Here is a 72,089-nt window from a genome sequence, read left to right as displayed (position 1 = left end):
ATGATGGCATATATGATGTTAGCAGAGGAGCATGAGAAAGTGCCTGTGATTCTGTGAGTAACCTGGTTAGGTCCAGTGATGGTATTTCCAGAGAAGATATGTGGACAAAGCTGGCAGCGGGCTTTGTTGCAGGGAAAGGTTCCAGGACTGGTGTTCCTGGGGTATAGGCTGTGGCTGTTAGTAAGGATCCTCATGAGGTTGGGAGGTTGTCTGTAGGAGAGAACAGGCATGTCACCCAGGGCCTTCTGGAGTGTAGCATCCTGATTAAGAATAGGTTGTAGGTCTTTAATAATTCGTTGCAGTGGTCTGAGTTGGGGGCTGTAGGTGATGACCAGTGGTGGTCTGTTCTTGGCTTTCTTGGGCCGATCTTGGAGTAGCTGGTCTCTGGGTATGCGTCTGGCCCTGTTGCTTTGTTTTTTACTTCTCCTGGTGGGTAATTCAGGTTTATGAATATTTGGTAAAATTCTTGTTGATGAATTTGGCTGAGTGATGCTCTGGGGTGAAGATCAGGATGTCGGTCCCATCGATAAATCCAACACAGTTTGGGAACCCCAGGGCAGCGCATCTGGCCCTGATCTGGTCAAGGCACATTCATCCCTTGCTGTTAGCTGGCAACTTGGGGACACACACACAACAGGGACTGAGAGAGAGAGTACCTGAGCCTTCAGGTGTCCCCGGTCTCCTCCTGTCCGCTCCCTCCCAGAGCTCTACGCTGCCCAAGGGTGCAGTACCTCCATGAGGAGGGCCTAAACAGTGAAATTCCCCATGCCAAACTGGTTGCTCATTGACTGGTAGCTGCAGAGGGCAATTGAGACCCGCTCCTCCATGGGGATAGCAGGCCGTAGCAGGGTGCTGCATCTCTGGAGGGCAGGGGTGAGCCAGGCACAGAGCTCCAAGTAGGTGGCTTTCTGCATGCAGAAATTTTGGAGCCACTGCTGGTTGTCCCGCTGTTCCATGATCAGTTGGTCCCACCAGTCCGAACTGGTGTAGTGCCTCCAGAACTACCCAAGCGCCAAGGGTGGTGGGTTCAGGTGTGTAGCTCCTGCAGCCAGGGCAACAGCCCTGATGATGATCTTGGGGTTGACCTCACTGAGAAACAGGCGGCAGCTACCAGAAAGCTCAGCATAAGCTGCAGCATGTCTATACGGGGCCATCGCAAGAACAGGGGCAGCTCTGGCACCATGGCACCCAGGGACCAGCTGTGTTGCCCACAAATGCAGGGCAAACACAGTGGGCATTGCAAGAGCTCCACTGTCCCTTTCTGTGAAACCAGTAAGCACCTAGTATGGAGTAACACCTGTTTTAACAGAGTTAGTCTTGCCACCCCGGGCCTGATCTATGCTACAAATGCTTTGCCAATACAGCTATACCAAGAAAGCCCCCTAGTGTAGACACAGGTTATGATGAAAGAAAGCATTTTTCTGTTGGCATAGTCACACCACCTCTCCCATTAGCAATGCTGACAAAAATCACTTCACTATTGGTATAGCTGCATCTACACTGTTGATTCTGCTGGAACATTATGTTGGTTACAGGATGTGGCTTTATCACACCCAAGTGACATTTATTCTGACAAAATGTTGTCATATAGACTTGGTCTTAGTCAGACATTTTCTGTGTCTTGCAGCAATATTCAGTCAGGCAAAATAACTCCCAGATCTAAGCCTTTGGGTCTACACCAGGAAGTTTTGCTGCTGTACTATAGATACTTAAATTGGCAAAACCCTAACTGTGCAAACATGGTTATTTATACAAATATTTTGTCTTCTAGTTCAGGAAGCGAAATAAGTTTACCATGGAGCAGGCCCAGAGTGACAGGCACCCAGCCTAGCTTACACAGTCTCTAATAAGAATGAGCCAACCCAGATTCACAATGTGGTTCATTGGTAGCAACTGGCAAACGGTTCACTACTCTGTATCTGCAAGTCCTATGAGGTCTGACAAATTTGCTACACCAGAAAAACACATTTTCATAGTATTTATCTATAAATAGGGTCTTGTAAAGTATCATGTGAAAATCAATGATATTCTGGCCACCACAAGCATTTCAAGGTATACATGCAGTTGATATGTGAGGAGCTGTGTTTATACAGTAAACTCTTTGATATTTATCATCCATGGGACCAGGAGGTTGCTGGATAATCAAATATTCTGGATAATCAGAGGACTCACACTGGGTGGGTAAACAGAGGAGCCTGCCGGCTACACTCACACACAGCAGGGAGGGACACAGGGACACAGAGGGAGTTTGTCTCTGTCAGCTTTGGGGGCAGCTGAGGCAGGAGGATGTGTCCCAGGCGAGAGGCAGCCAGGAGAGCAAATATGAATGGCGCTCCCTGTGGAGCCATGCACCCCTGAGCTCTGGGGCCTGCAGTCAGGGCTGCTCAGACATGCTGGGCAACAGCAGAGGGCATGACCGGGGCAGCCTGTTCCTGCAGCTGCTGCTTGTCAACATTCCCGGGAGCCATGGCAGCTCCGGCCACACTCAGGAGACTGCCCTGCCAGGTGGGCCGCCCAGCCAACGGTGGGTGAATGGAACCCTGTGTTTGCTACCCCATTGTCACCCTCCCAGCAAGTGTATTCCCTCACATGCATGTCCCTGGGGCCCTGTTACTTGACTCCCAGAGCAGGGGTTTGTTTACAGAGCATGAGTAACACCTCGCCTTGGGGGGTGGGGCAGCCTGCTCAGTGATACCCTGCCCTGCATCCCTTCATGCTGTGTGAATGCAGCTGGCAGCTTCCTCTGCTCTCTCTGTCCTCCTGCCTGGTGTCCTCTGACCAGAGCTACTTGGCTCTCAGTTATGCCGGTTATTTGAGAGTGCTGGTTACTCAAATATTGGTTAAACAAGAGTTTACTGTACACTGAAAATATATCTTGACAGTCTGTGTCTAACTATGAGTCACTAGCAGAGACAACTTATTCCTCAGATCAAGAATATTTGTTCATCTAACTGACATGTAAATTATGTGTGGGCCTCCCATCACCAGTATGAAGTGAACGCTAAGAACAGACACGTGGAGTCAAACAAAAAAAACCACACACACAAGCAATGAAGGAGAAGATCTGGGGATGCACTTCTAAGGTTTATTGGACAACCATTAGAGGACGAGTAAGACATTTTGTCATTCATTCACTGAGCATGCCATTTGAAGGGTATGAGATGTTCATCAACACTTGGATTCTTGCTGTCACTGAAAACCAGCTGTTCTGTTAAAGACTGAATCCTTGGGGAAAAATAAACCTGATTCAATATGCAAGATGACCTTTGATAAAGGCAAACCCAGAACTGTGTTTTATATTTTACATGTATAATCAGTTCTGCTTCCACTTACTATTCTTACTGATAGAGAGGCAGCCATGTTAATCTGTATTCTAACAGAATCTGAGGAAGTGGGTCTGCCTCACAAAAGTTCATCCCTAATGTATTATTTTGTTAGTGTTTAAGGTGCTACATGACTGTGTGTTTTATTCTTACTCGCTGTCTCTCAAATCTTCACTTTTGATAATAAACTTACAGTTGTTTCATAAAAATATTGTTAGTACTGTGATGTTTAAAAGGACTTGATCCGGGGCTGTACCAATCAAGTACACTGTTCCCTTGAGAACAGCAAACCTGGTAATTACTATGTGTGTGCAGTGTTAGGGGATGGATACTGTAGGCAGTGTGCCAAAGATGCAGGGATTGGTGTGCACCTATCATTGAAGGTCTGTGGAGACATGGAAGTCAGTATTAGTATGGCCAGAGGCTGCTAGCATCACGGAATTGAACCATAGCAGGCACAGACAAGCCTGCTTCATGATAAGAGCATGTAGTAGTGAGATGCCTCACAATGCTGGACATCCAGCTGGGGAACATCAAAGGGCAGTTAATTAGGTAAGGAGACTGCGGGCCTCATAAAGGCTTCATCAGGAAGACCCAGAACAGAGGAAGCTCCTAAGGACAGACTCCTCAGAGTTGCTGGTTAGGAAACTACTCCCACTGGAGTCTCCTGGAGAGCAGAGGTTCACCAAAAGAAAGAACAGGCTCAGTGAACAGGTGCTGCTAGGCAAGAGACTGGAACGGTCCAGGAGAACATACTGGGCACAGAATGTCCTGGGGAGTACTAGAGCCTGGCTCAGCAAAGAAAAAGAGGCATCCAGCCAAACATATGCCAGAGGCACAAGTTGCAGGCAGGGAAGTCAGACTGCATCTACAGTACAAGATAAAACTGAATTTATTAGTATTGATTTTGAAGCTCTGGAATTTATAAGTTCAATTTTGACTACCCTCACCTTCCCATGTGCTCCTCACAAAGTTAACTTATTGCTGCTACACTCAATTGGCAAACTTTGACTGTTGCAGTAGTGCATTGTGGGAACCTATCCCACAGTTCCCTCATCCCTGTACCATTCTGGGTATGCTCGCTGGTCTTTGACATCACCTTTTCACATTGCATTTTCCTCATTCCCCCCCCCAGAGTAAGCAAATGTTCATTTTTCCCGTCAGAAGAAAGGGGAAGTAGGGCATTCATAGAGACGGCAAAGAGATCTACAGAAATCTCTATCTTACCATATGGAGATATGCCTCTCTCATGGAGCAGAAAGGGACCTTCAGAGGTCATCAAGTCCAGTCTCCTGCTGTGACAGGAGGACCTATCACTACCCCAATAGTTGTTTTTTTTTTTAAATAAATCTATTTGCCCCAGATTCCTAAAAGGCCCCCTCAAAGATTGAACTCACAACCCTGGGTTTAGCATAAACCACTGAGCTATCCCTCCCTGCTCTTCTCTAACTGAATTCTCAACTGGCCATCCACTGACTGTGCCCCCTTCCATGAATGCGTCTGATCCCTGAAAATAACACAGGGAGTTTGAAAAGCTTGAAGAAGGAGACAATAGTAAAGTTTTTGAAAAAAGAGAGTTGCTAAGGAGGGTCTTGGGGTTTCCAATGCACTATAAGGCTTCTGTGCACAGGCTGTTCTCTCAACTGGCTATCCACTCACTGTCCCCCTTCCCATGATTGTATCTGACCCCTGAAAATAACACAGGGACAGACTGTATTCTCAACTGGCCTTCTACCCACTCTTCCCTGAGTGAAGGGGTGCAAAGTTAGAAGAAAGAAGATAGAAAAGACTAGGAAAAAAGATCTTTGTCTTCCCTCTTCACTACACAGACATTGCCAACACCGTGGACAGTAGTGAAATCTCTTACACTGAACTTATAATGGAAACAGGAATCTCAGCTGGCCCTCCACCCTGTGTTTTTGGGGGGTTCAAAGCATGAAGAAAGATAGGAAATATTAGGAAAAAGATTTTATAACAGAAATAACAAAGCAGCAGGTGTCTGCAATAGACAGCAAGTCCTTCAAAATATGGTGGGTGGGGAGGCTGAGGTCTGCAGCTGCAGAGCCAGATGAAATGTTGAAGCAGTTGAAGTAGTCCCCCCAAACGTCTTAGCTGCTAGGGGAGACTATACTTTGGTGGCAGCAAGCCCTCAAATATCTTAGCCCCCGGGAGGAGACTTCCACACCCCACCCCCCAGCAGCAGCAAGCCAGCCCCATGGGTCCATTGCTAAGGCCGTGGGGGTTTCAGTGTGGGCCAGTTGAATTGGCCTGCCCCAAATATCTTAGTTGCTGGGGGAGACTTCCCCCCAGCAGCGGCAAGCCCCCAAATATCTTGGCATCTGGGGGAGACTTCACCCCCATAGCAGAAAGCCCCACAGCTCCCTTGCTAAGGGTATGGGGGTGTTTCAGTGGGGAGCCAGTTGAATTAGTCCCACCCCGAATATCTTGGCCACCGGGGGAGACTTCCTCCCTGGTGGCAGCAAGCCCCTGAAAATCTTGCACGCCCTTGGAGCCCTAACCACACACAAGCCAGGACATGGTGCTGCCTGGTTGCATGGTCAGCATCGAATGGCAGGCAGCACGTCCTCTGATTGGGTCGTGGGCTACCCGCATAATGTGGCTGAGCACGGGAAGGACCCCCGACTGCATGACATCTGTGGGGAAGTGAAGGAGGTTTGCACACAAATGTAAACCTCTGAGAAGTTTCTCGGCCTCTTAGACAAGCACGACTTTCACAACAGCCTTGTTGCCATGTGGTGCAGTGGGGCAACGGCTGGAGCCAGGCAGCCCAGAAAAAAATACCAAATGTAGCGACAAAACCACCAACTCTGTGCAGGGGCTATTTGTACTCGGTAGATGGGCTCACAGCACTACTAGCAAAGAAAGAAAGACATTCCTCAGGCTCTCATACAAACATGAGCCCACAGGCACAGACTTCCTGGTCACAATTTGAAACTCATAGGCTGTGTTTACACTAGTCCCAAACTTCGAAATGGCCATGTAAATGGCCATTTCGAAGTTTACTAATGAAGCACTGAAATACATATTCAGCGCCTCATTAGCATGTGGGCGGCTGCGGCACTTCGAAATTGACGTAGCTCGCCACCATGCGGCTCGTCCCGATGGGGCTCCTTTTCAAAAGGACCCCGCCTACTTCGAAGTCCCCTTAGTCCTGTGAGCAGATGGGAATAAGGGGACTTCGAAGTAGGCGGGGTCCTTTCGAAAAGGAGCCCCATCAGGATGAGCCGCGTGGTGGCGAGCCACGTCAATTTCAAAGTGCCGCAGCCGCCCGCATGCTAATGAGGCGCTGAATATGTATTTCAGCACTTCATTAGTAGACTTCGAAATGGCCATTTACATGGCCATTTCAAAGTTTGGGGCTAGTGTAGACACAGCCATAGTCTTTTCGTTACCTAATTCCTGCGCACCTGGAGAGCAGCAGTGAGAGCGGAGCACTGAGGAACACTGTGGGTTACTCTGGAGGGTAATAAATTTGATTTTAACATATGGCGCTTCCACACTAGCCTTAATCAAACTTTTGAATTTGAACTTGAAGCTATACCCATCAGGAATTGATGAAATTGTAATATTGATACTAGTGCTTCCTAAATTGAGCCAATGGTATTTACAGTGAAGACAGTTGCGTGGTAACATCGAGCTAACTGCCTTAAATTCGAATTTATCTTGTAGTGTAGACACAACCTCAGTCTGACAGCGGTCTGAGGCTAAAGGGGCAAAATATCAGACTGATTAACCCAGGGCCTGAGAGTTTCTGGTAGTTGAATGAAGTTTTCATGTTCCCCTTTTCTGTTAAATAAACGACACTCTCAAAGAGAACTCTTTACTAGTTTAAAGGCCTACATATGGATGTTATATCCTGCATGAGGGGAAACTGAGGCAGAGCATACCTGCAGTGCCACACAAGACCACAGGGAGCACATCAGCATTACCTCCACACCATTTATAAAGCTATATTGGTATAAATACCTTATAACTGCATCAACCATCTATTATAGAGTTTATAGATAGTCATACAACTATACTGGTAACCAGCAGTGCATACTGGTGTAACTTTTCTAGTGGCTGAAGCCTTTATTACAACCTCCACCCATGAGAAATGTTTTACCAGAGAACCTGAGAAAGTGAGAACAGTTTTGTGCTGTGTGGAGAAGGGTACTTGTTACCAAAGACATAAAGAGGCAAAATTTGAAGAAGAAAGCACTTACTCAGTGGTAAGAAAGAAATGCATAATATAGCACAAAAAGATCAGAGAAGAAGCTGCTTTCATAGATCCTAAAGTAACACATTCCTAACACCAGTATGAATTACAAATTGCCTCCTGAATTGCCATTTCTGGACACTGCAGCTAACTTAGCAGCAGAGCACTTAGGGAATCAATAACTGTACTACTGCATCTTTAGCAGTAAACAGGAAGAATGATCAGCAATAATTGTATGGTTCTTCCCCCATGATGGAAAAACCCTAAATATAGGTGAGAGGCTATGCTATTTTCAGCTGTTCATCTGTTTCAAACAAAGTATAGGGGCATCTGATTCCTTCATTACACAAGAGAACATACACTGTCACTCACTGGATGGAAATGAATATCGGCATAACAACACAGAATAATACCCCAGAAGTAAATGTTAAGAAATTCTCTATATCAGACTTGTCTATCTGTCATAGGTGGGGATGGGGGATAGTCAGTAAACAACTTCCTTCACATTGATGTGAACTTGTTTCTTAAAGTCTTGGGTTAGTGAAAGCTGAGTCAAATGTACAGCATACACTCCTAGCATCTTTCATTAGGTGCCTAATTCTAACTGCCTTACTAGTCACAAGTAACTCCATGGCAGTTAATGGAGTTACACTATTGTAAAGCAACAGCAAGAGAGATCAGACTCAGGCCTGTAAGCAGCAGTAGTTTAATTAAATAAAGAGCCCAGAGAGATGAGTGTTTCTTGGTGTCTGCAGGGGTCAGCTCACTTAAAAATACTGATGAGCTGACTCCCTGAAGACTGCTTAACCTTCTTGGGAGTAGTAAACAAGGCTTGTATGGAATTGTTCACAATACTGGTTTAAAAGGGTATTTGCTTTTATCAACTGATTAGCACTGTAACTCCCATTGATTTGGGTTCAAGTCACTGAACCTGCACTGCAAACACAGGCTACGTCTACATGTGAAGCCAACATCGAAATAGGCTATTTCGATGAATAACGTCTACACGTCCTCCAGGGCTGGCAACGTCGATGTTCAACTTCGACGTTGCGCGGCACCACATCGAAATAGGTGCTGCGAGGGTACGTCTACACGCCAAAGTAGCACACATCGAAATAAGAGTGCCAGGCACAGCTGCAGACAGGGTCACAGGGAGGACTCAACAGCAAGCCGCTCCCTTAAAGGGCCCCTCCCAGACACAGTTGCACTAAACAACACAAGATACACAGAGCTGACAACTGGTTGCAGACCCTGTGCCTGCAGCATGGATCCCCAGCTGCCGCAGAAGCAGCCAGAAGCCCTGGGCTAAGGGCTGCTGCCCACGGTGACCATAGAGCCCCACAGGGGCTGGAGAGAGAGCATCTCTCAACCCCCCAGCTGATGGCCGCCATGGAGGACCCGGCAATTTCGACGTTGCGGGACGCGGATCGTCTACACGGTCCCTACTTCAACGTTGAACGTCGAAGTAGGGCGCTATTCCGATCCCCTCATGAGGTTAGCGACTTCGACGTCTCGCCGCCTAACGTCGAAGTTAACTTCAAAATAGCGCCCAACGCGTGTAGCCGCGACGGGCGCTATTTCGAAGTTAGTGCCCCTACTTCGAAGTAGCGTGCACGTGTAGACACAGCTACAATGTTACAAAAAACCCTGAGAAACCTAAATTAGAAAATAATTTGTATTATGTATTTTGAAAAGATTATGCCATAGTCCTAGGCAGATCTTAAAACAGGAAAAACCAAAGACAAATATCTGCTTCAAATAATTTTAATGGTGAGTGAAATGGTATGCAATGATATCAACACTGGATTGTGGCTAAACATGAATGAAATAATTCATGGTTATCTGCCATTGAAAATGACTTGGCTGGACCTGACAAAAAACCTAGAAGTGAGCGCTCTGCTAATCAGCTGGGCAGAACTGGAATCCCTCCTGAGTGGCTGCACAAGTACACAGCTAACAGGGAACATTGTTAAAAGTTATACACTGAAAAGTTATATTGGCATAGGCACACAGGTTAGGGTGAACAACAAGAAGTCCTATGGCACCTTACAGACTAACACATTTTGGAGCATAAGTTTTCGTGGGCAAAGACCCACTTTGTCAGAGTTAATAAAGTGACATAAAAATAGAGAATCCATCAACTTTATGATGAAATGTCATGATGGCCTACAGGTATATGCAGATGTTAACTCATTGAAAGGTCCATTTGATTGAGTTCCAGTACATAATCTAAAATAAGAGATGAGTAGGCTGACATATGCGTAGTCTGTGTTGGCACCATGATCTGCATCATTTCCATTTATGTCTATATGTATGGCAGGTATCTGTGCTACAGCTCTTTAGTAGTATGTTCTGTACCTCTGTGGAACATGTCATTTCAGACCCTTAGAACCATGTGGCAATTGGGATTTGAGATGAACTTTCTGGGGATCTGGATGAATGGAGAGACACGCATTCTGCAATAGAAGCCAATGCAGAAGCAGGAGTGTGTGGTGGGGACAGACTGAAATGTTGAAAAGGTAAGAGTACCCGTATTTATCACATCCATGTGGATGTTATTAGGATGAGTGTAGATCTATCTTATCTTGTGGAGTACAGAGACTAAGAGGGGCATGGGAGGAAGACATACAGGAGGGAATTTTCCAGCTGATGATGAATGTGCCATCCAGAAACCATCAACCAAGCCCACCTTCAGAACAGAACTGGGGGCATTTGGAGTTTTGTGTGGTTGCAAAGAGGTCTATTGTTGAGAATGCCCACATCTCTAAAATATCTCAGATTACCTGTGTGTTCAATTCCCCTTCATGATCTTGATAAAAATTCCTGTCCAAGCCATCTGCCATGTTCTGGCAGCCAGGTAGGTATATCCTGTAACATGTGCATTGTGTTTAATGCACTACTGCCACAGACACATGGTTTCCATACACAGGGTACATGTTCCCCCTTGCCTGTTTATGTAGAACATACTGGCTACATTGTCCATGAGGATTGTATTGTTTTGGATTAGTGGTAGGAAACAACAGACATTGTGAACTGCTTGTAGCTCCAGCAAGTTGCTATCAAGCTAGGACTCTGCTGGAGACCAGCAAGTTTGTACTGAATGTGTCAGTAGATGTTCCACCAAGCCTAGAAAAGATACATCTGTGGTGATGGTGAGCACTGGTGGTTTCTCTAGAAAACGCATGCCCCTGCAGATGTTGTCTGAAATGGTACACCATAGCAGAGAATCTTTGGCTCCAGCAAACAGGAGTAGCTAACAGGGAGTTTGCCTGGGAAAGCATCCTAGAGGAGCTCAGCTGAGTGTGGCATTTGGGGGGCTGTGTTGTGAGCTGGTGGGTTGAATTTCTGTCAGTGCATTTGTTTTATTTGCAGACAGGGGCAGTTTGAATAGCTGCCTGTGTGCCTGAGCATCTGTTTTGCAGAGAGGGGCAGTTGGAAAGTGTGTTTGACAGTTTGGCAAGTTTGCAAGGTGTAAATTGGGAGAGCTTCCTTCCAGGTGGACCTTCAAGGGCTGATTAGATTGGAGACAAAGGCTTTGAGCTGGGCCTAACCAGCTAGCAGCTCTATAAGAAGGCAGCCACAGCGAACCTTGAGAGCAGCGAACAGGAGCACCTAAAAGGGAGTTTGCCCGGGAGTTTGCCTTTGGGAGCAGCCCCATATCTGTATGCCCTTTCCCTTTCTTATACGCAACCAGTGGAGTGAAGCAGACAGGGAGCTGCAACAGGGGACTTTAAGAGGAACTTTAACAGAGGGAGGCCTACAATGGTCAGAAAGACCCGCAACACCTGTGCCAGCACTGCTTCTGTCTCCTCTGCCTGTGCCTGTATGTAGCCAAACAGACTGCCTGACTTTGGATGCCTCTACCCAGATCCTGGTGTAGTTCTGCAAGGACTGTGTCTTGCAATTCCCACTTACTAATACCCAGCCTGGGGGGAGCATCCAATGTGAAAAGGTGCCTGGTGGTGGAATCGCTCAGGCACAAGGTGGTAGAGCTGCAGGAGGTGGCTAGGTTGAGGAGTATCCGAATTCACAAACAATTCCTGGACAGAATTCATGTGGAGACAGCTGAGGTAGCTGTCCCAGTACACAGGACTGCTGGTGGAGGAGGAGATGGCTCAGGGTGGACATTGGCAGCTGGTTACTTCTGGCAGCTGGCAGTGCTCCACCCCTGCTCCCAACCCTCCCACCATGGTACTAGGAAACCGTTATGTGTACTTGATACTGGAGACAAAGAATCACCCTGTACAGCAGAGGAGAAGCCTCATACCCCCAAGGCTGGGAGGTTGGCTGCCACCACTGTGAGGTCAGCTGCCACCACTGTGAGGAGGAAAGGTAGAGTGGTGATGGTTGGCGATTCTCTTCTGAGGGAGACAGAGGCGCCCATCTGTCACCCTGACATTTCATCTTGGGAGATATGCTGCCTGCTGGGGGCCCATATCCAAGACTTTACAGCGGTGTTGTCAAGGATTATCCAGCCCTCTGACTACTACCCCATGCTACTCATCCATGTGGGCACTAATAATACTGCAAGGTGTGACACTGAGCAGATCAAGAGTGACTACAGGGCTCTGGGAGTACGGGTGAAGAAGTTTGGAAAGCAGGTGGTATTCTCTTCAATCCTTCCTGTCAAAGGTAGGGGCCCAGGCAGAGACAGGTGCATCCTGGAGGTGAATGCCTGGCTGCATAAACGGTGTCGCCAGGAGGGCTTTGGCTTCCTTGACCACAGGATGCTATTCCAGGAAGGACTGCTAGGCAGAGATGGCGTTCAGCTTTCAAGGAGAAGGAAGACCCTATTTAGACACAGACTGGCTAACCTAGTGAGGAGAGATTTAAACTAGGTTCGGTGGGGACAGGGGAGCAAAGCTGACAGGTAAGTAGAGAAGATGGAGACCTGGGAGATGGGTTGGAAATGGGAGGGAGCACAGGCTATAATGGCAGAGAAAAAGGAGGGTCAGGGCAAAACTGGGAGGCAAGATCAAATCAATATCTTAGATGCCTATATACAAATGCAAGAAGTATGGATAATGAGCAGGAAGAACTGGAAGTGCTAATAAATAAATACAACTATGACATTGTTGGCATCACAGAAACTTGGTGGAATAATACACGATTGGAATGTTGGTATGGAAGGGTACAGCTTGCTCAGGAAGGATAGACGGGGAAAAAGGGAGGACGTGTTCCCTTGCATATTAAAAATGTACACACTTGGACTCAGGTGGAGATGGACATAGGAAACGGAAGTGGTGAGAGCCTCTGGATTAAGCTAAAAGGGGTAAAAAAACAAGGGTGATGTCTTGCTAGGAGTCTGCTACAGGCCACCTACTCAGACGGAAGAGATGGATGAGGCTTTTTTTAAACAACTAACAAAATCATCCAGGGCCCAGGATTTGGTGGTGATGGGGGACTTCAGCAATCCAAATATATGTTGGGAAACTAACACTGCAACACACAGACTACCCAGTAAGTTCTTGGACTGCAGTGGAGACAACTTTTTATTTCAGAAGGTTGAAAAACCTACTGGGGGGAAGACGTCCTAGATTTGATTTTAACAAATAGGGAGGAACCGATTGAGAATCTCAAAGTGGAAGGCAGCTTGGGTGAAAGTGATCATGAAATCATAGAGTTCACAATTTTAAGGAAGGGTAGAAGGGAGAACAGCAAAATAGGAACAATGGATTTCAGGAAGGTGGATTTTGGTAAACTCAGAGAGCTGGTAGGTAGGGTCCCACGGGAAGCAAGACTGAGGGTAAAAGCAACAGAGGAGAGTTGGCAGTTTTTCAAAGTGACATTATTAAGGGCCCAAAAGCAAGCTATTCCTCTGTGTAGTAAAGATAGAAAATATGGCAAAAGACTGCCTTGGCTTAACCAGGAGATCTTGCGTGATCTCAAAAAAAAAAGGAATCACATAAAAAATGGAAACCAGGACAAATTACAAAGGATGAATATAGGCAAACAACAGAGGAATGCAGGGGCAAGATTAGAAAGGCAAAAGCACAAAATGAGCTCAAATTAGCTACGGGCATAAAGGGAAACAAGAAAACTTTTTATAAATACATTAAAAGCAAGAGGAAGACCAAGGATAGGGTAGGCCCCTTGCTCAGTGAGGAGGGAGAAACAGTAACGGGAAACTTGGAAATGGCACAGATGCTTAATGACTTCTTTGTTTCGGTCTTCACTGAAAAGTCTGAAGAAGGAATGCCTAATATAGTGAATGCTAGTGGGAAAGGGGTAGGTTTAGAAGATAAAATAAAAAAAAGAACAAGTAAAAAATCACTTAGGAAAGTTAGATGTCTGCAAGTCACCAGGGCCTGAAGAAACACATCCTAGAATACTCAAGGAGTTGACGGAGAAGGTATCTGAGCCATTAGTTATCATCTTTGGAAATCATGGGAGACAGGAGAGATTCCAGAAGACTGGGGAAAGGCAAATATAGTGCCCATGTATAAAAAGGAGAATAAGAACAATGCAGGAAACTACAGACCGGTCAGTTTAACTTCTGTGCCAGGAAAGATAGTGGAACAAGTAATTAAGGAAATCATCTGCAAACACTTGGAAGGTGATAAGCTGATAGGGAACAGCCAACATGGATTTGCAAAGAACAAATCATGTCAAAGCAATCTGATAGCTTTCTTTGATAGGATAATGAGCCTTGTGGATAAGGGAGAAGCGGTGGATGTGGTATACCTAGATTTTAGAAAGGCATTTGATATGGTCTTGCGTGATATTCTTATCAATAAACTAGGCAAATACAGCTTAGATGGGGCTACTATAAGGTGGGTGCAAAACTGGCTGGATAACCATACTCAGACAGTAGCTATTAATGGTTCTCAATCCTGCTGGAAAGGTATAACAAGTGGGGTTCCGCAGGGGTCTGTATTGGGACCAGCTCTGTTCAATGTCTCCATCAATGATTTAGATATTAGCATAGACAGTTATTAAGTTTGCAGATGATACCAAGCTAGGAGGGGTTTCAACTGCTTTGGAGGATAGGGTCAAAATTCAAAATGATGTGGACAAATTGGAGAAATGATCTGAAGTAAACAGGATGAAGTTTAATAAAGACAAATGCAAAGTGCTCCACTTAGGAAGGAACAACCAGTTTCACACATACAGAATGGGAAGCAACTGTCTAGGAAGGCGTATGGCAGAAAGGGATCTAGGGGTTATAGTGGCCCACAAGTTAAATATGAGTCACCAGTGCAATGCTGTTGCAAAAAAAGCAAATATGATTCTGGGATGCATTAAGACACAAGAAATCATTCTTTCACTCTACTCTGTGCTGGTTAGGGCTCAGTTGGAGTATTGTGTCCAGTTCTGGGCGCCGCATTTCAAGAAAGATTTGGAGAAATTGGAAAGGGTCCAGAAAAGAGCGACAAGGATGATTAAAGGTCTAGAGAATGTGACCTATGAAGAAAGGCTGAAAGAATTGGGCTTGTTTAGTTTGGAAAAAAGAAGATTAAGGGGGTACATGATAGCGGTTTTCAGGTATCTAAAAGGGTATTATAAGGAGGAGGGAGAAAACTTGATCTTCTTGGCCTCTGAGGATAGAACAAGCAGCAGTGGGCTTAAACTGTAGCAAGGGAGGTTTAGGTTGGACATTAGGGAAAAGTTCCTAACTGTCAGGGTGGTCAAACACTGGAATAAATTGCCTAGGGAGGTTGTGGAATCTCCATCTCTGGAAATATTTAAGAACAGGTTAGATAGATGTCTATCAGGGATGGTCTAGACAGTACTTGGTCCTGCCACTGGGGCAGGGGGCTGGACTCGATGGCCTCTCAAGGTCCCTTCCAGTCCTAGCATTCTATTATTCTATAATGAGCACGATGAGGAGTTGGTTTTTGCTGTGTCTGTGGGGAGCATAATTTATCCATAACCAGACTTGATGATACAGTATGTGCAGCCTTGCATGTTGGAAAGGTCAGGGCACAGATCAGCTGTCTCAGGTAAGAAAGCTGTCAGAGGTGCACAGAGGGCCAGCAGGCAGGGTTGTATGGGCCCACGGTGCCCAGGACCCTGACATTGGTGAAGCCTGGGCACCATGGGCCCATACAACTTGCCACCTATGCCTGCTACTGATGCCAATGAGGTGGAATACTAAAAGCAGAATTTGATCCACAGGGAAAGCAAGAGACTATACTACAGCTGTGCCATTGTAACCTCACTGCGGTTCAGGGAGTTACAAAAGAAAACCTGTCAAACTGCTTCCAATTGTGTGTGCTTGTGAGGTTCCTTCAAAATAACTTCTACCAGTAGCTTCACTGAAAGAGGAAAGAGCACCATAAAGCTTAGCTGAGCCTCATATATCTCACAGAGATAGAGGATATTTGTTTTTGTGAAAGCCTAGTGGCCTCCAAAACGACAACCTAGAATCCCAATCCTCTGCTGGTAATTGAATATCATATGAGCAAAGGGAAGTTTTAAGTGCTGTGTGACAGTACCAAAATGGACAAATAACAAGTGACCAGATTAAGTTTACATGGGCAATCTTAATCTGAGCTTTTCTAACTGCTGAGTGCTTGGCTTTTCAACTATACTGTTGTTTTAACACGGATTTTTTTTAAATGTAATTCCTATTTTTTTCCCCAAAAGCAAGCTGATAAAATAAAGAATAAAAGTTCCAACATGTAGAACACCCAAACTTGGGTCATTAGCAGGACTCAGACTTCAGTTCCAAATGAAAAATTCTTATAATAGTAAATATTAGCAATTTTAAATTATAAGCAATACTGCCATCTCTATCCATACTGTAAATTATCATCTTCTTGGACTGAGCTGTTGATTGATGGATCTCATCTTCTGTGACGCTGCAGGTGAGCAACTAAACCAATCCCTGATAAGCAGAGATGATTACAACTGCAGGCACTGTACATGTTTGCTGTAGTCCCTGGATATGGTGCCTCTCAAAGCAGTTAAGAGCAAGTACAATTGTTTGATGCCAGGATGATCTGTCCTGAACTAAGAGTTTCCAGATCACTCGAAGATATGCCGCATGACTTCACATTGTCCTTAAAGATGTCTTTATAGTGCTTATACTGATCACCAACAGACCACTTTCCATGAGCAAGCCGGCTATAGAAGACCATCTTTGGCATCCGTGAATCATCCATCCTCATAACATGACCAATCAAGCGAAGCTGTTTATTCATAAGCATCGATTCCATGCCCATAACACCACACAGCTTAAGAACCACCGTGACAGAAATTTTGTCACACCAATCCACATTTTCAATCTTCCTCAGATAATGCATATGGAACTGATTGAGTTTCAAAACATGGTGGTGATATTTTGTCCATGACTCTGACCCATACAGCAGGATATTCAGGACAACTGCCTAATAGACTGATACCTCGGTATGAAGTTTAATTCCATGGTTACACAATAGGCATTTGCTCAGTTTTCCAAAAGCAACACTGTCTTTTGCTAATTCAGCAGCTACGTCATGATCCGTGTTTATAACAGAAGACAGAACACTTCTGAGGTAGCAGAACTTGTCAACAGCCTTAAGGACTGTACCAGCAGAAGTGATCACTGGAGTGCTGGACTCTTTCCAAACAGGCAGAGGCATAACATCTGTCTTCTTGAGGCTCACTGTGAGTCTAAAACAGTGAGGAGAAGTAACAAAATGATCAAAAAGCTCCTGTGCATCCTTCACTGAATAAACCAACAATGCCCAGTCATCAGCAAACAGAAGGTCACGAATCGGTGTAATAACCACTTTAGTGCAAGCCTGAAGTCTCCAGAGATTGAAAATACTGTCACCTGTTTGGAACTGAATTGGTATGCCCAAAGTGAACAGGAGATGAGCAAGGACACATCTTTGCTTTGTACCATTTGATACTTCAAAGTGCTGATGTCTCTCCATTGTTAAGGACACAACGAAGCATGCCATCATGAAAAGTCTGAACAATGTTGATAGATTTTTCAGGACAGCCAATCAGCCCAAGTATTTTCCAGATCCATTTCTGTTGACAGAGTCGAATGCCTTGGTCAAGTTGATGAAATCACATAGAGGTTCTGATGCTGCTCTCTACATTTCTTTTGTATCTGTCTGCCCATAAATATCATGTTGGCAGTGCCTTGACTGGCACAAATCTGCACTGGCTTTCAGGAATAGTGGCACTTTTGAACACATAGTCAAAGACAGTTGTAAAGGATACAGTCCAGTATCTTACCTGCTACAGAGAGCAGACAGATGCCCTGATGGTCATCATCACAACACACACAGTCACCTTTCTCTTGTGTATGTGTACAATCAGAGTATCTTTGTCACCTAAGCAGGATATGGGAGCTGCTGCTGTTCCATTTCAGCAGACAATCATCACACATGGGCCACCTACGTGAGAGTCTGTGACTAAATGCTTCCAGCAGTATCCTCCACCTGCAACCAACATCATTGCCCATCACCACAGGAGTTTCATTATGAGGTAAATCTTTAGCATCAAGAGAGATACCTTCATGTATGAATGGATTTAAGTAAGGCTGGCTTGTGAGTTCCAAACTCACTCTCTCTTCTCACCCTGATCATCATGCACAGACACAATAACTGTGACATGAACAGTGGAGAGAGAGAGTGCAGATTTCAAATTAGAGTTACCTTCTCCCAGCCAGATGTGCCTAAGAAGGCTTAGCAGCTCAGTATGCCCTGGTTTGGAATCAGAGTTTCCCTTCTCAGAGGTACTGTTGGTCCATGGTGCCTTATTCTGTATTATTTGGTGCAGCCCCTTGAGATCACTCCATGGAGGGCTTCCTTAATCTGCCACCCGGAGGACACACCTCAACACTGTAATACCCCAGCAAGAGGGAAATGACAGGCAATGAGTTTGTAGGCCATGACTTATGAGTTGAGGAAACCACACTGAAAATCATTCTAAGTAGATGTTAAGTCATTTTGATTCATGCATAAAAAATTAGTTTCTCATTTAGCTAGAAATATAGTAATTTTTTGAAAAAAACAAGGGGGAGTATTAAGTACTTTCTGTACATAAATTCTAGTCTTATCTCTACTGAAAGAAATATTAAATTTGGCTAGAAAATTGAATATATATATATAAACAAGATAAGACAAACTCAGTTAGTCCTGTCAATATATATTTTTAATTTTATTTTGACCTTTAGTTAGTTAGTTAGTTAGTAGGCATCCTTCAATCCCGAGGGATCATGGGTTTGTGCCCCAGTTGGACTGATTCGAGCAGCGTCTTCTGTGGCTGTGCAATCCAATCCGGGAGTGGCAGTCCTTTCCGCACTGTGAGCAGCAGTAGGCAGATGTTGCTTTGGTATCACGGGCACGGATCTTCCTGAGGGCTCTCCTGTCTTCCGCTTCCTTCACCAAGGTAGTTTCATACATAACAAGAGCTTGCTTCACTCCGTTTCCAGGTATGCCTGTCTGAGGCAAGCGAATGCCAGGTGTTCACACTGAGAGAGTGCTGAGGCACGCTTCCACGTGTCCTTGTAGCTCAATTTAGGTCGCCCTTTCAGCCTCTTTCCAGATGCCAGTTCGCCGAAGAGGAGGTCCTTCGGTATTCGGCCATCCGTCATGCATGAGACATGGCCCAGCCAGCGCATACGCCTCTGTTTGAGAAGGGTGAACATGAAGGCATTGCCTGCCCTCTCAAGCACTGCGCTATTGGGGACCTTGTCCTGCCATGAGTTACCGAGCATGCGCCTAAGGCAGCGCATGTGGAATGTGTTGAGCTGCTGCTATTGTTTTGAGTGCAAAAGAAAGGTTACTCACCGTAGTAACGGTGGTTCTTCGAGATGTGTCCCCGTGGGTGCTCCACAATAGGTGTCGGGCTCGCCCGGCGCTGCAGATCGGATCTTCCAAGCAGTTTCTGCCGGACCGCGCATGCGCCGGCGTGCGCCGCTCCCTTGCGCGCTCCTGGCCACGTGCGCGATCCGGTCCCCGCCAGTTCCTTGACCAACCGCCTCGGATACTCCTGCAAAACACTAAACAGAGATCTGAAGCAGGGAGGATGGGCGGGTAGTGGAGCACCCACGGGGACACATCTCGAAGAACCACCATTACTACGGTGAGTAACCTGTCTTTCTTCTTCGAGTGTCCCCGTGGGTGCTCCACAATAGGTGACTACCCAGCAGTAACCCAAGATAGGAGGTGGGTAATCGGATTATGTGCAGCTTGTCCCCGAGAGAACCGCTGTCGAGAGACAGGTATCCTCTTGGAATACCCTGTGAAGGTCGTAATGTTTGGCGAAGGTGTCATAGAATGACCAGGTCGCCGCTCTGCAAATGTCTTTTACCGCAACGCCCTTGAAAAAGGCTGTTGATGCCGCCACCGCCCTAGTGGAATGAGCCCTGGGAGTGGCCAGTAAAGGAGTCTTTTTGAGTTCGTAGCACATTTTTATGCAGGATACGATGTGCTTCAAGATTCTCTGTAAAGAGAGACCTTCTCCTTTCGATTTGGGAGCGAGAGAGACTACGAGTCTATCCGTTTTCCGGAAGGACTTGGTCCTGTCTATATAGAAGGCTAGCGCCCTCCTCACGTCCAGGAGGTGTAGGCGCGCCTCTTTGTTAGAGTTATGAGGCTTTGGATAAAACGACGGTAAAACCATAGGTTCGTTAATGTGAAACTCAGAAGAAACTTTGGGAACAAAGGCTGGATGCAGCCATATGGTTACCGCCTCCTTGGAAAAAACAGTGCAGGGTGGCGTTGCCATAACTGCCGCAAGCTCGCTCACCCTGCGAGCTGACGTGATTGCGAGAAGAAAGGTCGTCTTTATCGTAAGGAGGCGGAGGGAACCCATGGCCAAGGGCTCGAACGGTGGTCCCGTTAGCACATTAAGCACCAGGTCCAAGTTCCACGAAGGTGGAAGCGGTTTCCGAGGGGGGTATAGGTTTACCAACCCTTTGAGGAACCTGGTAACCATGGGACGGGCGAACACCGTGTGCCCTTCCTCCTCGTGTCTGAACTCCAAAATAGCGGCAAGGTGGACCTTTAATGAGGATAGTGAGAGTCCTCCTCTCTTGAGGTCCAGTAAATACTCTAATATCACAGGTATAGGCACCGAAAGGGGGGCCAGCCATTTGGTAGAACACCATGCCGTGAAGCGAGTCCATTTCTGCTTGTAGGTCTTCCTGGTTGAAGTCCTCCTGCTACTTTCTAGGACTTGCTGCATTTCCTCCGTACATGTGCTCTCTAGGGAGCTGAGCCATGGATTAACCATGCTTGTAGTCGCAGGCCTTGGGGGTGCGGATGCACTATGGACCCCTGGGCTTGCGTGAGCAGATCCAGCGCCACCGGAAGGGGCATTGGTGGACGGTCCGACATGCGCAGGAGTAGGGGGAACCATTGCTGTCGATTACAAGTTGGGACTATCAGGATCATTTGGGCTCCTTCCCTCCTGGCTTTCTGCAAGACTTTGTGGATCAGCACTGTGGGAGGAAAAGCGTAAAGCAGGGGTCCCCCCCATGAGATCGCGAACGCGTCCCCCAGGGACTCCCGTCCCAGTCCTGCCCTGGAGCAGAATCGTGGGCACTTCTTATTGTGTTGAGTGGCAAACAGGTCTATCTGGGGAAAACCCCATGCGTGGAAAATCGGTCACAGCAGATCGGGACGGATCTGCCAGTCGTACAAAACGCCTGCTCAGCTGGTCTGCCTTCACATTGTGAGCGCCTGGTAAGTACGAGGCTTTCAAGATTATATTGTTGGCGATGCACCAGTTCCATAACCGGACTGCTTCCACACATAAGGCACGGGACCGAGCTCCTCCTTGCCGATTTATATAAAACATGGTGGAGGTATTGTCTGTACTGATCCCGACAACTTTGCCTTGTATATGGTCTCGAAAGTGTCTGCAGGCGTTGAACACTGCTCTGAGCTCCAGTATATTTATGTGCAGTGACTGCTCCGTGGAGGACCACAGCCCTTGAGTCACCTCTTCGCCCATGTGTGCTCCCCACCCTATGAGGGAGGCATCTGTAGTAAGAAAAACCGATATTTGTGGTTGGTGGAAGGGTACCCCTGTTAGCAAGTTCTTGGGGTTTACCCACCATTGCAGGGATTTGCGCACTTCTGCTGTGGGCGACACCACCCTGTGAACGGTGTGTGCTGCCGGTTTGTATACGCTCGCCAGCCAGTGCTGTATGCTGCGCATGTGTAACCTGGCGTTCTGTACTACGAACGTCGCCGCTGCCATGTGGCCCAGCAGCTGTAAGCACATCAGGACCGGCACCGTAGGGCTGAAGGTGATGACCTGCATGAGGGAGCCGATGGCCCGAAAGCGAGTCTCTGGTAGATACACTCCCGCTGTAATAGAATTTATGCGTGCCCCTATGAACTCTATGTCCTGTGTGGGGTCTATCTTTGATTTTGCCAGATTGATAACCAGGCCGAGCGAAGAGAACGTGCCTGCTGTGACGCGTATCATGCGTAGTACCTCCTCCTTCGAGGCCCCTTTGAGTAGGCAGTCATCCAGATACGGGAATATAAATACCCCCTTGTCTGTGCAGGTAGGCTGACACCACTGCCAAGGTCTTGGTGAAGACTCTGGGGGCCGAGGAGAGGCCAAACGGTAGGACCTTGTATTGAAAATGTTCTTTGCCTACCATGAACCGGAGGAATCGCCGGTGAGCCGGATGGATAGTTATGTGAAAATACGTGTCTTGTAAATCGAGGGCTGCGAACCAATCTCCATCGTCCAACTCCGTAAGGATGGAGGCGATTGTGATCATCCGAAAGCGTTGCTTGCGCAGGTACCGGTTGAGGCCTCGAAGATCTAAGATGGGCCTCCAGCCTCCTGTCTTTTTCTCCGTGAGGAAGTACCTAGAGTAGAACCCTTTTCCTTGCAGTTGCTCCGGCACTCTTTCCACTGCCCCTATGAACATGAGATGGTCTACCTCCTGCTTGAGCCTCGCTACGTGGGAGGCCTCCTGGAGGTGGGGCCTGGGTGGAGGTCGTGGCTGTGGGAGCGACTGGAAGGGGATGGCGTACCCCGTGGCTATGATCTCCAGCACCCATTTGTCTGTGGTGATCCTTTGCCACTGGTCGTAGAATGGTTGGAGGCGATGGTGGAATAGCCGCTTCGGATGACCTTGTGCGATGGTAGTGATGGCGCAGCCCTGGATCTGTGTGTCAAACTTGTGGCCTTTGGCCCTGCCCCGAGGACGCACGGCTCTGTTGGGAACGTCGCCTGGGAGTTCTGTACTGCTGGTGCTGTTAATGTCGCCCTTGCTCGTAACCCCTGTGGTACTGGGGACGCTGTTGCTGGTACTGGTACCGTCTTTGTTGAGGGTAGTACTTTTTCTTTCTGTATGGAGGGGTGTAAATCCCCAGGGTCCTAAGTGTGGCTCTTGAATCTTTACTGGAATGAAGGACCGAGTCATTTGATTCAGCAAACAGCTTCTGTGAGTCGAAGGGAAGATCGACTATCTTTGCCTGCAGATCCCTCGGTATACCCGAAGTCTGGAGCCAGGACTCCCTTCGCATCACCACTGCCGTAGCTGTGGAGCGTGCTGCTGTGTCCGCAACATCCAGGGCGATCTGAACTCCCGTCCTCGAGGCCGCGTAGCCTTCTTGCACGATGGCCTTGAGCACCGGTTTCTTGTCCTCTGGAAGCGAGTCCATGAGGGAGGTTAACCTAGTGTAGTTGTCCAAATTATGGTTCGCTAAATGTGCTGCGTAATTTGCCATTCGCAACAGTAGAGTGGAGGAGGAGTAGACCTTTCTGCCGAACAGCTCTAGCTTCTTGGCATCTTTGTCTGTTCTCCCTGTCTTGGATTGAGATGTCTTTGATCTTTGGTGCAACGACTCCACCACCAAGGAACTTGGTTGTGGGTGGCTGAACAGGGACTCCATGCCCTTCGCCGGCACGAAGTATTTCTTATCCGCTCTCTTGTGGACAGGCGGAATAGTCGCAGGGGTCTGCCATATCATAGTGGCGGACCCCAAGATTGCTTCATCAAGCGGTATTGCTATTTTGGAGGAGGCCGGAGGTCTCAGATTTTTGAGGAGCTTATGGTGTTTCTCTTGCACCTCTGCTGTCTGGATGCCTTGCATGAAGGCCACCCTCTTAAACAGCTCTTGAAATTGTTTGAGATCATCCGGAGGATGGACGTCCCCCGGGGCCGTAGCCTCGTCCGGGGAGGAGAGCGAGGAACCACTAGGGTACGCCTCTCTGGACCGTTCCGGTTCCTGTTGGCGATGGTACATCCTCTCGCTGGAAGCTTGCAAGGGAAAATCTCGGGGTTCCATAACCAGTTCCCCCTGAGATACTTGAGTCTCTGTCCCCGTTCGCGATTGCCCTCGGGGATACGGGACCGTCTGTGGGGATCTTTCCCTGGTAGATTGCCGGTGGTGTCTGTGCCCCGCGTGATAGGGGCGACCATGGCAGCATGGGCACTATTCTTGGGAAGGTGACCTAGACCACTCCCTTGGTGCATACCCTCTACGTCTGGGGGAACGAGATCGTCGAGAGATCTGGGACTCTGGAGAGAGCGATTTGTGATAGTATTCCAGCGGCTCAAACCCCAGGAAGGGTGAAGGTGGTCCCAGCCAGGGCGAGGCTGGTTGTAAAAATGGAGACGGGGGCTCCGGGTAGGCTAGGGGGGACCCCTGCCTTCTGGTTGGAGTCTGCAGCATAAGCAGAGGGCTGAGAGAGAGCAACTCTGCAGCCCTGTCTGGAGAGGGGCTGCGGTGCCTTGTTTTGTGTGCAGCCTTCCCCCTCCCTTGAGGAGGTAACTCCGCCCCCTGACATGTAGGGGATGTCGGCCCCGTCCGCGCCGTGCTCGGCACGCTCATGGGCGGTGCCGCATGGGCGGTGTCCTTCGGTGCCTGAAGGCTGCGTGCCTGCGCGCTCTGCACCGTCGGTTCCCCGGGGGTCGGTGCCGCTGCTTGCGGTGCCGCCAGTACCGGCGCTTGTTTAGCCGCCGCCCTGCCTGCGGTGCGGGGCGGCTGTTTGATTATCGGAGGCTGAGCCGCCTCCACGTGGCTCTCCATGCCGCCGCCAATCAGCTGTTGCTGTGGCTGGGGGCTGTGCGCTCCTCCCGTCCTGCTCGCTGTTGCTGCCGGCAGGGATCGGGCTGGGGAGGCTTTCCTCTGTTTTTGCGCTGATGGGGTGAGGGAGGTGGCTTTCCTTTTATGGGCCCCGGAGGGTCCCTCCTGCTGCAGCCACTCCGGCACGTCTGGCTGGAGGGCCTTGTCGAAGAGCAGCATTTTAAGCCGCATCTCCCTGTCCTTCCTTGCTCTGGCTGTTAATTTTGCACAGAAGGAACATTTCTGCGTGACATGGGACTCCCCCAGGCACCTTATGCAGAGACTGTGCCCATCAGACGCTGGCATTGCCTCTCGGCAGGACTCACATTTCTTGAATCCTGAGGAGGATATTGTTGGTGAGTCTTTCAGTTGTTAATGGGTACTTAGCACCTTCTCTGTGCTGTTTTTCCCCTCTCCGATAGCCTGCCGTGGCAGGAGGGCTAATGGCCCTAGGCTCCTGGCCTCCGGTGCTCCGCTTGATACTAGGACTGGACTGAATGCCGTCCCACTTGTTTCTTTTTTTTTTTTTTTTTTGAGAATAAGAACAACTGGCTAACTTAGCAGTAGCCTAAGAACTTGAAAACTTTAAAGAAAAAACAGTTAAAACCATTGTATACACTAACTTGGCCATAGCCTAGTCGGATTCCGTCTGCAGCCGATGGCGGTTAAGAGGAACTGGCGGGGACCGGATCGCGCACGTTGCCAGGAGCGCGCAAGGGAGCAGTGCGCACCGGCGCATGCGCGGTCCGGCAGAAACTGTTTGGAAGATCCGATCTGCGGCGCTGGGCGAGCCCGACACCTATTGTGGAGCACCCACGGGGACACTTGAAGAAGAAGTCCATGTTTCACTGGCGTACAGCAGTGTGCTCAAAACACAGGCTGTGTAGACCTGCACCTTGGTGTGTACAGTGAGCTTATTGTTAGCCCATACTCTCTTTGTCAGCCTGGAGAACGTTGTGGTGGCTTTTCCAATGCGCTTGTTGATCTCGCTATCAAGTGACAAGTTGTCCGAGATCGTCGAGCCTAAGTACACGAATTCATGGACGACTTCCAATTCGTAGTCTAGCACATTGATAGATGGCTCGTTACCCACATTTTGGCCCATCACCTAGGTCTTCTTTAAGCTGATTGTGAGGCCAAATTCCATACATGCATCCGCAAAGCGAGTTTTGAGTGACTGCAGCGCCTGCTGAGTGTGAGCAGCAATAGCTGCATCGTCAGCAAAAAGGAACTCCCTTAGATGCTTTGTCAGCACCCTGGTCTTCACTCTAAGCCTTGACAGTTTGAAGAGGTTGCTGTCCGTTCTCGTGCGGAGATGCCCTCTGTAGCAGTTCCGAAGGCATATTTAAGCAAGACTGCAAAGAAGATGTCGAACAGCGTTGGAGCCAGCACACACCCCTGCTTCACTCTGCTGAGAATCTCAAAGGGTTTGGATGTGGATCCGTCGTATACGACGGTCCCCTTCATGCCTTCATGGAAGGCCCTAATAATGCTGAGCAGAGTTGGGGGACAGCCGATCTTTGACCTTTAAGTTTCTACTTAACCTTGTTGTTTCTCTATGTTGGCAATAGGAATATAAAAACTACAAAACAAAACTAAGTGTCCTTTGTACTGTCCATCTCTCAGTATGAAACTTACTTTTTTAGAAACTGTTCTTGCCAGATGAAAAATATATGGATCTGTGGCGTACAAAGCGAAAATGTGTAAGACTGTCTAGACAACACTCACAATTGTTTCTGGGTGCAAGATAACCAATTAAAACAGTTTGCAATGTTCTTAAAAGGTTAAAAAGTAGAGCAGAATATTTTTACTTTTTTTAAAATAAGAGTGTACTTTCTTCCCCTAGCTCCCATGTTAATCTCCATGGTAACCAAGGCACTTACTGGACAGCTTCTGTGAGCTAATTGATTTCAGAAAGAGTTGATTAACAAAGAAAAATAGAGCTGTTTTCTTTTGTACCCAGTGGCATACTATAACCTTTTCCTTTCTTCATCAATGTGTATTGTTCTTTTCTTCATGCTTTGAAATGACAAATGTAATATGTACCTTTAAGCAGGGATGGCCACTATATTTTATAGAATAGAACTACATCATATACAAAAAACTTGATCCATTCCATAGTTTTCTTTCCATTAATTTGACATTTTTTTTAACTTCAAGCTAAATTACATCCTTGAAAAGCAGGTACCTGGGGTCAAAGCACCATGGAGTGAGTCAGAGAAAAAGAAACTGTGGATTTCTCAAGCAATTTAGATATAAACAATTACTTAAGCATTAATCCCATCACTATGTTTTCACTAAACAAAGGCTAATCTGCAATATATTCTAGTCTCAGCACTGCAGTGTGTTACCGCACGTTGCAGCTCTATCACATGTTTTGGAATGCTTTTTCAACATGGACATGTCTACACTGGCAAGTTCATCTGGAAGAAGGCAGTGCTCTTCCAGAGTCCTCACTTCACTCCAGTTCAGAAAGAGCATCCTCCTCCAGAAGAATGCGCATGTAGATGCTCTGCAAGCCCCTCTTCTGAAACAGCAGCCTGCCATGGCGACAGCTGTAGGGAGTGCGGAGCCACTCTACACAGCACCAGAAGAGCTCTATGGTCTCATGCTCCAGCTGCCCTTAAAATAGCAGGGAGTCCCGCAGACCCCGATGCACCAAGGCAACAGTGTCAGGGACACAAGCCAGGCATCAACACATGCCCACACGCACTCCTGCCTCCCCCCGACAGTACACAGCAGCCCTGCAACACAGAGAGAACACGCAGATAGACAGACACAGGCTCACAGCTCCTGTCCCATGACCACCCCATGCATGGCACCCTTGATCTGTCACAGCACCAGCAGGGCCACCCACAACTGCTGCTCGCTGGGAAGTGCCTGGTGTGTCACACACCCTGCAGCGGCAGGGCAGGAGGAACTAGGCCACAATAGGGTGGGGAGGATCAAACCTCTGCCCCATTCCCAGTCAGACAGGCTGGCCATGTGGCCACATCCCAACCCCAGGGGTCCCATCCAGGAGTGCCTCTCCAGGACACAGGCACGCCTGCAGACAGCGCTGCGAGCCACATTTCTATGGACAGCACCTTGGGAATGGACCAGCCACACATGGCCCTCACACCATTCATGCACAGACTCCTGTGTCCAGGTGTTAGCTGGTGGCCGGGTAATGTGCGGTGAGGTACTACCCTGGGTCCTAAGCAACCCAGTTTTTTTACTGTTAGAGCAGACAGCTCCTAGCACTCTCACCCACGGCCAGGCTGTAGTAACCAAATGGTTAAAGTTCTTTTGTTGTGCTGGCTGTGTTGCAGTGACAAAAGGGTTAACAGCAGGGTCAGGCTCAGAGCTTAACTAGTTACAAGTTTATTAAGCTACAGTTATAAGCGTGTGGTTACAAAAGGCTATTGTTTACTTCTTATATGCTAGCAAAGTACAGGTGTTAACAGGTTACGTTACAATCCAATACAAAGATATCTGTTATCATCTAACACAATGATATCTTGGCACAATGACATCTAGTTACAGAGCTCTAATTCTTTAGCTGTGCACAAAAAAGTCAGAGACCTAGCATGGGTGTATCTTACCCTCTCTGCGTCTCTCGATACCAGCGTAGCCAAGGTGGATCGGGCACTCAATTCCGCGGAAAGAAGAATACGAGGTTGGGCGTCCCCAGTTGTGGACCTCGGGAGGCAATCACCTGACCCGACCAGCAGGTAGTTGGTGGAAATGCACTCAAAGTTAGAGTTCTGCTGGACCCAGCTTTTATACCCCTTTTGGGTTATGTATTCTCTTTCTTATCTATGGTGCCAGATCATACTGGTCTGTCTTTGTGACGCCAGTTTGTTACAAGGGCATTTCTACTTAGTTTGCACTTGTAAGACAAGAGATAAACAATTTAGGAGTACAGGACATTCTTTTGTGCGGGCGGGGCACGTCCCCTTCTGGGTGACTGTGTGTGTGCATCATATTGATCAATGCCAGCTGGGGTGATTTCTGAGGGTCCCCCCCCGCTCTTGTTGACAGTCTGGCCTGTTAGCCTTCCATCTGTACTTTCTGCTTCTCAGGGTCACGATAAGCTAGCATATCTGGGCCTCAATGAGGGCATCAAAGACTGTGCTGTCAGCAGCCATTTCCGTGCCCTGTGTGCTCCTCAGTGGGGGGGGCAACGAGCAAGCTGGCTTGTAAGGGGGAGACTCTGTCTGGCTACACCAGGCGAACCCCCTGCCCACGAGCCCAGTCCCTGGGCGGCATGGCCCTCTGTGCCTAGCTGCCAGACTCCCCCTACCTGGCAATCCATACAGTCGCACCACCTGAGGGCCAGGTGGGACTCACCCACCCCACAGGTGGAGGGATCGCTGACCTCTCAACCCCCATGGGAGCCCAGGATGCACCCTGTGCAGGACTCACCCCCCACATCCCCATCCCTGTCCCATGCCACCCCCAATGTAGACAGGGCACCCCTGTGGATAGGTGGGAAAGAATGGTACAGCCTGACAACGGTGTGCCTGCTTCTGCAACATCGTTTATTTTATACTAAGAGCTATCTAAGTCTTCTACATTACTCAGTGCCCTGAAAGGGCTATCACAGCAATATATTTAAACTTCGGTCAAGGAGCCAGCAACCTCGTGTCCCTTGGGCCTGGGGAGTGAGGTAGAGCAGTGCCCAGCAGCCACAAGAAGTCAGACTTGGGTGTCTGGGGACTGCTCATGGGGCCTTGTGGACAAAATCCAGCAGGTGGTCATCTGGAATGCAGAGCGCCACAAGGTTGTCCTGGGGACCAGGAGCCACCTCGGGCTCCTCGTAGCTGAATACAGCCTCGTCCAGCCAGGCCTGGGGGAGGAGGCCCTCCATGCCCTTGATGAGATTCTGTAGGATGCAGCATGCCACCACCACCTGCAGGATGTCCTCCACCCCTGCATTCACGAATAAATCAGGAGGCTCCAAAATCACGCATGCAAGTGCTCAAAGGCACACTCCATGGGGGATCACACATGGGACAGACGTCGATTGCAGAGCTCCTGGGAGGGGTTGGGGCACCCAGTGTAGGGCTGCTTCAGCCAGAGTAGTAGGGGGCGGCCTGGGTCTTACACCACATACAGGGGCATGCTCACATCTCCACCAACGCACTCACACTGAAGGATGCAGATCCTGGCCTCTGTCCTGTGCGTCCCATGGGCCAGGCCCAGGCTGCCCAGGCAGATGTCCATAAAGCAGTCCCAATAGTCCACCAGGGTCTGCAGCACAATGGAGTGATAACTCAGGCGGTTCATGTAACAGTTGGGGCCTGGTCTGGGGCATGGATGGCGATGTGCATCATGTGGAATGCGCCGAACCAGTGGGAGAAGCCGAGGCCCACAAACCCCATGACCATTTCATCCAATTCCCCGACGCACATGAGCCTGCAGAGCAGCATGTGGGTGATGGCTGCCATCACCTGAGAGGGATGGAGTGTGGGCACACTCATGGCAGAGCAGACAGCTGCTCCTGCCCCCTCCCAGCCCTGCCATCCATGGGACCTTCAGGGAACCCGCTCCCCAGTGAGAGAGCTCCTCTGGCAGCAGGCCTGACTCTGGCTGGGGTGGCATGTCCACCTAGGGCCAGGCCTCACTGCCCCACTCCCTTCCCAGTGCCAGCGATGAGGGCAGGGCACGCCTTACCAGGTGGAGGGCAGTGCCTACTGTTGCGTTGCTCACCCCAAACTGTTGCCCTCAGCCAGGTAGCTATGTGTGGTGGCATGTCTCCTGATGGTGATGGCGATCCTCTTCTGCACAGTGACCATGGGCTGCATGCAGGTGTCCTGGCAACAGTGAGTGGGGAGGCAAGGCACCTGCAGAGTTCCCTGAAGGTGCCCCTCCTCATGTTGAAACTCTGCAGCCAGCACACATTGTCCCACTTGTGGAGGACCAGTCAGTCCCATCAGGTGGAGCCTGTCATGAGGCTGTGACCGCAGCTGCTGGGAACAAGTGGGGGGGGGAAGAGACGAGGGCTGGGGTGGTGGCCTGGCAGGTACAAGAACATTCCTTGGCACCCAGAACACCTAAACAACGGCGGTCATGAAGAGGGCCAGCAGCCAGGTCAGGAGAACATGGGTACACTGGGGGTCCATGCCTCTGAGGCTCAGCCATGTGCAATGCCTTGCTTTCCCTGCAACAAGCAGACCGCTCCACTGGCCTCCCTTGGAATGCACAGAGTGTGTGACTGGCAGCTGGCCCCAAGGCCAAGTGAGCCTGGAGGCTCCTTGGCATGCACCAGGGCTGATAACAGCAGGGTGCCCTGTCTGGGTACACATGGCTTGATCCCCCCGGCAGGGCTTTGCAGTCGTAAGACCCCTGGTGCATGTACAGACACTCTGTCCCCGAGCCCCTGGGGCATGGGGCTGAGAGTGTGTGGACAGTTGGGGCCACAGGCTTCTCTGCATCATACCTTCAGGACCAGCTGCTTGCACCGACCATGGCCAGCACCAGCCAGCTGCCAACATGGCACCAGCCAGCCCAACCATGGAAAAACCCTGGCCAGCACCAGCGGGGCTCTCTAGTCCCCACCTCTGGCCACTTTAAAAGCTTCAAGGACCCAGAAGCTCTGTGGCAGGAAGCTGAGAGCATTGAGGCGTGGAGGCAATAAGCACATGCCAGACATGCTCCAGAGGCACCCCTGAGAGAACATAAGGCACCATTGCTAGCAGTCAGCCACTACAGGGCAACAAGGGCACCCCCCAGGGAGCTGGCGGAGGGCCGCCAGGAGGCTGGCTGGAGCACCAAGTACAGGGCCGCCTCCTGGACTGAGCCAGAGTTCCAGGACCTCCTGGGGCTCCAGCAGCAGAAGATCCTGCTGGACACCACAGGACACTGCCAGAAAGCTCTTCCATTCACCCAACTGGTCACTGGACTTGCCGCCCGAGGCTACCCTGCCCAGATCCCGAACCAGGTCCACTGCAAAGTGAAAGAGCTCAGACAGGAATACATGCAGGCCCAGGACAGCACCAGGCAGTCAGGGTGGGCTTCCCTTATTACAGGGAGCTGCAGGAGCTCCTTGCAGCCGAGGACAGCTCCTCAGCAAGCAGCCCCAAGGACATGGCAGTCCCCACAGTCCCTGTCCACAATGGAGGGAGAGACAGGGAAGGGCGCAGAACAGGCAGGACACTCCAGTTAGGCAGCACCATAGAGCCAGAGGTCCCATCTGGGAACGAATCACCTGAGGGGTCCCTGGTCATCGAGATCCCCTCTGCCTCCTCCAGCCAAACCACCTTGGGCTGGGCATCCCCTGACCTGTTCAAGGGACCATCCGGTAAGCGCATGGTGCATTGCATCCCCTGGGGGGGGGCCACCCCCAGACATGGATGATGGACCATTACCAAATAGTCCACCCCAGGGCACACCCCTGGCCAGCAGGAGCACTGGCATGTGACACCTATCACCTGCCCCGGGGGGCAACACCGCTAGCTGCATGCACACACTGGGGGACCCAGGGTGGGGTCATGGCTGCTCCCAGCCCACCATCCACCTGGCCAAGGAATCTCCCAAACCTGGTTGCCCCCCCACACCCACTAGCCTTATCTCTGGGTGGCACCTGGTGGGACCCGCCACAATCAGTACCATCCACAGGTGTGGCCTGGCCCTCGTGCGGCATGGGTCACAGTGCAGGGAAACTCTAGCACCACCATGGGGGCCTGCTTCTCCCTTGGGTCACGGGAGGGGCACATGGCCACAGTGGGCATGGGGGCACAGCTTCCAGGGCCACTATGAGGGACTGACACCCCTCCTTCCCTTCCCATCATCAGTTACAGCTGCAGCATCCAAGGGCTAGGAGACCCCTGGCAGACCAACTGGCCCAGCTGGCCCCTTCAAGCCCAGAGGGACACCGAGTCCTGGAGTGGGGGCTGGACCCACCCCACTGCCAGCACCCAGATGGGTCCACCCGCCAGAGACACCAACTCCATGGCTGGGACAAGGAGGCTGCAGCCTACAAGCTGCCTTCCGCCCACAGAACACCCTGGAGAAGTGGTGGTTGGCCCTGCAGAAGGCAGAGCTGGCCCAGCAGCAGGAAACCTGGGTGGAGACACTGGGCCTACCGCGCACAGTGTGCATGGCCATGATCGAACAGTTGGCCCAGACTCCTGCTGCCCCCACACCACCCCCCACTACCCCTGGACCCCCTCCTGCTGGCCATCCCCTGGGCAACATGCTACCTGCTGTCTTTCAGGGCCTTGCAGCATGGTTCCGGGCCATGGCAGGGCTGGCCTAGGCCACCCCCAGTTGAGGCCCTGCCCCTCACTGGAGCCAAGCCCACAGTCTCCCCCTGACCCAGCCCTATCTCCTCGTGCTTCCGGCCCACTCAATGGTCCATCAGGGACCCCAAGCCCAGGGCAGAAGGGGCTCTTATGGCCACTGGGGCTCATGGCCCTCCACTCACTCCCTAAATTAGTGCCCCTTAAACCTGGCAACATCCCCCCATCCCAGTTGAAATGCTCCTCCTGGCTATTGCCCCCACACTGTAAATAGTTACCCCCGTCACCCAGGGAGATAGCAGCTTCTTCTTTATTGTTGTACTATTCAGTTGTTTATTATTAAAAGGTTCATGTTTTTTTGAGAGCAATTTCATACACTGATTACTGAGGGCGGAAGCCTGGGTGTGGGTCACTCTACCCCTCCCATTGCAAGGCCTCCTAGAGGGCTTCCCAGATGTGGGGCCCATAGCAGCTGAGCTGGCGACTGGCGGCCAGGGCAGGCTGCTCATATGTGGGTCTGGCCTTGGCCATCCAGCCCTGGTGGATGGTCCACTCCCTGGCCTCAACCAGGCTGTGGAGGGTGCAGCAGGCTACCACAACCCAGGGTATGTTCTCCACCCTGATGTAGAGGCACAAGAGGCACCTGAACCTCGCCTTCAAACATCTGAATGCACACTCAACAGGGTAGCATGCCCATGAAGACCTCCTGGGAGGGGGTGAGGTGGCCCATGTAGGGCAGCATGAGACAGGGCTGCAGCAGGTATGCCAGGTCACCCACTATGCAGAGGGGCATGACGACGTTCCTGATGGCACACTCCCACTAGGTGAAGTAGGTCCTAGCCTCCATCCTCTGGGACAGGGCAGAGTTTCTGAATATGCACGCATCCTGTGCCCATCCTGACTAGCCCACATAAATGTCCATGAAGTGGTCCTGGTGATGCACCAAAGCTTGCATGCAGCATGATGAAGTGATACCCTTTCCTGTTGATGAACTGGCAGCCACTGTGTACCAGGGCCTTCATGGTGATATATGTGCCATTGATTGTCCTGAAGCAGTGGGGACAGCTCAGGGCAGCAAACCCTGTGACAGTCGCATCCAAGTCCCTGACATGCAACAACCTCTGGAGTAGCACCCAGCTGATGGCTTGAACAACCTGCAGGGAATGGAGATCAGGCAGGCTCATGGGTGTAAACAAGGGTGTCCCACCCCAATCCAGGGCTCCCTGCCCTCAACCCGCTTACCCCCTACCCTGGCACCCTCCACAAACTCCTCCCCCAGTCCCCCCTCCCCCTTCCCCTGGGACCCTCTGGGCACCGCCCCCCCAGAGGGCAGCCCCTCTGGAAGCACCTGTAAGAAGGTGGGGCATCCCTGTTCCCTTGGGGCTGGGCCTCCCCATCACACACCCCCGGTTCTTGAGGGTCCCCCTTGCTCAGAATCTCCCTTCCCTCTCCTTGTGCTGGGCCAGGACATGGGTCATGCCTTACCTGAAGGATGGCAACTCCAAAGGTCTCCTTGCTCACCCCAAACTGCTGCTTGATGGAGTAGTAGCTGTCTGGGGTGTTGAATTTCCACAGGGTGATAGCCATGTGCTTCTCCACAGAGAGGGCTGATCGCATCCAGGTGTCCTGGTGTCAGAGGACTGGGGCAAGCCAGGTGCAGAGCTCCATTAACGTGCCCCTCTTCATCCTGAAGATCTGCAGCCAGCATGTCATCCCATTCAGTCAGGACCACCCGGCCCCACTAGTCGGTGCTGACAGGGTGGGTCCAGACCCACTAGATGGGCCTGGGAGGCCTCAGCAGAGGCTGTGGTGGGTTGAAGTCTGGGGAGGAGTCTCCAGCACTGCTGGAGGCAGAGGAGGACTGCCAGGATGGTAGCCATCAGGAGTAGCATGGCAATCCTGTGTGTCCACAGGTACTGTGGGTCCATGTCTCTCGCAAGCAAAGGTCAGAACTGGGCACAGGCTCAGCTTCACTGCAAACAGTTCAGCAGGCCTCAGCACCATGTGCACAGAGGTGGTGTTTGGGAGGGGCCCTTTAAGGCATGGTACAGCCAGCGCTCCCAGAAGTGCTTTCCAGCTGTGTGACCCCATCAACTGCACTTCCTGGACTATTCTTTGAAAGTGGACGCATGGCTGCATGGAGGCACTCTTCCAAAGGGACAGGTAGATCTTTCGGGCCACTTTTTATGTGTAGAAGTGAACTTCCAGAAGACAGCTTCTGGAAGATTGTCTTAAGGAGGGTCACTGTAGTGTGGACATGGTCTGTGTTTATAAATATACTCCTGCTTCTTTCCCCCTCCACCATCCTAAATAACAGAAATAATGTCTTAAAAAGAGAGTTTTCTATTGTATTGCCACAAGGATACTGCTTAAATTGATGGAGCACAAATACAAGGTACAAAATGGGATTGGCAGTTGCAGAACACAGTAAAATTGGCTCATATTCTCTACCATGCTCAATTCCCAGTGAATGATAACAGAGGGAGAGCAGTAAGGGAACCAATAACAAGCAGCCCTGTATCACCTTAAAAACTTATAATTTATTAGCTAATGAGCTTCCATGGGTAAAACTCACTTCCTCAAATCTGGAGTAGACAATTAGAATCCATAGATGTGTGCCATTCCTGAGAATATCAAAGATAGGGAAAATTGCCCTTGTAATGCATAAGATAATTGAGATCCTTGTTAAGGCCTCACTTAAAACTGTTAAATTTGCAAGTGAAATCCAATTCATATGTCTCCCTCTGTAATCCTGTGTAAAATCTTTATGTAGAAGAATGGCTATTTTAAAATCCTTTATTGAATGTCCATGGAGGTTGAAGTGTTCCCCTGCATGTTTACGTGTATTCCAATTTCTGATGTTGGATTTATGTCCACTCGTCCTTGGAGCAGAGAATGTTCCATTTGTCCAATGTACATAATAGAGGGGCACTGCTGACACATGATGGCATATATCACATTTCTGGATGTGCAGGTGCATCAGCCCCTGATGATGTGGCTGATGGGGTTAAGGGACCTAGTTATTGCTCCTTCACTCCTTCAGAGGCTAATCAAATTCTGCCATCTGGCCGTGTAGTCCCTAAGTCCATCTGGGGCCATGTACTCTGGCTGTGGTCTGCACAACACATTTCAGCTGCTCTCCTTTCCCAACCCAAGATGGCCCCTGCATCAAGGCAGAATCAGGAATGGTGCAAGGGACAGCTATGCCGTTGCTGACTCTGCACCAGCTGAATGATCATGCACATCAGAAATTCCAAGGTGGGTGCACAGTTACTTTCTGATCTCTTTGTACTGCTTCTGTAAATCCTTATTCATGCAAGTCACTCCTTTGAAGTCAATGATAACAAAGGTTCTCACTAACTTGAAGCAGGCACTTAGGTACAGATTTTTAAGAAGTATTTAGTCTGGCAATCTGTAACCTTTTGAAAATCCCAGGAGGTGCCTAACTGCATTATTAGCCCTTTAAATACCTTGAAAATGTGGCTCTTAGAACCTGGCAGGATCAGGCTTTAATTCTGCAATATGTTTATGATCAATGACTTACGTACATCTCTCTTGTGTTGTACTATAAAATTAATAAAAATAGAAACCTTGATGATTGGAATGTTATTGAGATTAATAATAGGACATTCAGACATTTTTACTTCTAAATCCAGCCAATGTGGCCAAAAGCAACTATCTCCTGATGGCTGGTGTGTTATATATATTACATATAAAATTATTCCAGTTTTTTGTATACGTAGGGTGGTTTAATTTTCATTACAGAATAATAGCTTTTAAAAAAGGAAATCCCTTAACTCTTTTTAAAATATTGGCAATATTTCAATTAAATACCTTAAATGTGCTGAACAACTGCACTGGATTTGGATTTATGAGAGTTTTTGTATGTAAATGAACTATTACTTGATGCAAATCAACTCCTATTTTGACCCAAGGCACTAGAGATAAGTAACAGTATTTAGTGGCAAGGAACTACTACAGTTCCATTTCACTGAACCCACTGAACATACACAACCACAGACATACTAGACTCCTGAGTCTAAATAAAACAAAATAAAATAAGTTACTTCCCACTGCCAGTTTCTAGTATGTTTTTTTCACTCTACCCATCTTTGTTAACTGCCTTGTTCTTTAATATCTAGCTAGCTAGCTAGCACATACTGTGAGACACAGAGAGGAAATTCTGCTTCAAGTTAGAGAAGCATAAATCTGTTGTAATTCTGTTGACTCCAGGGAAGTTATGCTGAATGTTCATGGACTCAAAGGGACACAGAATTCTGGTCAGTCCAAAAAAGATGAAGTATCTTTTCTATTAGCTGAGAGTGATCCAGCCACACCTTACAAATTGAGCAATCCTTTTGCAGAAGATTGTTTTGGAAACAGGAATGTTCTCTGTATCTGTGCTGTGGCTCTCACCAGGCATAGTACAGAAGGCACAACATAGAGAGGCATATAGCAAAGGTGGCTTTAAGCTACCTTCAGATCTTTACGATTCTGTGCTGATATACGTGTTGTATAGAAGCTTCTCTCATCTTCACTAGTTTTGCACAGCTGCCTGTGGGCTGTTCCAGCCGCTCCTTCTCCCATTCACAATCCACTCCATTTGGAAAAGCTTCCAATTCTGAAATTAATGGGAAGACAGCACTGGGCTGCCTACATTGGCTGTGCACTTGCTCACATAGGCTACGATTGCACTATAGCGATCTGTCGACAGTCACCGTTGGAAGAGATTTCCCAACAAAACTTCAGTTGACAGAGTGCGGCCACACACAAAAGCCAATTGGAAGAATGCTCTGCTCTGTCCACAAAGTGGACAAACTGCCTGGCCACTCTCTTGACGAAACAGGCACAATGGCCTGTCTGTTGAGAGAAGGCCCTACCGAGTGTCTACGCAGATTCTTTGTCAACAGAACCTGTTGACAAAAGGCACTCTTCCTCATCTGGGAGAGACAGAAGGTTGTTGGCGGAAGTGCCAACTTTTGTTGACGCGTTGTGTGTGTGGACGTTCCACCAGTTTTGTCAAAAAAACCTGGGGTTTTGCCAACAAAACTCGATAGTGTAGCTGTAGCCATACTGAAAGAAATTCCCAAGCAGCTCTTCTGCACCTTTTACAGAGGAAAGAGGCCAGAATTTGGCCCATTATACTTGAGATGTAGCTGAGAAACAAATACAGGACCAAATTCAACACTTATACAAGTAGTTTCATCTCCATTGACAGCATGCACTGACTTACACCAGGTTTACACTTGGCCCATGGAATTATCTGCTGAGTAAATTGCATCCTGGAGCTGGCATTTCCAAGAACATCCCATGTAAAAATATACACTTAACTGTTACATAATTATGAGGTTTAGAATCGTAGTTTCAAAACGCTGTTACTAAATAAATCCTGGGCTAAGGGCTAACAAGCTGCAGGATTTCAGCTGCATTCCAGCATTTTGGCCCCTAAATGCCATGTGGAAAACTTCTCTGGTATTTCAAGAGCTATATTCAGTAAATTGAAGTTAGTAGAATTTAGAAGCCTCAGTTATTTAGGCTATGTCTACACTAGAAGCATCTGCCTACAGAAGGTACTGTCGGAAGAGGTGTTCCAACAAAATTTCTGTCGACAGTGTCTACACATTAAAGCAGATTGATCTTTGATCCACTGTCAACAAAAGGGCACCCCAGAGCGTCTATGCAGTTTTTTTGTCAACAGTTTGTTGACAAAATGCATTTTGTGTGTCAATGCTCCCCTAGCTTTGTCAACAAAACCCGTTTTGTCTACAAAACTCTAGTGTAGACACAGCTCCAGGTACTTTTGGAAATTTTACTTCTCATCTCCAACTGTATCGTTTTTCTCTTTCAGAATGAGCTTGTAGCTTTAGAAAATGCTGAATAATGGCTTAATATCATGCATAACTGTAGAAATCATGTTTGCTCCTATGAATCAATGGTGTCCTTTCATGGGCCAGACAGGAAAGCAACAGTTTTAAGTTCCATATTCTTGCATATTACCCAAATGCCACATTTTGAGGAGGGTTCATTTTTTACACATTTTTCTTCTAACAAAGGTATAGGTGGTTACACAATCCATTCTCCTTCTGGTGATACATATCCTGCTTTCAGTTATTTAGCTTACTCCATAAAAGCAAGTCATTCTTTTTATTGCCAATGTAAAAAATGTTTCCTGTGGAACTAGAGGCAGTGGACCCAACTAATCCCATGAAAAACATCTATCTCAGCAATTCTAGCTTCCTTTCTCACTGACAACAAAGTAGGATCAGAGGAAACAGCTTTGACAAATTACTTGTGCCTGTAGCGAGCCGCTGTGGCCTTCCCCAGACTCAGAGGTGGAGGAGGCTGCTCAGAGGCCCTGGTGGGCGGGCCCTGAGCAGGAACACCGGAGCCCTGCCCCTCAGAGGGAGGGGCCTAAAGCCAGAAGGGCCAGGGGTGGGGCTCGGGGCCCATTACCTGCTGGGCCGCCTACTGGGAGGAGGCTCCTGCTCGGGCTCCTGGGAGCCAGGGGCAGGGAGTCCGCCACTGCCCAGCCTGTCGGTGAGAGCTACCCCCCACCTGCCCAGACCAGCCTGGGCAACTACGGATATGGATGCCCCAGGGGACCTACCCGGACTTCCCGGATTTACCAGGACCTTCATGCCAGTGGAGGGCCCCCTCCCCAGAGGGCCCGCCAGGCCCAAACAGATGGCCTGGGGCTAGCCACCCAGAGGCTCCGGAATCGGCCAACTCCAGCGTTCGGCCAGACCCCTGCAGTGCAGAGGCCCCTGATTGCCTTGGACCCACCGTGCTGCCACCGCCAGACTACCCCAACGACGTGGAGATGTCGGACTGGTCAGAGCCCCCAAAGGCAGACGACTTTGAGGGGACCTACCCACTGGGACCTGCCGACCAAGCTGACTGGGACCCTACCCAGATGGAGGTGGAGGTAGGAAGTGGCCCGGGGAACGCTTCACCGGAAGCCATGGCGGTGTGTTGCAGCCTGGATCCCCACTGCCACGGTCAGGTGTAAGCGATCCACAGGGCCCTGGGCTGGGTCGCAGTGGAGTGGGAGGGCCTGCGACCTCCTACCTCCTCCCTGCTAGGGTAAACCCTCACTGTGCTAAAGCCAACCCCGCACTGGGGAGAGCAAACTCTGTGTAACTGCTGCCCCACCCTGAACTGAGGGCTGGCCTTTTCCCCCCAACTTTGTGTAACTGCTGCCCTGCCCTGAACTGAGGGCTGGGCTTTTCCTCAAACGCTGTGTAACTGCAGACTTACCTGTTGCCCTGCCCTGCTGCAAAGGCTGGGGCCATCCGAACTACTTGCGGGCTGTCTGCTGCCTTGCCCTGAGGGAAGGGCGAGCCATCAGTGCCGCCCCGCCCAGGCCAGAGGCAGCCTCCCCAGCTGGGGTCGACCGCCAGCCGGTCCCTTAAAGGAGACTAAGCCCGGGTTCCCCTAGGACCGTGGGCAAGCTGTGGCAGTCCGTGCTGCCCCGTGGCGGGTGCTGTTGTAGCATGGGCCCCTACAGTGCCCTATAAGGATGCCCCTTAAATCAGAGAGTCAAACTAATGGACAAACCTTGCTGGTGGGAGTCAAAGTAATTATATGATTCCTGGCAATAAGGGAATTCTCAGCAGCCACTGGTAACCCGACTTGCATTAGTCAGTCTGCCACCTGCAAGTTCATTGATCAAGTTGTCCAATGAAACAACATACCACAAAGTACTAACTTAAAAATGCTGTGTGGGCTGTGTGATTGAGTACCAAAGCGCTCTCCTCCCCACACACACACTCCATAGATTAAAAACATGCTGTCATGCACAGACATGCAACAGGATTCTGTATCTGAGCGGAATCTTGATGCATAGTTTCAGAATGGATCCATACCACTTTGAGCTATGATTTCATTAGATGTCATAAAATATGCATGTGGATGCCTGGGCAGAACCAATGTCAGGTTTTTGTGACCTTTCTCTTTGGGTTACTGCTTCATGGCTTGCATGATTTTAAGGGTTATTGTGTTCTTGGGAGATTTTAGTAAAATCAGGGTCGGGACCCAAAGGTTTGATCCAAAGCCCATTTAATTCAACAGAAAGGTACCCATTCACTTTAATGGGTTGCAGATCAGGCCCTACCACCTATCACCCAGGAGATTTTAGTAATGAGACTGCTCATCCATCATTACATTTATCAAATAATTATTTTTTTAAATCTAAACTTCTTTTGTAGTAAATTTAGAACTCTCCTCTTTCCTCCTACATTCAATTAATAAGTGTTCTTATCTATTATCAAACTGCCAGGAGGGAAGCTTCCTCTTTGATTGTTATTTTGTGTTAGCACATCTAAGACTTTGATTTTTTTCTTTTAAAATACAAGCAGATACATAATTTACTGTTCTTTGCAATCAGATATATTGGTTAGAATATATTTCATACTGCACTGGAATTTTCCTTTAAATTTCAGAATGCACATTCCTACCTAAAAAACTCAATGTACACTTGAAATATTTAACACTACAGAAATAAATGCATTGTACAAATTTCATTGCACACCTTGTTTTTATTCTTTGGGTTACAGTGTAGCCCATTCCTTAGGTCACCACCATCTTTTCAAGGCAGGGGCAGATGATGGTTTTGTGTCCTAAGACCATGCTGTAGCACTGCAACACTGATCAGCTTAAAACAAAAATCTCCTTACTTTATCTTCACCCACAGGTAGAGCAGTAAATTCTCCTGACTCCACCCAAGCTTCCTGGTTCCCTGGTCTTACAAAATCCTCTTGCCATGCAGATGCCTCTCTATTGGGCACAAGGTTTACTCATCTCTCCTGTCCCCATCCCTGATTCCAAACATCCTGGAAATTTTTTCATGTAGTTGAGTCATAGGGTCCTAACAGCCATTATTGGTGTGGCCGTTCTGGTAGTGCTTGTTAGAGCCTCAGTATGGAGCTCCAGGAGCCGGCAAACTCCATGTGAGGAGTATAGAGGAAGTCTGTGGTTAAGCCAGATTGACCCAAATCTTCTGAGTCCAAAGTCACATCTTTAACACAGGCTAATCACATTGTATTTTTCAGGCCCGGAATACCTCTGAATATGAAAGATCCTGTGAACAGGGAGATGTGGTATCAGCCTACTTATCACACTTGCCTCAGTAGCAAGCCAAAAGGAATTCCTAATACATCATCAATTTAGCATGTCATATCGATAGGTAAGTGGGGTAGGGGGCTGCCATCATCATCATGGCAAATCCCAAAGGGTTATGGTCTTTTTGTAGATCAGATGCCATCCAGATCAAACACCAGCTAAGTCGTAAAATTTGTCTAGAGGTATATTCAGTTTAGGGCCATCACTGGCACTTGTATCCTGCCATTGAAACTTTTAGTGCCAATGTGGTTGCTGGTCATGTGGCAATTATCAGAATTCACTGTCTTTCCATTCTAATTATATGTCCATACCAAGAAAGTCACCCAAACCAAATCTGTGCTGATGGAGGTGGGTGATGGGTTTGGCTTTGAATATTCTCATTTCTGGTTTTGTCCTGCTACTTAATATAAAGCAGCTGATGAAAATAGGAAGAATTGAAAAATGTCCTCTTTGTCCATGTTCTATTTCTATACAATGGAATTAATATAACCCAGGTTTTATAGACTTGTAGCTCAGTGGCCAGCTTGATGTCACTATGTCCCTCAGGTCACAACTTTCAATCTTCCAGCTCTACAACAGAACAAAACAGTGGCCTTGTCTACACTAATCCCTGCCACCAAACTAATCTATGTGACTTCACAAATAGCACAGACGAAATTAAGATACTTCGCATGGTGTCTGGTGTGAGGCAAGGTCAGAGGGGACACCCATCGATGACACCTACTCTTCTCATCCTGGTGGAGTACCAGTGCTGATTGGAGAGTGCTCAGTAATCAACTTACTATGTCTAAGCAGACACGATCAATCAATGGCTGGTGAATCACCTGCTGCAGTGTCGACCCCGAACAACGTGAAGAAGAGCGCTTGGTCTGAATGAATGGCAGACAGGTGGCATGACATAGCTTCCTGTCTCCATGGGAATGCCACAACGCTTCATTCCTATTACAGTTCAATATCAACATTGACTGATTGATACAGAAGCTGCTGGTGGGACTGAACTGTACATTATTCTACTCTGAGATCTGAAATATGCCAATGACTTCATCTTATTGACTCAATTTGGTGAATCACTATAGTTAATGGCTTATTTGGCCAGACATAAAGCAGCATGCATTGGCCTGGGAATAAATCTGGACAAAACTAAGTACTTGCCCATGACCATCAAGCCCATTACTACCTCCCAGCTCCAGATCAAATCTAGTATAGTATTAAGCTGTTCAGTCAGGAAATCAAGCAGGGATAGTGGGAGGGCCGGGGAAGGGACACGTCAAATATCTGAGCACAGGGGAGCAAGGGTATGATACAATCAGTGTTAAATATCTTTACATTTCTCTGGAGAAAACAAATGTAGTATAGAAGCAGAATTTTGTCTTGAATTTCAAGAGATGGCAAAAACAAACAAACATAAAAAAATCCTGCTTACGTCAGGGGCATCCCAAACAGATGACAAGCTGAGATCATTCACATACTGCACGCTTCAGTTTTCTTTTTCTTCCATCTACCCTACCTAACGCATCTGCCCACGTAGCAGATCGAGCTCCACTTCCACTTTCTAGACTTTCTTCCTAAATAGCTTTCATTTCTGTTCACTTCTGTTGAACAAGTCAAGCAGGAAAACACTATCTAAATGACTCTTTTTGTTATAATCACCTCAAAATCTACTTTGCCATCTGTAGTACAAAAAAAAAATAGCACTTGCAATTCACATTTGGGAAGCTGCCATTAAATAAAGTGCACAATGGAATTGCATCTTCTTTGAAAAATGTTTCCTTTCTGAAGATTTTAAGGTCTTATATCTTATTTAATTTGTCAGCAATGTACATACAGCATGACAGTTGTTTGAATAAAAATATGCAACATTAATGTACCACATAAAAACATAGAGCCAGATTCTTAACTGGAATAAACTAATAGTTTCTATTGACTTTAAGAGGAGAAGAAAATGCCTTTAGCAAAACAGTATGATCCACTAAATGAGACAGTGGACTTGGAGGGACTCAGAAGACAATCCTATCCTGGCTGTGCCACTGAACTGCTGTATGACCTTAAGCAAAACCGTGCACTTGTCTGTTTCTGCTCCTACCTTTTGTCTGTATAGACTGCAATCTCAGGGTAAGAATTGTGTCTCTTTTTGTATTTGTACATCACCTAGCATAGTGAGGCTTCCGATCTGTCCTCTAAGTACTACTATGATCTCAAGGCATTAATATAGTGATTAATATCAGCTGAGGTTTGAGTCCTATGAAGAGATCTTGCTGATTCCCTGAAACAGGACAGTTAGGCACTTAAACATGACAAGCACAAGGGAACTTCTTGAGGGAAAGGGATAAAAAATGTAGCTTGCTCATCACCACTCTGATGGGTGGGCTCCCTCATCTTTTAAATTCACGCTGGATATTCCAGTTTTTCCTTACAATTGCACTGTTGCAAATCCTCTCCTCCTATTCCTGTAGTTACAGTATCAAAATGATTACACAGCCTTTGAGGTCAGACTCTCCTAGCGCTTTATATCACAATTTACATCTACTTAGATGGAATGTGAACTTGTTGTAAATCACTTCCTTTTTTATTTGGTTTCAAGCCCACTTTCTACAGCTGCAAATTATGACAGAAGAAGCAAAGAGTGGTCTTTCTGTAAATTTGCAAGGATCTTTCTGTATGTCTCCTGAATTTTCTTATATAAGGGACTGGTCCTCTGAAGCACCAATAGAAGCAGCAAACTTTCATGAGAGAGGAGAGATTAAAAAATCGATTGTCCTTGACCCTAATAGAGACAGGAAAATGCTATCTAATTTTCACGGCTGTTTCTTCTCTCAATGTGCCTGTAACGGAAACCAGACAAGCTTGTGAGCCTGACGTATCCAGGTTTTTATACTGCGCTCATCACTATGCAACTTGAGCAGCTTAGAAACCTGGGGCTCTGTTCTGAAGTTACTATACTGTGGCTTGGTCTACACTTACCTTGAATATCGACGGCTGCCACGCAATTTTAGGTATTCCAACTGGATACTAAAAATCAATTTTGCAGCCGTCGATATTCATCCCAGCCCTCACTGCAGAATGCCAATGGGAGAGTGCCTCCCATCGGCATTCCTTAATCCTTATGGCTCGCAAGGAGTTCTGGGGTCAACAGCAATCCTCATCTGCAAAATGGAGATAGAAGTACTTATATTTCCCTCCCTTGGGCTAGCATTCTGAGGATGAACACACTGATGTCTGAAAAGTGATTTGAAATCCACTGATGACCTATAAGAGCTATAAATTAATTATTATTGCCATTATTAAAATTAAGCACTGCTTAAGTGCTTCAGTAGGTGTAGGCCAGTGTTCCCAACACCATGACCATAAAGGTTTGAGGCTAATGTCTACTAAATCCCATGCTATTGTCAGAGTACATATGGAAAGAACAGTACAGTATGTGGCAGATTTTATTTTCAAAATGTAAATCTGAAGTACTTCCAATAGCAGATAATTATCATCATCATTACATTTGCAGGGATATATTTTCAAACTATTACGTGGAAGATTTGTGTACAACCCCCCGAGCAAATTACAGTGCTCAAGTAACAATGTATCTCTTGAGTTTAAGGTGTACAGAGTGACTTCAAGCAGAAAAAACCTGAACACTGCTTCTTCTGGCAATGGATAAGGCTACTTTTTGACTCATCAAGAAAACGCGCTACCTTTGAGCACAAGGGTTTCAGTGTGCTTCCCAGCTGAAGTCATACATAGATGTACACAGAGTCAGGCTATTTAGTCCCTGGTGCAAATTGGTCCAATTCCAGGCTTCATAATTCCACCTACAGAAAAGGAACTCTGACAATAGCTTAAATCTCTACCCATTTCCTTCCACTTACAATTGGGTCATTTTTAGAAAAATATTCTATTATTTCAATGGATTAACTGTTTATAGAGAGTAGTGGTCTGAGATTACAATTGGAATCTGTAAAACTGTTTTCTAGTCCTCACACTGATTCACTCTGTGGACTTGAGCAAATGACACATCTCTATATTTTGTCAAGGATGTTGTGAGGATTGTCTAATGTGCTAAGCACTTTGAAGATAAAATATGCTAGATAAACGCACAATTTATCAAGCAAACACTAAATAAAATACCTCCCCCTGCCTTTTTATAAAAGCATGCATTATGCTCTTTGGTACCTTTGCTTAATTCCATTCTTTATTCTTGCAGTTTCACTATTCAAATTTATAACACTAGCATCTAAACCTAAAATCCTAACTCAGGCAAGGAGTTTCTCTGACTTCAATGAGAGCAGAGGACTCTGGTGTCTGAGTGTTTACAAGAGCAAGCCCTTATAATCTGGATATGTATTTTTTTCAGGATTCTAAATGACTACTATTAAAGCATTGTTTCCCAAACAAAAAAGAAAATAAGCTGTCTTTTGTTTCTTTTTCAGATCATTTTTGTATAACTGAGTAATATGAATTGAGATGAATAAGAATAAAAAATGAAACAGCTGTGCCTTACTGCACCATGCTTCAGCTTAAGAGATAGCAACTAGCTCGAGGAAACAGATGAGAATGTAAAACTATTTTTATACACCCTTAGTAACAGTTCATTGATTAAATCATTAGGGAGAAATACTAAAAATTATTCTAGATAAGCTGAATTTTTAATTACGTCTTGTTTTCCCTGACCCTAACTCCGCTATGAGGATTTTAAAATAAAATTTTGCATTTTGTTAATAGTTGGGGAAAGAAATATCACAGTAAAAAATATACCTAATGACATAAGAAACAAAAAAGCATTCAAATGGGTGACCTAAAGTAGTTGTATTGGCTACTTGAACAAGATGTCCTAACAAGATTGCTAACCTTCTTATGTAGAAATAAAATTTGGGCTATTCTACTTAAACATTAACAGCACAGTGTAGGCTCTTATTACATAGGGCCCTAATTCTGCAGATATCAATTCCAGTAGAGTTCAATTCCATTGCAGCTGAGTAAGGGGTGCTGAATGAGTCTCTATAATACCAGCAATCACACAACAATGGAGTAAAATTATAATGCAGTGCCATCTTTCATTTGAAAGTTACACTGGAGTATGCTGATGTGGTGGACTTCTTTGAGAAGAATACACTAATTCACTTCAGTTTTTCTTTACTTCTGCAACCTGTGCAATTTGCTTCAATCCACATTTTTTCATGTATTACCACTGAAGTAGACAGAAATGTTGAAACATAAGGCAGGGTCCTCTAAATCATTGATACTAAGGGCTTGTCTACACTACCACCTTCCTTCGAAGAAAGGACAGTAATTAGGGTGTTGGGAGTTTACTAATGAAGTGCTGCCATGCATAGGCAGCACTTCATTAAGCAAGATCCCCCCCCACGGCAACTTCGAAGTTTTAAACTTCAAAGTACTGGCATGCATCTAGCCGCGGCTCACCTTCTGGTACTTTGAAGTGCCGGGGCAACTTACTCTGATGAGTAAGGGGACTTCAAAGTTGCCCCAGCCCCAGCACTTCGAAGTACTGTTGGGTGCACTGTAGCTAGATGCGTGCCGATACTTTGAAGTTTTAAATTTTGAAGTTGCCGTGGGGGGGAACTTGCTTAAGGAAGTGCTGCCTAAGCAGAGCAGCACTTCATTAGTAAACTCTCAATACCTTAATTACCATCCTTCCTTCGAAGGAAGGTGCTAGTGTAGACACAGGCTAAGTTACCTATAGTGCAGCAGTACCCAGAAGCTCCAGTCAGGGATCAGAGCCATGTTGTGTTAAGTGCTGCACAAAGTAATATACGGGTCTCATGATTTGCAAACTTAATGTTTGTGAATTCAATTATTCGCAAGCAGCCAAGCAGCCAATTCCCTGGGGCTCTGGGCAGGAACACCAGCAGCTGCCGCTACCCCGGGGTCCTGGGCAGGCAAACTGGCAGCTTCCACTTCCCCTGGGGCTGTGGGCAGCCGTGTCAGCAGCCACCACTTCCCCAGGGCTCTTGGCAGGAGTGCCGGGAGCCACCACTTCCTCTGGTGCCCCAGACACTCCCGTATTTGTGCAAAATCAACATTCTCAAGGGTTCTGAAAACAGAACCCTCATGAATGTTGAGACCCTACTGTAAAACAGTCTCTACCCCAGACAGCTCACAATTTCGGATTATGACAAAATGGAGCCAACAAATAAGCAGGAAAACAGGAGGTGGGATGGAGAACAACATAACAGTAAAGTATATCTGAGAAAGTACATAGACATAGATGGCCACCAGCCTCACTCATGCCAGATAATTTTGTTTTGTGGGCATCCTGACAAGGAAAAGTTCTAAGGGGGAATTTACAAGTTCTAATACAGGAGTTCTTTGTGTAATTAAGGGATATCAGGTTCTTTATACACAAGAACCATATCTGCAATTCCAGTAGTGAACTGCAGTAAGGATACAGTCCCCCTTTTCCTTGCATAGTCAAAACACGCATTGACTTATAATAAGTATGAAAGAGCAGCATCAGGGTCTAAATTCTACATCTGTCTGGCAGTTCACATTGCCTGGTTCATCTGTTATCACCTAACTGAAATGCTGTAGCATTGCAGTTTGCTCCAGAACTAGTTTATCCAGAGAAATAAATAAAAAAACCAGATATTGTGCTCATGAGCACAAACAGATGAATCAAGTCAGAATCCATGCTGTAATTCCTACGTCAGACATTTAAGTGAGCAGAATTTCTGGGAAGTACAGACATGGGACAAACAGAAGTAACTTTGTGAAAAGAGCTAAGCTATAAATTTAAAGAGCAATTCAGACACAAATGTGCTTCATGGCAACTAAGCACTTTTTTGTGGCTCCACAGCTCCACATGAGCAGAGACCTGGTTAAAATTCAGTTAAGAGAAAACATATAGGTCTTTGAATGCAATCTTCTGCTTACAAGCCCACACAATACATTCTTATAGCCTGACCATACATGAAGATTTCTATTGAAATGGAGCAATTGGAAGCAGAAGACAAGAATACAAGATGAAGAGCTATTGTTAACAGGCATCACTTTACCAAGAACATTATTCCTTGCTTGAAACATGGCACGCAGTCCCCACAGGAAAAACAAAGGAGGAATCAGTCACAAATTTGGCTTCCATCTCCTTTGTTCAGCAAAATATGCAACACTGGAGGAGGCACTGGCAACCTTATGCCAGCGTGTACTTATCATCCTATTTTGGGTTTCCTCTGTGTCCAAGAGAAACCGGATGTACTTGCTCATTTATTCTGCATGTAAAAGGTGGTGATTTGTCACATGCCAGCAGGAACACAGCACTGAGACCTCTCACTGAGAAGAATGGAGAAATCACCAAATGCTAGTGAGGGTTTTCCTTACTCTACTCAGTCTAAAACATCTTTATCTTTGTGAGTTCATCACCTTCTTCTTGCCTGAGGTGCTTGACTGGCAAATTGTTTTTAATGGTTAACACTTTCTAGCAAACAAAAAAGAAGGGTGGGGAACTTTAGGGTTGGAGGAGGGGAACCAGCATGAAAAGATGGAAGAGGAAGAGAGGTGAAGCTAAAAGGGGATGGAGTGAAGGTCTGTGAAACTGCTCATTAGAACTCATATGTTGAAGTACTTTAGGCTCAGACTAGAACAGAGCTAATCCATTTATATACAGTCTGCACCTCTAAAATCCTATACTCTCTTGTCTGGCAACATCTGTGATCTAGCACAGGGACTGGGAGGCTGCTGAGTGGCTGGAAGTGGGAGCCCCCACCTGCCCTGCAGCAGTATGGGGCCAGGAGCCAGAGCCCCCACCTGTCTTGCAGCAGTGGGGGCTGAAAGACTGGTGTGGGGCTGGGAGTCCGAGGCCCTACCTACCCTATAGCAGCAGGGGGCAGGATGCTGCTGTGGGGCTGGGAGCTGGAACCTCAGCCTGTCCTGCAGGAGCAGGGGGCCGGGAGGTTGCTGTGGGATTGGGAGCCAGATCCCCAGCCTGATCCATGGCTGCACGGGGCTAGGAGCCAGAGCCTCTACCTGCCCCATGGCATGGGTGGCTGGAGCCCAAAGGCAGTCGCTGGGAGCCTGGGCTGGGGCCAGAGTGCCCTTTGAGAGGGGTTGGATTCTGAGACTAGAGTAGCCCCAGAGCATAGAGCTATCTGGTTGCAGAAGCCCTGGACCTCCCCTAGTTCAGCAAAATTCTCTTGTTTGGGTCCTATCAGGTACTGAGCATGCTGGAAAAAGGAGGTGCAACCTGTATTTTGTATATCAGACTCCTGTTTTATTTCTGTTCTTTACCTCACTGATTTGAAATGAGACTCTGACCCACAATTCCTGTATGATGGAGACTGTGCGATAGCTCATTTAACAAAGGCACTGGGCATCTCTGATACTACTTACTGAACAGAGACTTTTTGCGTACCCTGTATGATTGGTAAGCATGCCACTACTATCATGATGGAGTGAAGAAAGAAAAAAAGCTATGAGTATTTTGCTCTACATCACAGAGAAGATGCTTAAACTCAGTTACCTTTTGTCTTTCTAAAGACCAAATTGTGTTGCCAGCCAGAGCCTCCTGAATGGATAGAGGATCTACCCAGCCTTTTCATCTACTAATTCCCTCTGCAAAGGGTGAATCAGGAATGAAATATTGAGGAAGGAGAGTGTTTGCTAAATCTCTCCATTCAGTCCAATGAAAACATCGCAACCACAGCAATGCCAAATCCTTTGATGAGTAAGTCAGACAGCCATGAACCTAACATACACCATCTTCCTTCTGTGACTTTAACAGAGCCTGTATTTGTATGATTCAGCAGTCAAATTGACATGACTGTGATATGAACAATTCCACTAACTTCACAATGGTACAGTGAGGGTTAATACGTGCATGTAGAGCACTCTGAGATCATTGGAGGAAAGGCACTGAAGAAGTGCAAAGTTCTAGTACTATAACGTCTTCCCAGGATGACGGTTAAGAGACTGGTGACATTCCTTTTTGATTGGCTCCCTTCTGTAAATATCACTGGCTTTGCAAAGGTTCAAAGATACTCCTTCAGGGCAACGTGCAGACTGGGAGTGAGCCCTCTCTGAGTCATAGCACTGAGGCTGATACGAAAAGCTATTAAAACAGAGAATGAAAGTAAGATTCTGAGAACAAAAGAAATCCTGAAGTTCGCCTATTTCTTTACTGATAAGGATACAAAAGCTTAAAATGTCACCACTTCAACTAGCTTTCTCTACCACAAAGTTGAATATTCCCATAGATACAATGTACAGTATGCTCTCGGTTAGCCATATGCTTTTTATCCAAATATCCTAGATACCTGAATCCATAGTGTGTCTCCAAAGTATCCCTACAAATCATAAGCAATACAGTCACACGAACAGACTATACCAGTGATATTCTTCCCTTTAAATAACCCACCATTCTCCACATTCTAAAAACAGCAGCCACCTACTGAGGGATCCCAGGGTTGGAAGATGCTAATTTACGCTATACCAGTGAACCAATGAATCCACTCACAATACGATTCCATGCCTGCAATAATGTATTCAGTTCAAAGTGCAGCCCACATAACTTGTCTTTATCCTCAGCAGCAGGTCTACTAATTGCTCCTCTCCCAGCCTGAATCCTCGTGGCCTAGGACACGGATTCACCTAGGGGCCAATGGGTTGGGGGTTTCACTGACATTGCAGTCATCACTGAGGGACCGTATTCAGCCAAAGCCTGAGGCAGGCACACCAGGCACAGGCGGGATGAGTGGGGAAAAGGGCTGACATTCTGATAACTGCTATTCATTGGCTCATAGGACACAGCTGGAACCCAACTGAAAAATAGCACTTCATCTATATGCCCAATTACTTGAAACTTTCTGGTATTTACCAGACCACTCAGAAAAATTAGATTGTACTATATATCGTATATCATTTATAAGCTTTATATTTTCATATAATTAAAATCTCCCATAGTGCATTCTGTAGTTGTTCACTCCATACAAATAAGAACATTCTGAAGCTAGCTACAATAGAGTAAGGAACAGAGATGTGCTGAGGACAGAAATTCTGTTTCGAGAAGGCCGGATTTACAGATTTCAAAAGCTGGATATTTTTTTTCCCCACTGGAATAAAACCCAACACTTTCAAAGTATTCCAAAGAATAAAATTTAAGAATTAACTCTGGATCAATCTAACATTTCATTTTGACAAAACAAATGTTCTATTTTGATTCTGACTTCTATAATACATAATATAAAATTCCAAAATAAGTCAATGTTTCATTCTGAAGATGTCAACATTCAGATGCTTTGATATTGTTGGGATTTCCCCCCTCCACTCCCTCGCCTTTCCCTCTTCCCCCTCCGTTCTTCTCTGAATTGAAATTTCTGGAAATTAGCCTTTTGATTTTGACTATCACCATTTTGATTTTGACAGAATTACATTTTCTGAAAACTATTCCATCGAAGTTTTCCAACCAGCTCTAAGAAGTTTACATATTGCAAGGCATACATCTAGCAAAACAACTTCCATGATAAAAGATCTGGTTAGCCAAGTTGCCACTTCTTAACACCCCCTTATGACTGGATGTGGGAAACATGCCTTCATTTCCATCAGGTCCTTCAGCCTATTCTGGCTACAGGAATGGCCTCATCCTCCAGCCAAGTTAAGTAAATAGTTGGAATCCTTCAAGGGCCAAAAAGTCCTTTTAACACATCCAACAGAAATAAAAGATAACAAGCTCTTCAGCCCCTATCAGCTTCACAGCTTTCACTCCCTCTCCCTTGGAGGTAATCCTCTGCTACAATGTAAAGTACTCGCCTCCTCTGACACACTATCCACAGTCTACAGCCGACATAGTTCTCTGTCTTGCCAGGATTTTTGGGCAGTTTGTCATCCTTCAGAGGCTCCTGATCATCCCTCAGGCTCACCCCAAGAACAGACATTGTGCTTCTCTGCCCTTCTAGCCCTCTCTTGGGTCCTTTCCAAGAAAAAGGGAACTCACTACATCCTCTTTCTTCCTTTCAGTCCACCCACCTCACCTTACCACACCCTCCCCTGTGCACAATCAATGAGGTTATTTGCACTCTCACACTCCCTTGCCTTCTTGTGCCTGTGTGGTGTTCATATCCTGTTGCATGCTGAAACACAATGCCCACACACTTTGCTAGGCAAATTCTAAATAGTGCTTTCACTTGACTTAAACCCTTGTACTCCGGGTGGGGCATATTCTAAACAGTGGCAAAGGTTAAAAGAATAGATTCCACCCACTGGGGGAGATGGAAAGGTCAATGTAGATATTTAAGAAGAGTGCTGCAAGAACTCTGTCAGCTTGAAAACTTCACTTGTCGCTCTCACCAACAGAAGTTGGTCCAATAAAATGTCTCATCTCAGATACCCTGTCTCACAGGAGAAAGGCAGAGATGGTCTGAATGTTAAGTGCATTGTAGACCTTATTTTATGGTGCAGCCCAAACTCCTCTATCAGGACCTGGATCCTATGGTGCTCAGTGCTAATTATACAGGTTGACATGGTTCATGCTTGAGATGTCTTGTTTACAGTAAGGAACTAATCAAATTCTTCTTAACGGGTTTAACCACAAACGGTTCAGTACATTCATAATAGCTACTTGTTCACATTTCACCCTACATACACTAACAACTGCACTTACCTAAATGGCTATCAGTTGTTTGAAATGCCTTCGGGGTACCTATCTGACAGTGTCTAAATGAGCTTCTAGAAGTTGGGCATGCATAAAAGGGTTTTTATATTATGTTAATTACCAATTATTTACTAGCTCAAGAGCTGGATGAAAAATGGGGGGAAAAGTTGGTCTACCTCATCAAAAAATTGAAATTCAATGTTTTTTACCAGCTCTACTTGGATCATTTGCTTTTTCCTCCGATCTCCATTCTACGCAAATCATCCCAGAGCACCTCGCCACAACTCCCTCACAAGATGCTTTATGTACAGCTGGACTGCTGAGTGTCTATCCTATGCAGCTGTTTTGAGGATACAAGACCCCTAAGATTTCTCCCACTCTCTGCTGATGTTTGGATGAGAAGCAATGTCTGTTGATTGATTGTGATGTGTCTGCCCTGATGTCACAGTTGCCTAAGATTTAGAGTACATTCTTGGGGACAATTACCCCCCCACCCCCATCCTTTACCACCAAACTAACAGTTAATCTCCCTGCCCCACAAAACAGTTTACAGCATCTGGACTTCTTGACATCTAATTGCTCTCAAGGCTGTGAATATGCTGCATCTGAGGGCTACTGGGGCCATAAAATGCAAGAGATTAGCTCTGAATGGGAAGGAGGATGGTGTGGATTCTTAATTAGCTTTTGCCCCCTGCTCTGGGGTGCTGATAAAACTTTTTTAAAGTTTCTCCTCCACTTGGGATAAGCTACGGACAGTGGTCAAGAAGAGGACAGAGGAAGAGGATCATGTACTGTATGCTATTTATGATACTGTATGCAGTATTGTTGTAGAGGGTGCAGTATTAGAGAGACACGGTGCATGATGTAAGTATCTTTTATTGGACAATTTTTTTGTTGGTGAAACAAGCTTTCAAGGTGATACAGAGCTCTTCTTCAGGTCACTAACAGAAGTTTTTACAATGAAGACTATTACCTCAGCCATCTTGCATCTGTGCTGTGATTGGCCTTACAAATACAATTCCAGTGGAATATCCCAGCTCTGGTCCCTAGTTTAGGCACAAACTCAGTAGGAATTTGAACAAGTCACTTCATATTTATTGATATTGCAGCTGTGTCTAAGGAGCCTAGTTATGTATCAGGCTCCAATGCTTAAAACTGTACAAACACATAAGAAAAAGAAAGCTCCCCTGTGCCTCAGTGCCTTGTCAGTAAAATGGGGACAATAGTACCTTCCTTCCTATTGACGATGTTGTGAAGGTTAATTCACTGACACATGTAAGGTGATCACATACTATGGTGAATCATGCAAATTGGGTGAAGTTCCTATGGTTTATGGAGAAGCTGATTTGGTATCAAACCTGGAACCTAAAAAGCAGCTTTGTTTCTTACACCTCTTTTTTTGAGTACTGTAATATAGTACAGATCTGACTGAAAAGCTGCTTTTCTCAAACCTGCAGTGCACACCAGGCCTCTTCAACAGTCCTAACGTTAGAGTGTATTTCTGCTCATATGAAGTGAAAGAAAGTGAAAATTGGGGATCACTACAAAGAAAAAAAGGGAACACACTACTGCTGTCAAGTTATGGCTATGCTGGTCCTCTCCGCTACAACCTGAGGGCCAACAGAATTGCTGAGCGTCTGGACAAGGTAAGGTTGGGAGGGTTGCTCCATGCTCAGGTAGTGCTTCAAGCAGAAGTGAGGGCTGGCCTGCCCCCCAGTAGAGATACTTGTCAAGCAGCGGGAAAATCTAAAGATTTCAGAGCTGAAGTATGCATACACATGGTGAAAGACTATGGACCAACCTATGTACTGACATAAACTGGGATACTCAGTTGATGTTAAAGGAGCAGAGACAGTTCCAATAGTAAAAGATTTGGCCTCCTATCTTTTAAAGGTCTGGGAAGCAGAGCTGTCCTCCTTTGAACATGGCCCAGTTATTCAATTCTTAGAGCTATGTTGCATGAAAATGTGTATTCCTCACTCAGTAAAGCATGCCCTTGCTATTAGTATTATATTGTAGTAGTCCCTAAAAACAATCAGAATCAGCTCATGTCAGATAGCATACCAACAAAGAAAGAGTTCACATTCTAGTTTGAACCATGGTGCAACTAATCTGTGTAACAAACACTAGGGAAGGGGCAGAGGGAGAGGGAGAGTACCAGCAAGAAGATTATGCATTTACATGGATTGACATGCTATATGCACAGGTTGATGAGTCCAGACCCTAATAAATTTCAGTTTTATAAATAAAATCAGTTGTTTCCAAATTTCATAAGCCAAGCATTCATTTTTGGGTAATGTTTTCAGGAATCATTTCAGAAGTGGGTATTTTGATAGGCTCTGCATTATTATTTTATATACATATTACAACCTTTTAGAATTAACATAGGATCCATAGTCTGCAAAGTATTGTCTATTACTATACTGTTGTTACTATAATTATTGTCTCTTACATAGTTCTTGCCCCAAACAGCTTGCAATCTAAATAAACAAAAGGTCGGAGGGAAACAGACTTGCAAGAGATGAAATGACTTGTTCAACGTCACACAGCAGACCAGAGCCAAGAACAGCAGTTACATCTCTCCAGTTCCAGTCCAAAACTGTATCCACTTAACCATGGTATATTTCAATACTGTCTAAGGACATATAAACATACTCAATAGCTTATGCTAAGTAACACCTTTTAGACCCTATTCAAATCTTAATTTTGTATTCTGGCTAAGTTTTTACACAATGTTTTTATGCACAACTCCATCTGTGGATTGCCAAAGCAATTCTAAAAGAAGAATGACATATTTATACAGGGGAATAAGAACAGCTTGTTAACAGTCCAATCAAGTACATGCCTAAATGAGAACATACAGATTCTTCTGTTCTTGTTTTCAAAAGTAGAGAAGAGAGTTTAGGCATGATTTTCAGAGCTGCTGAACACCCACTGCTCACATTGGTGGGAACAGGATTTGTGGATGCTCTACACTTCTTACAGCCAGATCCTTAATGAAGCCTAAAGCATTCCCAAATATTAATGTGTATTATCAACAATGGCTGTCCTTTTTTTCAAGGTAGTAATTAAAGATATGACTCTCACTGTTTTGGCAGCTAAGGAAAAGGTTCTTCTGCTCTTCACCATATGCACCATTTTGGGATGGCAGCAGCCAAGCACACCAGGACGTTGCCTTCTCTTTTTTCCATTCCCTTGACTATCAAGGAGCAAGAGGAAAATACATGACTTGCATGCATGCATGCCTCTCACTCCTGGCTGGTGAAGGGAGCAGGTGGAGGAGTAAATCATGACATCTGTGTACTGTCCCCTCATTCCCTAATAATCAGGGGAACAAGAAGAACAAGCAGTGTCATGGTACGCTTGGCTACTGCCCCCTTCGGCCCTCCTGAAATGGCACCCTTGCTCTTCACTATGGAAAGCTTTGTCACTGTGCCTTTGTACCCTTTTGACCTTCCAATCTCCATCTGATAATTCTCCACCTCTGTCATCATAACTCACTGTTATAGATGAACATGGAGCACAGCTACAACCATGATGAAACCAGCATAGCACAGGTTTGTAAAAGAACTCTTGTTTGGCAAGGTAGATCTCTTGTCACTCAACTGGAATTGGGAACTCCAAATACCAGAATATTCAAAGCTTGTTTTGGTACATTCAAGACTTCATTATACTCCAGCACAGACAACAGTGTGATGACACAGACACTAAGTTAGGCTAAGAACAGACACAAAGGCTTCTGAGATCAGCTTTGCACTCAACTTTGAGTAGGAACAGGTAGAGTGATGCAAGTGGATCTTTCAGTTCTCTAAATAAAATGACACTGTAACAAAACTGATGTTTTGCCTCAATCACTTGGCAGCCCTGCAAAACTGGTGCATTACTAGTACTGCAAAACTGTGATTTCTGATCCCTTGCGATAGCACAATAACTTCTAAGTCTGTAAGTTTTGTGTCGTATACCTGTGCTTACTGTCATGTAAAATTCATATACCATGTGTAAATAGAACTGCAAACTAAAGCACATTATCAACATAACATTTTATATAGGTAAACATTTAAAAAGAGAAGGTAAGAGGTGATTTTAAATGGAAAGAACAATGGAAAAAGCTGTCATGAAATGAAAAACAAGTAACTGTAACTACATAGGTAGTAGGTAGACCGTTGTGTCCAATGATGACATCTTGAGCTTCCACAGGCTGATTGGTTGTGGACTGCATGTGGCTGAGGAGTCCAAGCTTTGAACGACATGGGCGTTCACAGTGGGGGCAAGGGAATTGTCCTGGCTCTGTTGGTGTGGCTGCTGCTGTTGCTTTTTTCCTCTCACGAGCATCAATGAGGCATACACGGCGCTGCTCTTCAAAGGTGTCATATGCATGTCGTATGAGAGCACACCAGCCTGTTCGGTCTTTTGCATGCTGCTCTAGCTGATCTGGTTTTAAACCAGCATGAGCAATGTTGGCCTTCACGCAGTCTTTATACTTCTTGCAAGACCTTGATTCCTTTTGCCCTGGGAGAGGTCACCATAGAGGAGTTGCTTCAGGATTCTTGACTCCTCCATTCGTATGATGTGCCTTGTCCAGCGAAGCCGGGCTTTCAGAATCATGGCTTCAGTGCTCATGGTTCCTGCTCTGTCCAGGACTTGCAGGTTCATAACTCTGTCCTGCCATCAAATGTGCAGTACTGACCTCAGGCTGCATGTGTGGAAGCGCTCCAGCAATTTTATATGTTTTCTGTACAAGGTCCAGGTTTCACAGCCATACAGGAGACTGGTCAGGACTACAGTCTTGTACACTCTCAGTTAGTAGACTGCAGGATATTGTGCTGATTCAACACTCATGCTCTCAGATGTCCTAGTGCCCAGCTGGCCTGGCAGATTCTGGCATTGATTTCCTTGTCAAGGGAGCCATCATTGGCTATCACACTGCCAAGGTACTTGAACTCCTCTACTGTTTTTAACTCTGTTCCTTCAATAAAGATTGAAGTGGGGAGAGCAGCAGATCCTGGAGCAGGTTGAAACAGCACCTCGGTCTTTCCTAGGTTGATGGTCAAACCAAAGAGGTGAGTGGCATCAGCAAACTTGATGATGATGAGCTGGAGATCAGATTCCTTGTGTGCCATAAGTGCACAGTCATCAGCAAAAAGGGCTTCAAGGATGAGCCTCTCAAGTTTCTTGGTTTTAGCATTCAGATGATGAAGGTCAAAAAGTGACCCATCAAGTCTGCATTTTGTATAGACTCCATGGTCCAGGTCCCTAACTGCGTGGCTAAGGACGCATGTGAAAAAGAGGTTGAGTAACTCCGGGGACAGCATGCACCCTTGCTTCACACCACTGGACATCTCAAATGCATCTGAGGACTCACCCTTTGAAAGAACAAAGCCAGTCATGTCATCGTGGAAAAGGCGTATGAGGTTAACGAATCTTCTTGGGCAGCCAAGTTTTGACAGGATAATCCACAGGGCTTCTCTATTGATGGTGTCAAATGCCTTGGTCAGGTCTATAAAGAGAAGTTACTCACCTGCAGTAACGATGGTTCTTCGAGATGTGTCCCCGGGGGTGCTCCACAATAGGTGTCGGGCTCGCCCGGCGCCGCAGATCAGAATTCTTCCAGCAGCTTCTATTGGATCGCGCATGCGCCGACGCGCGCCGCTCCCTTGCGCACCCCCGGCCATGTGCGCGATCCGGTCCCCGCCAGTTCCTTGACCAACCGCCTCGGATGCTCCTGAAAAACACCAGACAGAGATCCGAAGCGGGGAGGATGGGTGGGTGGTGGAGCACCCACGGGGACACATCTCGAAGAACCATCGTTACTACAGGTGAGTAACTTCTCTTTCTTTTTTGAGTGGTCCCCGTGGGTGCTCCACAATAGGTGACTACCCAGTAGTAACCCAAGTAAGGAGGTGTGTAATCGATTTATGTGCAGCTTGCCCCCGAGAGGACTGCTGTCGACAGATGGGTATCCTCCTCGAATACCCGATACAGGGCATAATGCTTGGCGAAGGTGTCGTAGGATGACCAGGTCGCCGCTCTACAGACGTCTTTTAACATGATGCCCTTGAAGAAGGCTGTTGATGCCGCCACCGCCCTGGTGGAGTGAGCCCGAGGTGGGGCCAGCAAAGGGGTCTTTCGAAGCTCGTAGCACATTTTTATACAGGACACAATGTGCTTTGAAATCCTCTGTGAAGAGAGGCCTTCCCCTTTTGACCTGGGAGCGAGAGACATCAGAAGCCTGTCCGTTTTCCGGAAGGACTTAGTTCTGTCTATGTAAAAGGCCAATGCCCTTCTCACATCTAGGAGATGTAGGCGCGCCTCCTTGCTGCAGCTGTGAGGCTTCGCGTAAAATGAAGGTAAAACTATTGGTTCATTAAGATGGAACTCCGAGGAAATTTTTGGAACGAAGGCTGGGTGTAACCGTAAGGTTACCGCCTCCTTTGAGAATACTGTGCAGGGCAGCGTTGCCAACACTGCTGCGAGCTCGCTCACCCTGCGGGCTGACGTAATCGCAAGGAGGAAGGTTGTTTTCATCGTAAGGAGTCGGAGGGGTACCATGGCTAATGTTTCGAAGGGTGGTCCCAATAGCGTGCTGAGCACCAAGTCCAAACTCCACGACGGCAGAAGCAGTTTTCGAGGGGGTACAGGTATACCAGCCCCTTCAAGAACCTTGTGACGATAGGGTGGGCGAATACAGTAGGCCCTTCCTCTGTATGCCGAAAAGCTGATATAGCAGTGAGGTGGACCTTTAGCGAGGATAGAGAAAGCCCATCTCGTTTGAGGTCCAATAAGTATTCTAGTATTATGGTTATAGGAACGTCAAGGGGAGCTAACTGTTTGATGGAACACCAGGCTGTAAATCGAGTCCATTTCTGTTCATAAGTCCTCCTGGTGGAGGTCCTTCGGCTACACTCCAAGACTTGTTGTACTCCCTCCGTACACGTGCTCTCTAAGGCACTGAGCCATGGATTAACCATACTTGTAGGTGCAGTCCCTGAGGGTGTGGGTGCACTATGGACCCGAGCCTGCGTGAGTAAGTCCAGCACCACTGGTAGGGGGAGTGGTGGACAATCCGACATGCGTAGAAGCAAGGGAAACCATTGTTGCCGGTCCCAAGTTGGAACTATGAGTATCATGCGAGCTCTCTCCCTTCTGGCTTTCTGCAGAACCTTGTGGATAAGCGTTGTGGGGGGAAACACGTAGGGTAGAGGGTCCTTCCATGAAATCATGAATGCGTCCCCCAGGGACCCCCGCCCTATTCCTGCTCTGGAGCAGTACTGGGGACACTTCTTGTTGTCCTGGGTGGCAAACAAATCAACTTGGGGAAACCCCCATGTACGAAATATGCACCGTAGCAGGTCGGAGCGGATCTGCCATTAGTGCGTGAGTGTGAAGCGCCTGCTCAGCTGATCTGCCTTCATGTTGTGGGCGCCCGGCAAGTACGAGGCTTTCAACGTTATGTTGTTGGCGATGCACCAGTTCCACAATCGGACTGCTTCCGCGCATAATGCACGGGATTGTGCCCCTCCTTGTCGATCGATGTAGAACATAGTGGAGGTATTGTCGGTATTGATCCCGACTACCTTGCCATGCAGGTATTCTTGAAAATGTCTGCACATGTCGAACACTGCTCTGAGCTCCAGTATGTTTATGTGCAATGTCTGTTCCACAGGGGACCATAGCCCTTGCGTCACCTTGCTGCCAATGTGCGCTCCCCATCCGACGTGGGAGGCGTCAGTAGTAAGAAAAATAGAAATTTGTGGTTGGAGGAAAGGCACCCCCACTAGCAGATTCTCGGGGTTTTCCCACCATGCTAGGGATCTGCGCACCTCTGTCATGGGCGACACTACCCTGTGGACAGTGTGGGATGCCGGTTTGTAAACACTGGCCAGCCAATGCTGCAGGCTTCGCATGTGTAACCTGGCATTCTGTACCACAAACGTCGCTGCCGCCATGTGCCCCAACAGTTGCAGACATGTTAGGACCGGCACCGTGGGGCTGTATGTCATGACTTGCACCAGGGAGTTGATGGCGCGGAAGCGGGCGTCGGGCAAGTATACTCTTGCTGTGATAGAGTTTATGCGTGCCCCTATGAACTCTATATCTTGCGTGGGTTCGGTCTTTGCCTTTGTGAGGTTGATAACTAGGCCCAGCGAAGCAAACGTGTTCACGGTGACGCGTATCATGCGTAGGACCTCTGCCTTTGAGGCCCCTTTCAGTAGACAGTCGTCCAGATATGGGAAAATAAACACCCCCTGTCTGTGCAGGTAGGCTGATACCACTGCCAGGGTTTTGATAAAGACTCTGGGTGCCAAGGATAGGCCGAACAGAAGAACCCTGTACTGGAAATGTTCCCCACCGACCATGAAGCGGAGGAAGTGCCTGTGTGCCGGGTGGATTGTTATATGAAAGTAAGCATCTTGTAAGTCGAGGGCTGCAAACCAGTCTCCATCATCCAGTGCCGTAAGTATGGAGGCAACTGTGATCATCCGATAGCGTTGCTTACGCAAGTAACAGTTGAGGCCCCGTAGATCCAAAATCGGCCTCCAGCCTCCTGTTTTCTTCTCTGTTAGGAAGCAGCGTGAATAAAAACCTTTCCCTTGGAATTGTTCCAGCACTCTTTCCACTGCCCCTATAAACATGAGGTGATCTATCTCCTGCTTCAGCCTCGCCTCATGGGCAGCGTCCCTGAGATGAGGCCGGGCGGGAGGCTTTGCTGGTGGAAGTGACTGGAAAGGGATCGTGTAACCCGTGGCTATAATTTCTAGCACCCATTTGTCTGTGGTGATCTTTTGCCATTGGGAGTGGAACGGTTTGAGGCGATGATGGAACATGAGATGAGAATGGCATTGAGCGATGGTATTGATAGTGCAGCCCCCAACATACCCGTCAAACTTGCTGTCTCTGGGCCTGTCCTGAAGGTGTACGGCTTTGTTGAGAACATCGCCTGGGAGCCCTGTACTGCTGCTGCTGTTGATGGCGCCCTTGGTCGCAGCCTCGCTGATATTGAGCGCCCTGTGGTTGGTAAGCATAGCGTCTTTGCTGAGGATAAAATTTCTTTCTCTTGTATGGGGGAGTATAAATACCCAAGGTCCTAAGTGTGGCCCTCGAGTCTTTGCTGGAGTGGAGGACCGAGTTGGTTGAGTCCGCAAACAGCTTTTGCTTATCAAAGGGAAGATCCACGATCTTCGCCTGTAGGTCTCTGGGGATACCAGATGTCTGGAGCCAGGATTCCCTACACATTACCACTGCTGCGGCTGTTGAACGTGCCACTGTGTCTACCACGTCCAGGGCAATCTGGACTCCCGTCCGCAATGCCACGTAGCCCTCTTGGACAACCGCCTTTAACACTGGCTTCTTGTCCTCCAGAAGTGAATCCATGAGGGGAGTGAGTCTAGAGTAACTGTCAAAGTTATGGTTTGATAGATGTGCCATGTAATTTGCCATTCTCAATAATAGGGAAGAGGAGGAATAGACCTTCCTGCCAAACAGCTCTAGCTTCTTAGCATTTTTATCCGACCCCCGCGATTTGTACTGAGACGTCTTCGACCTCTGCTGGGACGATTCGACCACCAAAGAATTGGGTTGCGGGTGATTAAAGAGGAACTCCATGCCCTTGGCTGGGACGAAGTACTTCTTATCCGCTCTCTTGTTCGTAGGCGGAATAGAGGCCGGAGTCTGCCATATGTTAGTGGCTGACTCCATAATGGCTTCGTCCAGCGGGATAGCGATTTTAGATGAAGCCGGGGGTCTCAAATTTTTCAGGAGTCTATGGTGCTTCTCCTGCACCTCAGCTATTTGAATGCCTGCGTGAAAGCTACTCTTTTGAACAGCTCCTGGAATTGTTTAAGGTCATCCGGAGGGGAGACAATCCCGGGGGCCATGGCCTCATCTGGGGAGGATGAAGAGGAACCGCTGGGGTAAACCTCCCCCAAATCCTCTGGCTCCTGAGTTCGGTGATATACTTGCTCCCTGGAGGACTGTGAAGGGAAGTCTCGGGATTCTGGACCTAATTACCCCTGGGACAACTGTGTTCCCATCCCAGAGTGAGAGTGTACCTGGGAGTATTGACGAGTAGTAGGAGAGGACCTGCCCCTGGATCTAGACCTGCGGTGTCTGTGTTCAGCATGATGAGGATGACCATAGCAGCATGGGCAAGGGCCCGGTGATGGAGACCTGGACCACGATTGGGGAGTGTACCCATGATGTCTGGGAGAGCGGGACCTCCGCGATGACATAGATAGTGGTGAAGCCGGTTTGTGATAGTACTCAGGGGGATCCATGCCCAAAAATGGTGAAGGTGGCCTGAGCCACGGCAAAATTGGTTGGAGGAACAGAGAGGGAGGCCCGAGATAAGCTGGTGGAGTTACAGCCCGGCGGTGTGGCGTGTGTATATCGGGGGGCGGGGGCTGGGTGATAAGAGCAGCGCGGCCCTGCTTGGAGATGGACTAGGGTGCTGAGTTTTTGCTTTTGCCTTGCCCCTCCCCTGTGGGGTGGGCGCCGCCCCCTCCCATGCCGGGGATCTTGGCCCTGTTGTCAGCGCAGCGCTCAGCACCGTCAGCGGCGGTGCCGCGCCGGTAGCTTCCTCCAGCACCGATAGGCTCTGTGCCGGCTGCCCCTGCACCATCAGCGCCGCGGAAGCCAGTGCCGCATGCGTCGGTGCTGCCGATTCCGGCGCTTGCCGTGCTGGCGCTCACAGCGCCTTCCGTGCCGCCTGTTATGTAATCGGAGGCTAGGCCTCTGCCACGTGCGCTGCTGCACTGCCACTTTCATGAGCTCGTGGCTGGGGGGCTCTGCGTTCTGCTCGTCCTGCCCGCTGGGCCTGCCGGCAAGGATCGAGCCGGGGAGAGTTTCCTCCTCTTCTGCACAGAGGGGGTCAAAGAGGCTGCCTTCCTTTTATGCGACCAAGAGGGCCCTTCTGCATGAGGCTTCTCCGGCGGTTCAGGCTGGAGAGCCTTATCAAACAAGATCATTTTGAGCCTCATCTCTCTGTCTTTCCTGGCCCTGGCTGTAAGCTTAGTGCAGTGGGAACACTTCTGGGTAACGTGCAACTCTCCCAGGGAGCGAATGCATTCACTACGCCCATCAGAGGCCGGCATAGCCTCGCGGCATAACTCACACTCCTTAAACCCCGAAGAAGCCATCGCGGTGAGCCTTTACTGTTAATAGGGTACTCAGCCACTAATCAGTGCTTTCTAACCCAAAATAACATTCACGGCCTTCAGGGCAGCGGATGGCTTACCAGCCTTCTTGCCCGCCCCTCTCTCCTTCGTTCCTCTTCTCTCTGCTGTCTAATATTCTCTTTCTTTCTCTTCTTTTTTTTTTTTTTTAAATAGTGACAAAACAAATGAACTACACGTAAACAACAACTATCTTACCTGTCTCTGGCTTTAGCCAGAGCGGATTCCATCTGCAGCCGATGGCGGTTGAGAAGGAACTGGCGGGGACCGGATCGCGTACATGGCCGGGGGCGTGCAAGGGAGCAGCGCGCGTCAGCGCATGCGCGATCCAATAGAAACTGCTACAAGAATTCCGATCTGTGGCGCCAGGCAAGCCCGACACCTATTGTGGAGCACCCACGGGGACCACTCGAAGAAGAAAGACAGAGTACAGATCCAAGTTCTGCTCTATGCACTTTTCCTGGACCTGACGAACAGCAAAGATCATGTCAATGGTGCTGCGGCCTGGACGAAAACCACACTGTGCCTCTGGTAGGTTCTCTTCTGAGATGGTGGTGATCAGATGGTTGAGGATGACTCGAGCCAAGATCTTCCCACCAGTACAGAGAAGGGAGATGCCTCGGTAATTTCCATAGTCAGCTTTGTTGTCCTTGTTCTTGAAGAGCGAGATGACTGTGGCATCCTTAAAGTCTTTGGGCATGTCTTCGTCTTCCCAGATGCTGATCAAGATGTTGTGAAAGGCTTCAAGTGACACTGGTCCTGCCGCTTTGAAAATTTCAGTACAGATACCATCCATCCCAGGGGCTTTACCAGAGCTGGTCTGGCTGATTGCCTTTTTGACCTCATCCATTGTAGGGGGCAGGTCAAGACCGTCTACTGTGAGTTTCTGAGGGATCTGGCCTAGGGCCAGAGGGTCAACAATGGAGGATCTGTTGAGAAGGTTGCTGAAGTGCTCTCTCCATCTATTGTTAATGCTGTTTCTCTCCCTCAGAAGGCTCATGCCATCTGCAGACAGGAGAGGTGTAGTACTTGGCTTTGAAGGTCCATATATAGCTTTGATAGCACTGAAGAACATATTGGAGTACTTGGTATCAGTGTAGTATTGGACTTCATCAGCTTTACTCTCCCACCACTCATCTTGCATTTTGTGAAGTGCCGTTTGCGCCTGGCTCTGAAGGTGTTTGAAATGATTATGTTTGCAGATAGAGGACTGATCGTTTTGCCATAGGAGAAATGTGTTCTGTTTTACTTCTAGGATCTTCATGACGGCCTCGTCATTTTCATCAAACCTGTCTCAGTGAACTCTCTTTTTCAGTCCTAGTGTTGACTTGGCTGACTCCGTCACCAGAGTTTTGAACTGGTCCCACTTTTGTGTTGGGTCTCCAGTCAGAGGTCCATGGGACATCAGCCCTTGGTCAAGGCAGGTTGCAAATTTCTCATGATGACCAGTATTTTGCAGCTTCCTGACGTTGAAGGAGGGTCTGACAGTCTTGAGCTTCTTGCAGTGCAGTGGTGTGATGTGCAGCATAAGGACTGATCTGACAAGTCTATGATCAGTCCAGCACTCAGCTCCCCGCATGGCCCTGGTGATCTTAACATCTCGAATGTCCCGCCTGTGACTGATGACATAGTCAATCAGGTGCCACTGTTTTGATCTCAGGTGCATCCATGTGGTCTTGTATTTGTCGGCTTGCTTGAAGAGAGTGTTGGTAGTCATCAGGTCGTTTTCTGCACACAAGCTCAACAGAAGGTGGCCATTGGCATTCATGTTACCAACACCATGATGCCCCAGCACTCCTTTCCAGGTCAGTCCTTGCCGACCCTGGCGCTGAAGTCACCCAAAAGGAGAAGCTTGTCACTAGGAGTAGTTGCTTTCACACGATGGTCAAGGTGCTCATAGAAAATTTCTTTTGCTTTTTCGCTGCTAGTCAGCGTGGGGCCTAAGCGCTGATGACTGTAACGTGGCGAGAGGTGTTGAGGGGGAAGCGGAGCTTGATCAGATATTCACTGATGCAAGTTGGTAGGTCAGGAAGCTGGTGCAGAAGTGATGTCTTGATGGCAAGTCCCACTCCATGGATTCTGTCTTCATTTTCTGGCCTGCCTTTCCAGAAGAAGGTGTAACCTCCTTTTGGTTCGCAGATGGATCCTTCCTCTGCCAGCCTGGTCTCGCTCAGGGCGGCTATGTCAATGTTACCACGTGCCAGTTCTCTTGCTACAAGGGCCGTTCTTCTCTCAGGCCTCATAGCATTCTCCCTGTCCAAGAGGGTGCGAACTTTCCATTCTGCAAATATCATCTTTCTTTTCATTGTTTTTCAACCGCTATGAGGGTAAAATTAACAGCTGTGGCATGCTGGCCATTTTGGTTGGGACAAGCAATTTTTGGGACACCTTTTCTAGTTCCCTCCCTCATTTTGAGGGTGAGCAGTGCTTTTCCTAAAAAGGCCCTCTCATTTGTCTGGGATGCTGCCGAACTCCTCTGTCGTCCTGGGGTCAGAGTTGAGTGACCGAAGTCCACAGGCTGCCTACGTACAGGTTTGGAGCTACGACTCCCAGCAGTCACCTCCATCTGTCGCTTCGCCCCTCCACCATCGCCGTAGGACTTTGAGATAGACAGAAGTGACGAGAATGTGCAAAGCACCTGTGTGGGAGAATGTTTAAAGTGGAAAAGCCATTGCACAGGGGCAGTTCCACTCTCTCGACCTCAGAAGCCTGGTTCCAGTGGTACAAAAAGTCATCACGGCTGGGCCTTCCAAGGCTGCAGTGGATGGCCATGCCGTCTTTGGTACTTTGTCATGCCCTTCGCTCTCCACAGAGCGTTGCAGAACTGCCTTCCTGGTCGTTGGATCTTGCTGTTGATCTCATCCGCCCAGTCCGCCGGGGCCAACTTTGCATGCTAGGATAGACAATTCCCTATATCACTGCAGGTTTCAGACCTGCCGCCTACCCTCACCTGGTTCAGCCTGCCTGTCGAAGTGGTTTATTGGGGTGTGGCCACTGCATGCTACAGCTTCTTGGAGCCACAGGTGAGAGCTGGGTGCCAGGTGGGGACCAAAGGTGCACGAACTGCCCTGAAGAGAAACGACAAGTGCCCACACCAGAGGTGCTATAGGAAGGCTGCAATAAACTATCTGGTATATGTGTACACCTCTGCCCTCTACTAAATGGAAAGTCAGAAGACACTAAAAGTTGAGCAGATAAAAATGGAAAAAGCTTTTCATGAAAAATTCATCCATTTTTCTAAGCAACATTTAATATTTCAATATTAGTTGAAATTGGAAAAATCCCATCAGCTATACTCTTTATTCTTTGCTGAGTAAAGGCCTGATTCCATAGCCCTTGTTTCTACTGGGTTTGTACTTCCTCATTTGAGTAACTCCTCTCAATCAGTAGCTGTCAGCATATACAAGAGCTATGGAGTGAGGCCAGAATTACAAGAACTACTCCTTTTGTTCACTGTCTATGCTATGGATCCCTGGGCCACGATTTTTTTTCGAGACGCATGCACAGTTTATCTTGCATGTACATATATGTGTTCTATTCGCATTCAGAGGCAAACTTGAAAAAGTGTATTTTAAAAAATTCCACAAGTGATAAATAGCTAATCCCCAGGGAATGCCTGAAGCCAGCAACATTTATGAGAACATTTTTCTCCACTTTAACAATATTGCAGTAAGCTCTCCTGTTTGCAGCTATCATTAGGAAGACTGCATCTTGTATACTCCATTACCCTGACTTGTGATTAAATCCTTCAGTCAAAATAAAAAGAGTGACTACTATCTAGGTGGGACTGAGAATCAGGTTGACAGGTAATAGAAGTGTTTGTTTCACAAGAATACACCATTGCAGGGATGTGTGGGTGTAGCTTTTGTGATGGTAAGATCAGAGGTGAATTAGGAGTTTATGGGGCCTTGACCCTGAGCAAGTGAGGACCCTCTCCACCCCTTCAGCCTGCAGTCTTTATCCCAAGCACTCATGGGCTTTTTCTGGAGAAATGGGGTTATGACATGAGGACTTGCCCTGCCCTTCGTCCCCACTCCACATAACTGCCAGGCAGCTAGGTCAGAGCACCAAGGCTTCTCCCAGCCTGCCCATGCAGTGTTCCCCCAATCCATAGCAGGAGCACTGGGTATGCAAAACAAGACAAGCTCCTGCACTCCAATCCCAATCTCTAGCAGGAGTGCTGGGTGTGCAGAGCAGGCTGGGGCATTATGATGTCCATTTTTCTGGGTGCCCCCAGTTGGCTGGTGTCACTGGTCCCAAGGCCCACTGGCTAATGCTCCACTAAGATGTTTTCTTAAGCATAAGAGATGTATTCCAACACATGAAATGTATGACCTAAGTTAACTGGTATGACAGAATACCTCACATTATAAAAAAATGTTAAAGGCTGCAGTATTAGAGGTACCTTTTTGGTTGCTGATGGGTGTTTAACATCCCAAACACTCCCCAACATAAACAGGCAGTGCCATGAACAATATTGTGGGCAATCACATTTAACAGGTGATAGTGTTTGCTCTGCTGTAGCTTTAAATTAAAAGGTTGGCATGGCAACAGATATTCCCACTCTGCTGTGTCTGCCTTGTGCTGCCATATTGTTCAGGATCCCTGGTGGCTTCAAGATTAACCGCCCACAGTATTTCATTTTGAATAACTAAGTCTTTTTAGCTGAAGCATCCAACAAGCAGCTGAAGCCTGGTATGAACTGTATATTTTTTGTTGCTTAGCTGCTCTGTAATTTTAAAGTATGCCTTTATGTATGCAACTATTTTTGGTACTCCAAGCTTTTCCATGACGTAATGTCAAATAGCAATGGAAGGATACTGTGCTCAGATCTGGAAGCGGGTGACTAATTCATTCAACAGGTATCATTTTTTCCATCTTTGCACAGTGTCCAAAATGACAAAAACAACTCTCAAACATACAAATTAGACATATTTGTCAAACACTTTAGAGATGAAGCTTGGATCTCTGTTGAAGCCTGATAGTAGAAGATCTATACACCACTGAATTCCCACCTATAATCTGTGATGGCCTTCTATACAGGGATGAATTTCATTATGCATTAATAAATTTTGCCCTAAACATTATTCATAAGCAGTTGTTTTGGTTGTGCATGTGATTAAATGGGAATTTTCTAAAATATTTTGTGACTGATATGCATGGCAGTGACTCACTTGATTTGGCACTGTTACCTGGTGATGGCAGAAGAGTTAAAACGCTGCACCCGGGCAAAACATGAGGTGTGTGTGTCACATAACTCTCTGGGATAGCATGAATAGATTATTATGGACTGTCTAAAATAAACATATATTATAGGAGGATCTAGAAAGATAGTGAGAACCCCAAGACCTGAATAACTGACACCTAACAATGGAAAACTCTAGCAGGTGAAACATGTGATATTCTACATACAAAAAAGCAGATTGAAAGATTGATCCACTCTTTGATAGAGAGCCTCCACACACCCCCACACCCACCCCCAGAGAACAGGCCACAGATAGAAAAATCCAGCACCACGAGGACTGCTCTTTTGAAAAAAGGGCCCACAGATCGTGTTCACATGCTTTTTTTTCCAAAAGAAGCTTTTGAAAGGATCTAAGAGCAGAAGAGGACTTCTGGAAAAACCTGCATTCTTTTGATTTCGGATCATGAGAGTGTATTGTTTGTGTGGACACTCCACGTGTTCTTTCAAAAAAGGGCCTGATTTCTTTGGGGTTCCCACTATCTTTCTACATCTTTGTGTGTGGATGCACTCTTTTGAAAAATGATCATCTTTCAAGATATCACTGTAGCGTAGATGCATCCTAAATATCTCCTATGGTCAACATTTTCCTAAGTGTTCATTGATTTGCAGTGCCACTGACTTCGATGTCCAGACAGACACATTTAGGAGGTTCCCCAAAACTGAGTTACTCTAAATTAGTGACCATTTTGGAAAATTTTGGATTACATGTATTACCAGTCAGTAGGCATTTCAGTCAACCTGGGAGAGGGAGAGGAAATGGCACGGGGTCATCCTAATTCCCCTAGTATAATTAATTCAAATAAACCTGATTCTACAAATAACATAACATTGGCTAACTAGTATTATATCCATGTTAAAATGTCAGTAACCAACAGCTCATAAACAAGTTTCAAGTGCCCAAAAAATCAACTGACTCATTTCCTGTGAACACTTTTAAGGTAGTTTTCTCTGTGTTACTTCCTGAGTTCTGTTTAATAATGCCCATTGGTACACTGAATCCATTCCTGCTTGCCTTATACAATAATCCCCTGGTATGTGCGATTTCAATTTGTACTTAACTTGCAATAATGCAAATTAAGTGCAAATTGAAAGAACTCCAGCCCCCGGCTCCCACAGCAAGGAGAAGAAGGGGACAAGCCCCATGGCTGTCTGCCAGACCAGCTCCCCAAGCTTCCCCCAGCTGGGGACAAGCTGCACCACTGGGGCTGTCTGCCCATCTCGGCTCCGCCAGGTGGTGGGCTGTTTCCTATAGCTGCGGAAACCAAGGAGAAACTGCACCTGGCTTTTAAAAGCCCAGGGGGGCCAGGAGCTGCCTGGTTCCCAGCTCTCCTGCCCGACTTAACTCCAAATTTGAGTTGTGCAAAGGTATGCAAGAACAGAACCCTCACATAACTCAGGGGATTACAGTACAAGAATTTCCAGTTATGTCAGTGCTAATACTCACATGAGTAAAGTAGCCAGGAGTTATCCCCAGATCTATTTACTATTGTTCCTTCTTGGCCTCTTCCACATATATATCCATTGTATGAACATTTAGATAATTTATTTCTCCTACCTTTACCACAGGATAAGAAACCACACATTTTTCAAGATTATTCTATACTCAGTCTGAGCTGTGGATCATTGCACATATTTGAAATACTTTATACTACTTCATAGCCATTTTTCAAAAAAATATTTTTTGAAAACAGGAAAAAGACTGTTACCTGTTCTGTAACTTTTGTTCTTTGAGATGTTTTGCACATGTCCATTCCAAGTTGGGTGTGTGCTGGCGCACACCCAGTTGCCGGAAGCTTTTTTCCCTAGCCAGGAGCCATAGGGTCAGTGTGGCGCCAATATGGGGACCAATATATATGCACCGTAACTCAGAAACAGCAGGGAGCAGACAGCCAGGAATTCAAAGGGGGCACCCATAAATGTGGCTAACACCAAACTGAGATCCCACAGGGGCAGTGGTGCCTGAACCTGAGGCTTGATTCTTTCTAAACCTTTCAGAAACCTTTTTTACTATGGGTCTGAGAACACAGAAGACATTCCATGACCTGGGTAAAAGGCTGAGATAGCAGCTAAGCACACCCTAACCAAGGAGAGGGATGAACCCTCTTGCAAGAGACCCTATAGGTAATCTAAAATCAATGGGAGGGTGGCTTGTGAGGGAGATAGCCCTCTGTGAGACACCCACACCAAAACCCTTTTCCACTTAGCCAAATAAGT

At 47.3% G+C, this 72,089-nt stretch overlaps 1 pseudogene; it reads right to left on the bottom strand.

Annotated features, from left to right (window-relative positions):
- Positions 1 to 16,451: 16,451 nt before the first annotated feature.
- On the bottom strand, positions 16,452 to 66,924 carry LOC142017908 (uncharacterized; annotated as a pseudogene).
- Between the last annotated feature and the right edge of the window lie 5,165 nt (positions 66,925 to 72,089).

This window comes from Carettochelys insculpta, chromosome 9 (assembly GCF_033958435.1).
Source record: "Carettochelys insculpta isolate YL-2023 chromosome 9, ASM3395843v1, whole genome shotgun sequence".
NCBI lineage: Eukaryota > Metazoa > Chordata > Testudines > Carettochelyidae > Carettochelys > Carettochelys insculpta.
Note: the sequence above shows the minus strand (reverse complement) of the source record. Positions and strands in the feature narration are given on the sequence as shown.